This window comes from Rhineura floridana, chromosome 2 (genome assembly GCF_030035675.1).
Source record: "Rhineura floridana isolate rRhiFlo1 chromosome 2, rRhiFlo1.hap2, whole genome shotgun sequence".
Taxonomy (NCBI): Eukaryota; Metazoa; Chordata; class Lepidosauria; order Squamata; family Rhineuridae; genus Rhineura; species Rhineura floridana.
In genome coordinates, this window is record NC_084481.1 from 42,661,431 (window position 1) to 42,733,519 (window position 72,089).

The 72,089-nt window shown below is 41.3% G+C and overlaps 1 protein-coding gene and 1 long non-coding RNA gene across 2 annotated transcripts; one reads left to right on the forward strand and one right to left on the reverse strand.

Annotated features, from left to right (window-relative positions):
• Positions 1-1,346: 1,346 nt before the first annotated feature.
• On the reverse strand, positions 1,347-11,504 carry LOC133376398 (uncharacterized). The gene is made up of 2 exons (XR_009760470.1): positions 11,304-11,504; positions 1,347-4,609 (listed from the first exon to the last, which is right to left on the reverse strand). It is a non-coding gene; the product is annotated as an uncharacterized LOC133376398 (long non-coding RNA).
• SP3 (Sp3 transcription factor) lies at positions 10,040-44,634 on the forward strand. Its single transcript, XM_061608461.1, has 7 exons — positions 10,040-10,429; positions 10,857-11,005; positions 11,266-11,367; positions 22,930-24,277; positions 41,916-42,108; positions 42,438-42,634; positions 42,929-44,634. Exons 1-7 carry the CDS (start codon positions 10,423-10,425, stop codon positions 43,243-43,245), a joined length of 2,313 nt encoding a protein of 770 aa, XP_061464445.1. The 5' UTR covers positions 10,040-10,422; the 3' UTR covers positions 43,246-44,634.
• Positions 44,635-72,089: the final 27,455 nt, after the last annotated feature.

The window sequence follows — 72,089 nt, forward strand, 5'->3', positions numbered from 1 at the left end:
CACTCCTTGCTCCAGCAAACCAACACCTGGGAGCCCACTTTAAGCTCTCAATTATTCCTTTGAAGTCCTGGCTCACAGATGGGGTAGATGAGGCTTCCCCAAAATGGCCTGGCAGGCCAAATCTGGCCCACAGTCGAGGTTCCCCACCTGTACTGTAAACCTATACAACTCTCAAATCCCAGATGCATTTCTGCAACCTAGAAGATGCTGCTATTTTTGTGGGAGACTCATACAGGGCCTTCCTTACTTATGAATTTCTACTTGCCTTCATCTAGAGCCCTGTGATCTAATTTGGAAATACTGGAAGCAGGTATTCTGCATCTGCTGTCCTTTTGCTCAGGTCTACCTTTTCACTTCTCAAACCTCTATTACAAAAACACAATGCTAGAAATATAAGTGCAATCTTAACCATGTCTATTCAGGAGCCCTAATGAATGCAGCAGGGCTTACTCCCACATAAAGGGGGTTAGGAATGTGCTGTAAGGCATGTATACTTTTCAGGCTGCAAACCTAAGTGCGATTACCTGGAAGTCAACTCCACTCAACAGTGGTCAGTGATCTTACACAGGATTTCTCTATAAATTGTATAAATATGCCAAATGCTACAATAAATGATGCATTTTATTCTGTGGAAATAAGTTTAAATTTGATAATAAAGTTCAGTAAGAAACTTCTTGAGGTATAGGAAAAACCTTTCTAGAGATGTATTCAGCATACTGTACTTTTTTTCTTACTAAACATGTCAAATAAATAAGCAACTCTGATTTCAATATTCTCCAACGTTGGTTTTTTCTATACCTTCAAAATTTCTGTAAAGTTTAAATCTCTACCAGTTTTATGTATTCCACTTATTTCCCCCCAAATTATGTTCTATGAATTTAACATTGTCAAGTACCTCATTGCCCGTCCATTTTACTTTATCATTTTTATAGGACTCTTTTCAGATTTAAAGTTTAAAAAGACACCTGAAACATTTAAAATACTCAAGATCCTCAAGTCTATTTTTACAAGGTTTTTCAAGGTGTTTAAACTTTTTTAAACACCTCTGTCATTTGATGTACTATGCTAGCAAAACACATTCCAAGCTGTTCAGGGGATTGGTAAAGAAGCACACAGAATTTGTTGTAACTTGATTGTCAGGAAAATACTCTAATTAGAACTGTTCTCATGCCAATTTTTGTCAGCCTGCCTATGCAGTCCCCAAATCAGTTATCACTTAACATGGCTAATGCGTCTCCCCTGAAATGGGAAGAGTAGTTTTGTTCAGAATTGTGGATTAAAAATCTAGGTTTTTAAAAACAATTTTTTCTATACTCCTTTTCCAAGGTAGAGTTTAACAACAGAACCAAACCTGAAATTGGTTTATTGTATTCAATGGGAATTATACATCCTTGTCATATCACCCTGAATTCTAAATAAGTCAGCCCAGGGGAAATGGCAAAATTCCCTTTCACCTATGAAGCTCAAAGGGGATTTTTTTTCTTAAAGTGGAAGCTGGTGACAAGTTTTTGAAACTAAGAAATGAGGTTTAAACAATTCTCTCCTTACCCTTCCCAGCCACCCACCAGTCATAGCCTCTTAGATGATGTTGGTGCCTATTTCAACTCTAGCCTTTTCAGTCCCTTTCATCTTCCATAGTATATCTTCACCTCCCTGCTGAAAAACCTGAATTTAAATAACAGACTGGCAACTAGTAGCCCATAGATTAGTTCCAGCCTTCAAACCAGTGTTGTCTGGTCTCTAGCTGCCAACCTTTTCTCCTTATATGAGCTCTGAAAGAACTCAAGAGACAGATCTGTGCATGTGCGCAAGAGGAGGACTTCTCATCTAACTGGTCTACTCCAATTATTCTTCCTGTCATCTTCTTTCAGGGAAGTTACACCAGAAGAAATAAGTAGACTGGGCTGCAACACTCGCATCTGTCCTTAATTGCTGTACCCCACCTTCCCATTTCAGATGAGGGAGAGTGGCAGCTTGGTCTGCCGGAAGGCTATTTCAAGTGGCCATTCAAGAAATACTTGGATGTTAGAAATAAAGTTTACTGTTTGGAATTCAACGTTGTCTCTGAAGAAATTAATGAAGATTTTGGTGGTAAAGTTATCAATGTCTTGGATAATTTTCTGGACTGGAATGATGTGATGGAGCTTGACATTGAAAAAATCTATGGAGTTGGCTACAGATATGTGACAGTGGAGAAACTCTTAAGAGATGAGCCAGTGCATTTTGTAAAAAAGAAGAACAGAGATATGACTTTGCAGCAATATTTCAGCAACATATTCAGAATTCTTAACTGGAATGATGTGATGGGGCTTGTCATAGAAAAAATTTATGAAATTAACTACAAATATGTGACAGAGCACAGATAGCAACATATTCAGAATTGATGGCAAGGATATATTTGTGATGGGGGAAATTCCCATCAGACTCTTGTTATATGACTATGGCTATGACAGCAAGATCATCATAGGATACTGATAATGGATGAATGGATACTGAAACCACTGGATTTAACACAATGGATGAATGGACACTGAAACTACTGGATTTAACAGGACTATGGAAGATGGAATATTGATAATGGAAGAATGGTTATGGAAATTAATGGACTTAACAGATTTGACGAGATGGATTAATCAATATGTTTATTTGGACTATGGCTATGACAACAAGATTATTATGGGATACTGATAATGGAAGAATGGCTACTGAAATTACTGGACTTAACAGGATTATTGAAGATGGAAGATGGAATTAATATAGATAATGGAAGAATGGCTATTGAAATTATTGGGACTAACAGATTTGAATCAGATGAATTAAGCGACATGTTTATTTGGAGAAAAATCGAAAGATATATCTCTCAAGGAATTGAAACCTCTCTTTGACTTTTTGTAGAAAGAATAAAATAATGTTTATGAGATTTGATGATTAATTAAGATAACTACTGGAGGAAAGTGATTCTATAATATAATTTTAGAGATAGGATTGTTATATATTGTAGACCTATAACTGATCTGCGACAAATCGGAAGTCAACATTTTATTTTGTTGTTTGTTTTTGTTTTGTTTTTTGTCTTTGAAAATTTGAATAAAAATTAATGAAAAAAAAAAGAAATGGTGACAAGAGATCTAGAGCATGAACTACTTAAAGTACAATGGACTGGCTAGAAAGAATTAGTATAAGTTAAGCAGATGGGATAAAAAGTAACACATATTGCAGAAAATGTGTAAATATAAACATAGAAATTTACTGAGTAGAACAAAACTATATGGACATTTTTCATAGTACAAAATAGCAGGATTAAAATGTGCAATGAAACAACTTCCAGTTTGCACTTGGATGATAACAGGGGCAAAATAGTAGGATTCTGATGGCTGTTTTAATACCTTATATGGGTGAAGAATATATTGGGCTAAGAAGACTCTCCCCCAAATTTAAGAAAAAATAGGTGAATTTTGTTTTTCAGAACTTCTAGGCAACATTTTTTTTGTCTCCAAATAAGGGTATTTGAGAGTCAGTTTCTGACAACATAAAATATGTATTTTCTAAACCTCCAAATTAGTTTATTTTGAACTTCAGCCTGAAATGCTATTTGCTTCCCAGTATAGTAGAGTTGGAAGGGGCCTAGAAGGCCAATCAGTAATGCCCATGTTAGAATCTGCTTCAATAATCACAGTAATATCTAATGCCCCTTAATAGCAGTTTTTCTGAGCCATGTTATACATTTACATGGGTCTTTAGGTTCTTTTGAATTCTCTTGTTCTTCCTTACGTATTGGTCACATCAACCTTGCTTCACTAAACAGAATCGTAGGCAAACACATGGCAACCCTGTGGAATAACAGTTTATCACTGATGCTGTCTCAATGTAGCTTCCACCTGTTGTTTGTTGAACACTAGAGCACTCTTGTTCACATGCAGACAGTCATAAAACCCAAATGTTGGAAAACTCCTTCTGAAGTATCTCCCTTATTGTGGCTAGGTTTGTCCCATGACTACTTACAAATCTGTATAAAGATTGAAAGTCTTTTAGAAGACTCTAATATTCTTGGTTCTTTCATTCAAATCTAACATAATGCATGCGCTTGAATAACATTTGTTGAGCCTCTGGAATTTCTGTCGTCTAGAACCGATCACTTGGTGATGTTTTCTTGTGTCTTAATATTTATTGTAAAGGCCATCACATCTGATTCCTGGTAGCAGTCAGTGGTGATGAACTATGATAATTTGCTCAGTGTTGCAATGCTCAGCACTAGGTACTAGCATTTCATCTTTGTTTTTATGTACATCTTGCTGCAGCTTCCTTTTAGATATGAAGACAGCCTTGCAAATTTTGTGAAAATATACACCTTTTGGACCACAATCCCAGTCCACATTCTTATTCAGTGCTCTGTATTTATACAGTCCACTCCAATTCTTGACTCTTCATTTTATTCCATAAGTCTATGGAACAGGCACTTCTGTCATCTTTATACTGCTTTCCACCTAATACAGGCCATACATCAAGTCTTCACTTTTCTTCTTTCTGGCTGACCTCCCTAGAACTGCTTTCAGCACAAGGGTGGGCAATAGCACCGTTTGATTGCTGGGAGATTTGCATATATTATACACTGAAAAAAAGTAAAAAATACAAAATTACAAATTTTACAAATAAAAGGTATGTACAATAACCCACAAAAGTTTTTTAAAAATATTAGGGGTCTAGCAGTACCAACTGATGTTTAATGTCAGCAAATATGGGCTCCTTTATCATAAATATCTCAAGATATCAAAAATACCTTACTGGGACTTCCATAAAATGTGGTAAAAATACTATTTGATATCAGCTTATCTTACATTTTTCTCCTAGCCAATTTTGCTTAAACTTTGGGGAGGGTGGACCTGGCTGATGTATTCTCCACTCTAAGGAATCAAACTTCCAGACCTTTTTCCCCAGTGAATTGGTCACAAGGTCTTACTATTCTGCTTCTGCTATTGCCTAATATGCTACCAATCATTCCTATGCTACATCCAGTCACAAGAAATATGTTGCCCAATTCTTTGGTCAGGAAATTATTTTGTTATTCTATCCAATTAAAATAAAAGTACAATCTTTACATAGATACTACCAAAACAACTGTCTACATATAACTACTTTTCAAAAATAATGAGGTTTAGGAAGTAAGAGCTGACAGTAGTATGGAACAGAGAATTCTACTGGACAAATGAGGATTTTTTGTAGAAGGCCTGAGCTTCTCAGCCAACTTTCTGCCAATTCCATCTGCAAGTGTGGTGGCTGAATGACTGCCTCTTGACATCCCTACCTCAGTAACAGGGCTGTGGAGTTGGAGTCGGAAGCAATTTTGGGTGGAGTCAGAGTCGGTAGAAATGTACCGACTCTGACTTCCAAATAAATTTTGATTGACAAGAAGCAATTTTGGGTGGAGTTGGAGTCGGACAGTAGAAAAATAGAGGAGTCAGAGTCAGACAGTGGAAAAATAGAGGAGTCGGAGTCGAAGGTTTAGCGTACCGACTCCACAGCCCTGCTCAGTAAGCATGCAAGCCCAACATCCTTCCTCACAGAATTTCCCAATTGTGGCAAGCCTGTTCTAAAGTAATGTTAACCACACTGAATCTTTGATATAGGTATGGCTGTAATATATATGAAACAGATGCCATGCAGTGATAGTGTAACATGTTACAAACGCTCCCCTTAAGTCTAAGAGTTTTGATGACTCCATTATATTGAATAAAACAGCACAGGCTAAGACTACTATACACCTAAGTAAAGAAAAACTGAGCTGAGCTGCCATCGCTGGGCCTTTTTTCTGATATGGAGTTTTATTTGTTTATTGATACCTGTAAATGATTGTGGTTCTCAATATATATATTGTTAAGTGAGTATGGGACTATGAACATACTTTGAAAAATGTTGCTCCTGTGTTATTAAACGCATAACTAGTATGCATGCATCAAACATGCAGTCTCCATCCAACTTTGAAAAGCCCTTTTTAGCATGTCCTGAAAATGTCTTTAAACCACATGTTCGACAGCTTCATCTACGTGATGTGTAACACAATAGCTGCACAGTAGCATAGGCAGACTTGCAATCAAGCTGGTGCTATGCTGCCCCTAAAATGTCTAACAGGATAGATCAAAAGCAATTAAAAAATTAAAACCCTTTTTATTTGAACAAATATTAACTATCCCCTAAAAACATAATACAAAGAGACACATTCAAAGTCTACACTCAAATAAACTGAATCCATAACCCTCTAACAAATTTGTTAAATAAAAGTCTTGTTTTCTGTCTAAAGGAACAAACCAGTCTGTTATTTAAACATTCAAATGACACTTTTTAGAAACTGTGAAAGTTGTAAAAATACCAAATAGCAATTAACCCTTACTGTTCGGGAGCAAGCTATCTGAAGGTCCACCTTCTCCCATACGTTTTCCCACATATTAAGAACTTCCAAGTGAGACTCTCCTAAGTGTGTGAAAAGACTCCTGAAAATACATCTGGTTGCAAACAGAGAAAGGGCCTTTTCCCTAGCTGCGTCCTTAACTGCTTTCACACTCCCTCCTAAAGGCCTGCCTTGCTACGTCTCAATGGCCTTTCACCATACTATAAAGACCTTCCTTTTTAGGAAGGATGTTGGTTGCTTTAAATTGTTGCAAGCTGTTTTTATTGTTTTACTGAATGTGTTTTGATTTCTGGTTTATCTCTGCTTCTTTCAAGATTTTATCGTACTTTGTTTCAGTTTATTCTTCTTAGCCACCTTAAAGTCTTTTTGAGGAAAGGCTGGATAATGATGTTTTAAATAAATATATAATCACTATATAATTGTCTGTTCTTGCTCCTACTCATTTGTTCTTAAGACCATTAGACAGACTTTTGAAGTGAAGCATTCCACTTGGATCCAAACGTAGCATTCCACTAATAGAAGGACTCCTTCCATCTACAGAAGGCTTTATTCAGCAGAGGATCCTGCTGGTGGGAGGGGGGTAGTAAGGGAGGCAACTTTGTCTGATTTTCCTTTTCCCCTATAATCCGCCACACTGGACAGCTCCACAGTCCTCTGGAGCAGATTTCTTTCGAAGGGAATGTAGGGCGAAGTTGGAATTGGCAAATGTAGCCTCCCTTTCTCCCTGATAGCAGGAGCATCCCGAATGGAGTTCCATTCAGGTGATGCTGCTGCCAGTGGTAACAAAGTCATGATCCCTGCTTACAAATGTGACACATGTACTGTACTTATTATTATTGTTTAGATTATTTAGATTCTGCCAAGCAAACAGCAAAGGTATTTATTTTTAATGGCACGAAAAAACACTTTTCTATCAAGTACAACTACAAGCTACAATAAAGCTTACTCCCAGAGGTGTACAGGATTGTAGCCTTAAATCCTAGCCTATGCTTCTGATTCTCTCAATTCTAAATTTTCCTGGCTATCATAACCTAGACCATTTTCTCAAACCACAATCTTTTCCTGCATAGATCTGATATTACAACCAATGAAAGGATTGTAGCATACACATTTGGAAACTGTCACATAAATGGGGGGGGGTTAGACATGAATCATGAAAACAAAAAGGGTCCTGATCCTGCAAATATCTTCCATACATAGAAATATGCAGAGATCTTTTTCTGGATGAGCTATAAGTGCAAAATGGTGCTGTGTGAGTAGTTACCACATCCAGGCCCTGAAGCTGTGAATTGTTCCCTTCCACTGGTGAACTGGGGTTGTGCAAACAATGCCAAATAAGTAACTTCACATTAGTTGTCCCAAATGTATGGTGAACAAAGGATAAATTTTCCTACTGGCATATTATTAACCCACAATCATGTGTTAATATAATAATGTGTGTTGAGGAGTACAAGAAACGTCTAATTAATCATTTATTATTACATGGTTTCCTAATGGCTTGAGACAGAAAGAGAACCCAGACCACAGAGCATCACAGTGAATTAGGTAATAGGAGCACCATGGGGAGGTGGGAATTCTGGGCCGACAGGCAAGGTGGCAGTATTTGGGGTGTTGTCAGCCAGCCCCCCTCTCCAGCTTTCTTGCACCCTCCATCAAAATGGGGGATGGGATTCTGAGTGTTTAAAAATGAAAATGTATCTAATTAGTGAATTCATTAACTATTTTGCCTCTTTCCTTCCCTGCCTTAGCCTTAGTCACTGAATATTAGCCAAAATAAAAACAGAAAAATTATTTGGCTTTCATTAGTTTTACAGTTGCATGTTGTTTGATAGTATGAATTGATGGATAAATAATATTACTGAGATGACATTTGACCAATCATGAATGAACACAAAAAGATGAAAGGCTCTTATGTATATTGCTCTATTACAACTGCATTTAACACCTGAAAATAATGATCCAATCCTGGAAATAATATTCTCTCTCTATTCCCAATGAGCAGGATATATTTTCATGACAACATAAAACATCCAACTTATTCCTGCCATGTGTAGTGTCATTTTCTCCACTAAACTCATGGTTTTCAAAGGTCAAAAAGTCCTAAAGTAACTGTAGATTATGTGGTGAATTCCCTCCAAAGTTTCAATCCTATGCACATTTGAGTACTTACTAGAAAGGAAGAACCACTTAACTGTAAGTTAATTATGAGTAAATATGCATACTATCAGAATGTATGTAGAACAACATTCCCTCCAAACCAACCGCTCATGCTCAGCAAGGTCCATTTAGTTGGGAACTACACAATGCTATAAAACAATGGCTATGTTATTTACAGTTTGTGTGCGTTTTGGGGTGACACAAATAAAAATCCAATATACATTAAAAAAATCCCTTCAAGTTTCTTACTAATGTAATCTTGGCAAAGGAATTATAATAGTGATCTAATTACCGAAATGCTTGAGAATTAGTGCTTGGTCCATTAGTACCAATGGATATTTCTCCATTGATCTCAGTGGGAGATGGGACTGCTTTCTTAGAAAACAATTCCAAACCATTACAATTAATGGCAGTTTTGCCACTGAGAAATGTGGACTATGGCTGTTGTCCTTAAGTGATTTTTCACACACACAGAGTTGCTATATGAACTCAAAGTAAACAATATAAAAGTGATTTTTTTGGGGGGGGAAAAGCAGCATCCAGAAAGAAACTATTAAGTCATTTAAAAATACAAAGCATTTTCCTATGCTTATTTTTAAATCAACCACCAGAATCGAGCATTCTGCATCAATATTCAAGTTCGTAAACTCTCTAACCAGAGACTAGTTCTGGATATCAGTGTCCTTAAAAGGTGGAGAACTAAGGCTTGCCCTACTTTAAAAATATACACTCAAACTTATAGATGGCTTAAAAGTTGAATGCGATCAACGTAACGAAGAACATGCAAGTAGAGGGCAGGGCCTGGCCCCTCAGGAGCCTCGAAACTCTCCTAAGTGAGGCCTGATCGGTTCAAGAGCGTGCCGACATTTTAACTATGGACCTTTGGGTTTGTTTATTTTTTTCCTGGGGAACAAGCGCGGCCTCTAACGTCTCCTCCCCCTCAAGAGAGCCGCTGTCACAAATGCTGAGTGACAGCCGGAACGAGGGAGATTTCAAACCCCGCCGGTAACTCTTGGTCACCCACGGAAATCGAGCGCTCACAGGGCTCGTCTCCGCCGGAGAGAAAGGGGCGCACCGAGCCAACGGGAAAAGAAATGTTCTCCTGGTGGTGGACAGACACGAGCGCCGGCCCTCAATGTTAACAGAGAATGCAGCCTCCACCCGTAACGTTCATGTGGGGCTGACACAGGCGTTAGCTGGGCCTCCTTCCCTCTCTCTGCCCCAGCCAGCGATACCGTCCCCGTAGGCGGCCGCGGCGGCCTCCTTTTCCCCGCCGCCCGAGCCCACCGAAGCAGGCCTCGCTCATTGTCTCTCACACAAACCCTGGCAAACAGGAAGCCACCTCGGCAAGAGAGGGGGAGGGGGCACCCGCAGCGGGTGAGCGACAATCCAGGCGGACCAGTGAGAGCCCGGGCGACGGAGCGCCGTAGCCAATGAGCTGGCAGGAGCGCCAAGGGGAGGCGGGAGTTCCGGGCTAGCTCGCTAGCGGGTGGGCAAGGCGGCGGTAGTAGTGGTGCTGGTGGTGTCGGCCGGGCCCCCTCTTCCCTGCTCCAAGCCCCACCTTTCGGCTTCCTCGCACCGTCAATCAAAATAGGGGAAAACCCCGGAGTGGGCTCCAGGCCGCCGCCGCCGCCGCCTGCACCACCATCAACACCTCCACCACCGCTTCAGCCCGCGCGCACAATAAGCATGTCCCCAGCGGCGGCGGCGGCAGTAGAGGCAGCCGCCTAGCCCTAGTGGCAGCGGCAGCACGAGCGGGGCCTGCGCGCAACAGAGACAGCGAGCGAGCGAGCGCTCTCCTTCCTGCCTCCCTGCCTGCCAAGTAGGCAGAGGTGCCTCCCGCGGCCGCTCGCTCTCCCACCATGACCGGTACGTACGGGCCGCTGGAAAAGCTGCTCCTCTGCGTGTGTCTGCCTGCGAGGGTGGCTGGAGCGGCACTGGCTGAGCAGCAGCAGCAGGAGGAGCAGAGCCAGGGGGAGGAGGGAGAAAGAGGGGCAGGGGCAGCAAAGGCGGCGGCGGCGGCAACAGCGCGGAGGGAGGAGGAAAAAAGGAGGGAGGGGAGGAGGGCTCCTCTGCGCGGGCGGGTGGGAGGGAGGAAAGGGAAGCAGGGCGGGCTCCTCTGCGCGGGAGGGGAGCGCTGGGGTTATGGGGAAGGGAGGGGGCGAGCGCTCCCGTCAGTGACTCTCCTCCCCCTCCCCCCCACCAACCGATTCGTCCCCCCACTACCCCCAACTCTCCCCCCCATTTCTATCCTATCTTTCTCCCCCCCCCAATATTTCCCCCGTTGTGCCCGCAGCTCCCGAGAAGCCCGTGAAACAAGAGGAAATGGCTGCCTTGGACGTGGACAGCAGCGGCGGCGGCACCCACGGCGAGTATCTGCAGCACGGAAACGGCGGCTTTGCAGCCACTTCGGCCGACGCCTCCGACGAGGCCGGCACCCCACAGGTAAGGGCAGGCTGGCCCCGCGGAGGGATGGGTCGGCAGAGTGTCTGCCAGGCAGGGCCCCCTTTCGCTTTTTCTCACCCCCCCCCGGCCCGCAATGACACGTCGGGAACGCGGGACTCGGTGGCGCCGCTGCCACTTTCCTGAGCTCTACAGAGGGAAGGAGGCAGGCGGTGTCGGGGTGGGGAACCGAAATGTTGCCGAGGGCCCCGCACTAACCGCCCCCTCCCTTCTCCTCCTCTCCCGGCCCGCCCGCCGAGTAGGATACCCAGCCATCGCCGCTGGCGTTGTTGGCGGCTACCTGCAGCAAGATCGGGCCGCCGTCACCGGAGGAGGACGACGAAGCTTCTCCATCTGTCGGAGCGGTAAGTGCCCGCCCCGCCGCGCTCGCACGGCCTGCCGGGGGGAGAGAGACAGCGCAGATCGCCCGCCCGCCCGGGGGGAGGGACGGGGACACACCGCATAGCACTGCCCGCCCGCCCGGGGGAGGGACGATTGTAAGGCCGACCTGCCAAAGAGAGGGGTCCCTGGGCTCCCCCTGCCTCTCCAGGAGGAGCCGGGCTCCCAGGGGAGGGGGAGGAGGCGGTGGCGGCGGCTCTGAGACTTCCCCTTGAGCCTCTTGTCGCGGCGCCTTTCCTTGCTTTTCAAACGGGGCTGGCGGTGGCGGGAGGGGGTAGGAAGAGAGGCGGGAAGCTTTCACTCTCCGGCTCACCCCTCCTCCAACAACAGGGAGGTATCTGGGTTTTAAACCCCCCTTTTTCCTAAAATGTGAACAACCACCTTTCCCCTCCTCCTGAATGTCAGCTGTCACCCTGGAACCCTACAATAACACAAAATGAAGGCTGGGCTGGGAGAGAGAGAGGATGCACTTTTAGAGTAAAATGGCTGTTTGAAGAAACAGTCGATACTGCCTAGCGGAAGCGAGCTATTTTGAACTGCTGTTTCTGGGCGCAGTTAACTGTGCATTGCGAATCAGTTTTTTTTAAAAAAAAGTTCGGGTTTTTTCTTGTCTTGTGTGGCATCTGCTCTATAAATATCCCTGAGATTCCTCCTGACTAATTTTGAGAGGGTTCTGGTAGGGATATACTGAAAAACAACACTGTGCAAACGTTTTGTTGTTTAACCAATTAAATGAGCAAGTTTTAAGGGGAGCATTGAATTAAAGTTTTAAGTGATGTTTCTTATGGTTTCTTGATGGAATGATGTAACAGTTTAGATTGCTTTTAATGTGTTTGGTCATGCAACAAAAGAAAGATAGATATTAATTTTTATTTTTCACTCTCTTTATAATGGGGGATATAGTGCATTTGATGTTAAATTAAAGTTTTAGGCTGTAATCCAATATGTGTCTACTCAGAAGTAAGCTGCATTGGGTTCAGTGGGACTTACTCCCAGGTACATGTGCATTGGATTGCATCCTTAGCCTTTTCTATGGCTTTCTGATTGTTCTCTGAATGTTGTTAGGTTTTTATGGCATAAATGTAAGATGAATATTGTGGTGAAGAACGTAGGGAGTAGCTAGCTGTATGTGTATAGGATGTGAGATACCACATTAGCTTCAGTGACAATTTGGCTCCAGTCCTATGCACACCTATGCGTAACCCCATTGAAGTCAGTGAGACTTCTGAGTAAGCGTGCATAGGGTCACACTGTTCCAGTGCCAGCATAGATAACTTACTAACATTTGAATTGTTATTTGGTATTTGATATTTGTTTCTTAATTTTCATGTACACTTCTGTACCTATTTGACTGCTCGTAAGCCCTTTTAACTTCAGTGCATTTTAAAAGCTATGCAAGCGGATTAAGAATTGTAGTCTCACATAGCAGAAAGGATTTATTATCTCCATTGCACACAAGGAAGCTAAGATGCATTTGAAGTTAATCACTTGTCCACAGCCTCAGTGAAGTAAGAGCCTGGAATAGAGCCAAATTTTAACTTGCTCATCTGTGTCCTTCCAGATGTGACGTATATGAAAAATAATGCAGCAGTGTAGTCTCAGATTCTCAGACAGCCTGAAGCAAGATCTTGACATTGGTGAAATTCTTTATCCTATGATAACCTTATTAAAATAAGAAGTAAAATGACACTCAGATAATATTAAATGCTTATTTTTATAGTGGTCTATGTTTATAAACTGGGTGAGACTGTAAAAGATAATCAGGAATTGGCTAAGGGAAATGTGGGTACACAAGAAGCAGATATGTGAGACAGATAGCAAAGAGGAGAGTGATGAAGAGAACACAAATGGAAAAGGTTTTTCCACAAAGAAGTTGTTGTTACGGGTCTCTGCAAGCATTGATATATTGTGGATGTTGGGATAGATGGTTTAAATCAAACAGGGGCACCTTTTATGTTGAAGACTGCATTCCCTTAATATTAATCTGTTGGCAGCTGCATATTGGCAGTGTGTAGTGGCCAAAACCAAAAGTAGCTGGGGACACCCCTTTTCTCCCTCTAGCTCCTTGCTGCATTACAATTAGACATAGAAAATGCTCTCATTGGTGCCAATGAAAGCTTTTTTTATGCGCAATTACCTATGGGGGTGCGCAGGGCCAAGGGAGGAGGCTGTGGGATGGCGGTTCCCATCCCAGGCTTAGCCATGTGACTCAATGCGCCATCCTCCAACTCGGTGTGTTTACACTTAATCTACGGTGTATTTGAAACACGCATGGTATTCTCTTGTGCTTTTTGTACTATTAGAAGTTCAGGACCTCTGTGGTTTTTTTCTATATACTGGTACCATCAGAGTTGTAAATAATGGCAACAGATGAAGAGAGCTGGACAAGAGCAGCATTCACATGAACCTACTTGGAGTCTTCTGTTTTCTAGGGTAGATAGTGAAATATTCCTTAAGGAAAGGAATTGTTGCACCTGAAAGCGCCAACCAATTAGGAACAAAACCGTGTCATCTATGTATCTCATCTCTGGTATCAGTGAATTTTCCTGTGAATAGGAAGGAAACTGCAAATGTGTGCTTAAATATAGAGATAATAAATAAACTGCCTTCACCAATTTCCTCATCCAGCACATTGAGATGTCACTAATGCTAACTGGAAAGAGCAACAGGATTTTTCCCCAAGTCCCTTAAAATTAAGACTTAAATTATATATGTCTAACTTTTTTCAGTATTTTTAATGCAGTAAGGATCAAGCTGCAACATTTTTATTCCTAAATTAATTTTACTATAATATTGTATATTCTTTCAAATTCAGACTTCACCCTGGTAATCGCAATGTTCATTTCTGGACTATACTTCAATTTTTAATAGGAAGTTGCCTAGAAATGAGAGAGTTCCCTTCCTACATTTGCCACAAAGATAAAGCTAATATTCTCTGACCTGACCCAATAGACTATCTCATTAGAGTGAGTATTTTAGAGTGTGGTTTACCCCAAGTTCTAGTTCAGATATCAGAGTTGTTTGCCCATTATGAACAGGCTTTTAATTAATGCTTCCTTCTTCGCTCACATAATGAGTTCTTGATCACTTCCTGATTCCTGGTTCACACATCACACTGGTTTAAAACAAACTGTGGTCTAATATGGATGAGGAGCATATTGGTGCATGCTGCTCAATGTTTCTATGGTGCTTCTCCCTGCTTGCTGCTTCACAACAGACAAAACAAGCCAAAGTTTGGTTTGTTGTGTCGTCTGAACCTGGACTCATAGTTTGTTTTCCCCAAACCAAGAACAAACATTGGTTACTGCTTGTGGTTTGGATGACATGACAAGCTGTACTCTGGCTTAGTTTACCTGTGGCATGGCAGCAATAGGAGCGAGGGAAGATTGATATTAACCATAGTTTGTTTTAAACTATGGTTTAATCTGACACAAGAACCAAGCTAGTTACTATAGTTTATTGTGATACCAGTCAAATGATGGTTACATTTGTATTCAAACCATATTTGGAATCCCACTTTAGGTTTCCAATTTTGGAGTGAGGCAAACTCTTTGCCTGGTTTAGATGTAATGGCACATGATAGTTTGCCAAAAACCAGAGTGTTTGAGGCAGAAGCCCAACAGTCAAATTATGGTTGGGCAATTTCATCTGAACTGGGCAAAAGGGAATTATATAATTTGCTACTGATTGAAAGTAAGGGTGATATTAGTGTACTTGTTTGGTCAAAGTAAATATCTGTGAGCAGTTTATGTGGGACTTAAAATCTAAATCCAGCACAAATTCTAATGCAGGGTCCTCAACATGTGAATTTTCATTCACCCTATATATTATAGCCCTTAGAAATTAATTCACATCATCCAGATTGTAGGGTGCTGAAAATAGCAAGCCCATGCTAGCAAGTTATCCCATTCCATACGTCATCTGCACATAGGTCTGCTTACCTAATTTACAAAGGGTAGATTTTTTTTGAATCTATAGGCTCTCTACTGATTTCCCCTGGGTATCACCATTATCATCCTCTCCATAGGCACAGGACTTAGTGGTCCTATATATTTGGTAGCTGTTCACAGACATGGTAGTGGTTTCTGCATGCTTAGGGAACTCTTTAGCAATTAAGAAAAATGCTAGGTTGTAAATAGAACACAAAAACATGCTCAGACATGTTGAGGGTGGTAGGTTTTCTTTGGGCAGAGGTGGGAGGCGGGGAACAAAAATTGGGAGAGAAGAAACTGTCTGTTCAAGCCCAAGACAACTTATAGTATCTTGCTAGTGGGGTGAGAGTTGGAAGGGGCATTTGCCCCATGATATAAACTCTATTTCCTGTGCTACATGAGGAAATTATAGGATCAAGGAAGGAAGGAAGGAAGGAAGGAACTTTTTTCAGTCCACCCCCAATATCCTTGTTTCTGAGCATCGCATAGCATGGTAGCGGGAGGTTTCAAAAGGCCTTCCCCTTTTCTCCCCTGGTGATGCACAAACAGCACTATTAGGTGTTCCACACTGGCATACTGCAACAATTTGAGGATATACTGCAACATACTCGTGGGATTTCACTTTTTTCTTCTAATAGTGAACTTAGTGGTCCCATGGCTATCGGTTTGGTGGTGGAATTGGGGACACACAAATAAGGTAGCGGTTTGTGCATTCTTGCGATATTCCCCAGATATGCAAAAATGCATTCTTTTGTTAAATTAAAAGAGGAAAAAACAAAACAACCAGGTGAAGACTATACTCAGTGACCAGAACTAGATAAAATTGAGCACATCAGCTGAAGTGTTAGTGGGGAACAAAAATAAGAATGTGGGGATCAGAATTTGCCTGTTCTGCCCCTACCCTAAAATATTACAGTGTACTAGAGGAGGGAATCGGATACAGGAAACATGTCCCTCATGGCACGTATTCACCATGCAGCATAACTTCCTAGTCACCTGAGCTTCAGCAGTCAGCACTGTAGCAAAATTGCACTATAGTGGAAAACTGCTGAGGTTTAGGCAAGGTGTACAAGACACTTTAAATCTGTCTTGCATTTGCCCCAGCTAATTCCTTCTAGTGAACTGGGTGGTCCTAGGCTACCAAGTAGGAAACAGAAGAAGAGTCCATGAAAAGACAAGGTATAGTTTCTACACAGTTGGGGCGGAGGGACTTCCCAAACGGAAAAAAGCAGCCTGTAGTATTGTGGGGGGAAGAGATTAGGGTCAGGTAACTTACAAAATTAAACCTTATGTAGCTGGGGTCCTAGAAGGAATTGTGAGGATAAATTATCCCCCAGTAATTGGACAATAGTACAAGACTGCTGAGCTCCAGGGCAACATGAATACATGCTAAATTCTACAGCTTGTATACCTGTATTTGTCTCACAACTAAACTGATCCCAATATATACCATATACTATGTACCAATAGTAACATCTTGAACTTGGCCTGGTAACAAATTGGCAGCCAGTGCAGATTGCTGAGCAAGTTGTTATATGCTGGCAGTGGCTCACTCCTGTTAGTGCAAAATGCTGCAGCAAGGCTGCTAACTGCAGTTTCCGGGTCAAGTGCAAGGAAAGCATTGCAGTAATCCAGTCTTAAAGTTACTAATGCCTGAACTGCTGTGGTCAAGCTCTTCCGGTTCAGGAATAGTCACAGCTGTCATACAAGGCACAGTTGATAAAAGGTGCTTCTAGCCACTGAGGCTACCTGAACCTCCAGTGACAAAGATGGATCTAGAAGCACCTGCTACTTCAGAGGCAGTGCAATCCCACCCAGGGCAGACAGTTGACCAGTTTCCCAGACATGGGAACCACTCACCCACAGTGCCTCCGTGTTGCCAGGATTCACGCTCAGCATACTTTTTTATTATTTACATAAAACCAGTGGTTGAATGAAAACCTCTTGAAAAATCATAGGTTAAAAAAAGCGATGAGTGGTTTTTTTATGTGCTTAATACCGCTGAAATTCCTGGACTTGAACTGAAAATAGTTCATCATGTCCTGATAGTCAAATAGAAAAAGAAAAGTTGTCTGAGTTTTGTAAATTCTGAAAATACCTGGAATACATCTTCAGAATGAATTCTTAAACACAGAGAGTGGCTTTGCACATTCATTTGTAATTTGCTTTTACTTTTCCCCTCACCATCTAAGAAGAAGCATGAGCAAAGTGAAGTAGCACTTTTTAATCTCTCCAGATTAGCTGAGTTGAATCACTTAGCGTAAGCAAATGTCTTTCACTGGCCCAGTTCAGATGGTCATCTAACCAAGGGTTAGATGACTGAATGTGCTGTGGTGATTCCCAGGCTTGCACACTCCCTGCCTCTGTCCTCCTTTGCATGCGAAGAACTGCTAGTTTCACTTTTGACCAAACCATGTTATGAACTTTAGGAACTAGTTAGTTAAAATAAACCAGGATATCAAGCTGTTTACTGAAAAATGAAAGCAGTTCTCTTGTGTATAGGGGATGGGGGCAGTATTTGAGTTCAAGGCTTCCTGAAGCTTCTTTTAAATCTTCTAAACCAGGGCTCACCAGTTTGTAACCTGCAGGTGTCATGGCACCTGCAAAGGCCTTCAGTAGTACCCCCACAGAATCTGAGCTTTCATTAAAAATAGGCAAGTCTCTAGCCCTCCTAGATAAAAGATTATGGAGCAAAATGTGCAAGTACCCTTCTAAGCGACTTATGTGAAATGAGCCAGCCTGGCTGCTTCTGCTTGTCAGTGTTACTAGCCAATGAGTGAAGTCAGAGCTGTGATTGATAACTGAGTTATTTGTCACCAGGCAATAGGAATCCCTGGAGTCTAAAGAGCTGCTGTTTTCTCCTCCCTTTTAGTGCACTTTTTCTACTTCTGTTTCCCCCCTCCCCCCAGTCCTTGGAATCTCCATAGTTTGCTCTTCCTTTTCCTCTAGCAATCAGGATGCATCTTTTTCTGCTGGGCTTGCCTGAGAATAGGTAGTGCCTAGAAATTATTTTCTGCAAATACTACTATATAATAAATGTGGGTGAATGTTAAAGCATTCCCCTCTCCCCAAAAGACAAATGTGAAATCTTTGCAAAAAGGCTTAGGCGTGTCTCCTGCTTTGCAGGAGTTAAAGACCAGGGACTTGCTAAGAATTCACTGTATAGTTAACTTACAGTAAAATGATACATACATGCATGTCTACTCCAAAGTAAGTCTCTTTGTGTTTGTGTCTCTTTGTAATGAGGCTTACTTCCATGTAAGTGGGTAGAGGATGGTAGGCTTTGGTTTAAGGTTGGCCTTGGGAGAAACATAGGCTTCCTGTGCCTTTAACAGCTGTATGGCAGGCATAAATTCAACTGGTCAAGCCTTTTCTAGTATGAAAATATAATTATGGGGAAAGCTTCACTATGACTACTCTCTAATTTTGTGTTATACCATGCCCTCTTTGGCAGTCATTTTGTCACTGGTGTTCTCAGTACTCTCAAAATTTGAAATGTGCCTTCTGGTCCTATAAGGTTGGTAACCCCTGAACTGGACTACTGTGTTTAGGACAGGTAAGAGTCTTAATAAAATCAGTATGTTTGACAGGTTAAATTCAAGTGTACCCTATATATTATTGCTCACTTTTAATTAACACACAAAGAGTGCTAGCGGACCTTCAAGAACCCTTCCCTTATTTCTATCGCTTCCAGTTAACAGGCTTATGGCATTTTGAAAGAGGCTGGCAGAAACAAACATAATAAAAAGAGATATTCAAATCTCAAAAGTTCTGAGTTGTGGTGTGGCATTTTGTTATGGTCTTTAATACTCAAAAGCAGCGATACTACCTTAAGCAGTGCCTTAACTGAGAGTTTTTTAGTTGTGCATACTGGCTAATGTTAGCTGTCTTACATTCTGCCAATCTGCGAGAAAAGGAGAAAGGCTAGGTCATGGTGCTGTTTAAGGTCTACAGTTGTGATATAAATATTACATGGATCTTTCTTTATTGTTCTTGGATATTCTCATTTTTCATGAAATAAGGTAGATTATGGGATTGCCTCCTTTTGTAATGTCTAAATATATTGTCACTGGCATTTTTAATATGGGAAAACTAAATTGTCCTTATTTTCCCATTCTGTACTTACTTTGCTATGCGTTTCTAGGAAGAATTTGGCTAAGTTATTATTTCCCCTTTATATCTATTTACCTATGTAAATAAGTCTGAGAAGTCAAACTGCTTTTGCTGTAGACATCAGTCGATGATTGACTGACTTGTTCTTTTCCCTTATTCTATTCTCTCTCTTTTGGACAAGAATTCATTAGAACATGAGATTGGCAAAAAGCATGCAGCTAGATTCTTCATGGCAGTAGCTCCTTGGGATTTATAAGAGTGATGCATCTTACTTGTGTGAGAGTTGATTCCATTGTTCTTGTTTGTTCATCAGTTGCATGAATATATTGAGAATTTTAATACTTTTAAGATACAGTGGATTGGTAACCATTTCTGATGTTAGATTTTTCCTTTTCACATTTCGAAAAGATTAGAGAAGCAGCTAGTTAGGTAGCATTAAAAATACTTGAGAAGATACTAAGAGTCTTGAAAGATGTGTAGCTAACTGGAATCTGACTGTTCTGAAATCAGTGCTCTATAGCTTTGCTTTGTGCTGCTTATTCTAGTAAAAACTGTGTTATGACTCTTGCTCAGTGCAAGGAAGTGCCATTCTGATCCTTGGAGCAGAGGCTGTCACTGGGATGTTTGACATCAGACAGCGAGAGCGAGAGCAGCTTCACTGGTTCTTGTTGGCTTTTGTTGTCAGTGCATGAAAAAATGACAACCGAATAGTCTGCAAGAAGGGGCCCTTATAACGATGACTCTGCCTTCTGATAGGAAAGATAAGCATATTGAATTTAATAAAATTAAGTATGTAGGCAGATGACAAGGGCGGGAAACTGTTTGTTATAATTTCTAATCTTGTACAGTCTAGTTCTTTTCAGGAAATGATCTGTAAGAGATACTGGTTAGTAATGTGAACTTTAACCGTTCATTGTAAGGGAGACTTATTTCTCTGAGAATTTTACACCATCTCTGTTTTCTGTGATGTTCCTTGTTTTATTTATTTCATTTTTAAAATGTCTATCCCATCTATTTCCCTAAAGAGACTTAAGGTGGCTAACAAATAGTAATAAAACCAGAATAAAACACAATCCCTAGCACAGACCATATACAATCAAATTAATATTAACAATATGAAAATACATAGCATATACAATCAATTTAATAACAATATGCAAACTATTTCACAAATTCTAGCAGCACAAAAATAACTGAGCTACCAAAAAGTACACACTTAATCAGGAGTTTTTTTTAAAAAAGCCAGATCTTCATGAACCTCTGGAAGCAGAACAGTGATAGGTCCTAACAGACCTTGCTCAGCAAGACATTTCGTTAGGTAGGTGCCACAATCCTTCTAAATGCATCAGCAGTTCAATCTGCTGTTAGAGGAATTTGCATTTGCTGTTTATTTAGAAAGCTAAAGCAACATAGCTAAGCTTTAGAACTATTGTACTAAAGTTGTTCTTTTTCTTCATAATGATTTTTTTATTTTAAGCCTTTTTTGATTTTACAGTCAAACAATTTGGTTGTAATATTTCAAGCCTCCTTAACTTCTAAAGAAGGGTTTGGGAAGACGAGAAAAAGGCGAAGATGGTTAAGGCATCTGATCTTCTCAGGCCTAATTCAGGACAATATTCCACAGTGCTGTAGAAATAATTGGAAAGGCGTTATGTTTTGAGTAGAGAAGGTTAAGTATTTTCCCAGCTGAAATGTTAGCATGTAGTAAATAGTTTGACTGTCATGAGATCATAAAGTGTTATACTTTTTCATAATATCCGGAATGAATCATTACCTCCTTCTAGCGATGAACAATGCTTGTTCTTAATTCAGCTCGGGGCAGAGCAATTCCAGGGGGTGGGGAGTCTGCGGCAGAAGAACTGCCACTTCTTAAGCCTTCTGTGCTTGTGGCAGCCAGGATAGAAGGTGGGAGGCTTCCCCCTCCTTCTTGCTTTTTAAAAATATAACTATGCTTCCTCCGGGGCTGGTATAGTTTTCTCCCTTATCAGCATGCTGAGGAATGGAGCAGGGCTTTGGATCCTGTGTGATCCATAGTCACCCCTTGCATGCCCTTCTTTAGCCCATCCTGCTATCAGAGCACTGATGGTGGTCGAGCTTTCTGCCGCTGCAACATGGAGGCCTCTGGGAGCGAACCTCTTCTGCCCATGGAGAGGGAGGTACACAGGATGCAATTGCAACTCTTCCCAAGAGCATAGAATAGCTCCCTAAAGCAATTAGGGATTAAAATGCTTTAAAAACATGAAAACGAATTTAAATATCAAAATGTCAACATTTAGATCGCTGTTCCTTAATCAAATTTATTAAAACTAGCTTTTCCCTGTTTAGGTCAATTAACATGTATTAGTTCTTCTTTGTATACCTCTGGACGCAAAAGGGCTCTGTGGAGAGAGATCCAGCATAGTACAAGAAGGTGTAGCCAGAAGAGAAAAAAGGGAAATATTGTATCTGTGCAAAGATGTGCTTGACCATGCCAACGGAACACGTTGACTTATAGATTTAGGTAGACAAAAGATCTGTCCTGACTCTCAGTATATTTTTAATTGTAAATATACTTTACAACTTGTAAATTGTAAATATACTTTACAACTTTACTGTAAATATTTTTCTTGTAAATGCTAAAATGTCAGTGTTTCATAACAGTCAACCTAAAATTTATATATAACGCATTACCAGGCCAGATTCAAGGCTCTTGTGTTGATGTACAAAGCTATGAACAACTTGGGTCACTCTAGGATATCTTAGGGACCACCTAATCCCTCATATCTGTCTGATCACTGAGACATGTCTCCCATGTTACAGAAGCTGGTCTCAGCCAGAATTTGGCCCTTTAGTGTTGCTGATTCCATGCTGTGCAACACTTTTTCGTTAGAGATTCAGCAGGCATTCTCGCTTTTGACTTGTCTCTTGAAGACTTTTTTGTGCTGATAGGCCTATGCGTGTGTTTAAATTATTTTCAAGTAGCCAGTCATTTTAATGGTGGTTTTGTTTTGCTTTTAAGTGTTTTTATGTTGCTGTACTCTGCCCTGATGTTTTGCAAGAGGGCAGTATATAAATACTTTTATAAATAAACAAATGTTACTAGAGAAATGTGAGGAATTGTACTGTTTAAATTGATTTTAACAAAGCTCAGTGTACTGAATTAACAGTGGAGAGCAGGTGTGGAAAAAATACTTTGTATAAATTCCTTAATACTGGAGGTGTCTTAACAATTGACTATCCAACAACTAGCACACCAGACTAATATAGAAGTATATTCAACAGTTTTTAACGTAGGCCATAATCCAGCACAGAGCTAATTGTGTTTAAGGCTATTGAGGTGAATTCGTTTAAGTGTATTTAAGTCTAGGTTGCACTGAAATCATACTTTTTTGTATATTGCATGTATATTTGTAATGTATTGATTCACATTTCATTTGTAACCTAACCTTTAAAATATATATGTCATAATATTTTTTCTGGCTTTTTTTTAACTCTTCTATTCAGACAGGAGATTTGTCCTCTGTACAGTTAGCAGGAACTCCAAATAGATGGGAGGTGTTATCTGCTACGCCAACAACGATCAAAGATGAAGCTGGCAATATAGTACAGATCCCAGGAGCTGCCACAGTAACTTCAAGTGGGCAATATGTTCTTCCCCTACAGAGTTTGCAGAATCAACAGATATTTTCTGTTGCACCTGGATCAGATTCATCAAATGGTACCGTATCCAATGTCCAATATCAAGTAATACCCCAGATTCAGACAGCTGATGGTCAGCAAGTTCAGCTTGGTTTTGCAGCCTCTTCTGATAATGGTAGTGTAAATCAAGAAACTGGTCAAATTCAAATCATTCCTGGCTCCAATCAAACCATTATTGCCTCTGGAACATCTTCTAGTAATATTCAGAATATATTATCACAGACTGGCCAAGGGGTTACAATTGGTGGTTCTTCTTTTCCTGGGCAAGCACAGGTAGTTGCAAATGTTCCTCTTGGACTGCCAGGAAACATTGCATTTGTTCCCATCAATAGTGTTGATCTAGATTCATTGGGACTAAGTGGTTCTCAAACCATGACTGCAGGAATTAACACTGATGGACATTTGATAAGTACTTCACAGGCAATGGATAGTTCGGACACTTCTGATAGGACTGCTGAACAAGTTTCTCCTGAAATGACAGAAACCACCACTGATACAGACTTATTTGTGCCAACATCATCTTCATCACAACTGCCTGTTACTATAGACAGTACTAGTTTATTGGAACAAAATGCAAATAGCTTGCCTACTACTACTGGGCAAGTACACAGTTCTGATCTTCAGGGAAATTACATCCAAACATCAGTCTCGGATGAGACACAGGCTCAGAATATTCAGGTCTCTACAGCACAGCCTATTGTACAGCATATACAGCTTCAAGAGTCTCAACAAACAACCAGTCAAGCCCAAATTGTACAAGGTATTGCGCAGCAGACAATCCATGGTGTGCAAGCCAGCCAAGGTATATCACAGCAGGCTTTGCAGAATCTTCAGCTTCAGTTGAATCCTGGGACTTTTTTAATCCAGGCACAAACAGTGACACCATCTGGGCAGATAACTTGGCAGACATTTCAAGTACAAGGAGTCCAGAACTTGCAGAACTTACAGCTGCAGAACGCCCCTGGCCAACAAATAACTTTGACACCTGTGCAAACACTCACTCTTGGTCAAGTTGCAGCAGGTGGGGCCTTGACTTCAACTCCTGTTAGTCTAAGTTCTGCTCAGTTGCCAAATCTACAAACAGTTACAATAAATTCCATAGATTCTGGTGGCATTCAGCTGCACTCAGGAGAAAACGCTGACAGTCCTGCAGGTATTTATATTATTATAATGTGTCTCTGTAAAACTAACACCTTCGCTTTGAATATTGATAAACGTTCTTAATATTTTCTTGTTGTTGAAGCATACAAAATGTTGTGCAGCCATTTCTCCAGAAATCCTTTTGCAACAGCTGAAAATAGTTCACTTTCTAAAATTCTATTTCTTTTGTTCTGTTTAAATTGGTTTTCTGTATCCATGATGTCTGAAGTCCATATTTTCTGAATTATGTTTTAAAAGAGTCTAAATATCGGGTGAGATGAAACATCGTGAGAGTGGGCATCTGCTAATGCAGCAGGACTTCTCCTTCCTCTTAGCCCCCTGTCTGTCCCTCAGACCTGCTCCAGAGGATTGGGGGATCCCTCCAGAGTAGATTTTGGGGAAACATGGGCAAATGGATGGGGAAGAAGAGAAACTGGAAGTCCCATTGTGCCGTATCATCAGATGTCATCCATTGTTTAGAAACTCCTCTGTCATCACAGAGACATGTTAAAGAAGTAATTTCTAATATATCTATAACAAAAGTAAGACACCAGTAGTAGAGTTAGTTCTTCATTTGGCTAGCAGTACAAGGAACAGGCTCCAAAGAACCTGTAGGGATGAAGAGGGATTTTAGACTTATTTTTGTCAAACAGCATCCCCCCGTTATAGCATTGAAAATAAGGGCAGTTTCAAAAATTGTTTGTTTTATGACATACAAGGTAGCTCTTCAAAGAACAAGGATATTTATTCCACTGGGCTAAAGAATATGCTGCTATATATCCAGCTTAGGACCTTTGGTATAACTTAGCTACACTGATTTGTGAAGCTGCTTTCCTTTCACTTTTTAAAAGCAACCTGCCTACTGTAACCTGAAAATCCCAATGTCTACATCAGTTTTTAGAGATACAAGAGCAGCTATACCTGCAGAATTCATGAATTGACCACCTCAGTATACATTTAGCTAATAGTTCTCTGCCAAACACAGTCCCGGTTCTAGGACATATAAATAATATTCTGTTTATGCAGCAGTCAGATTTGAGTTTTATTCCAAAAGTACTCCTATAAGCCACAGTACTAAAGCACGTTCTTAAATTTGGGGCAATTCACAGATAACTGGCTTTTTAAATTCTCTATATTGGTGGTTCCTAACCTGGGGGACTCGGAGTAATCCAGAGGGGGCTGCGAACAGTAAAGAACTGAATTTATTATTATTATTTTTAAAAGTCTTCATTTCCTGGAAGTTGTCTCCTCCCCACTGCTGCTGCAGACAACCCTTCCCCTTTGCTCCAAATGAGAGGGTAGGACTTTTGCTGAAACTCTAGAGCATCTTTCAGGCATGCTGAGGGCAGGCATCTGTCTATAAAACATGGGGCAGACACCAACGGAGACTGATGATGGAGCTACCAGGAAGAAGAGGGGATTGCTATTGCTGACTCCCGTCTCCTTGTACTGTCGCTGCTGACAATGTCCTTACTCAGAATGAGAGGAGAGGGCTTTTTGTGAAGCAAGAAGAGGCAAGGCTGCTTTCCCCCTTCCTTCCTGGCAGCCAGACAGCCTGCCTTTCTTGGCTCCTGCTTCACTGCAGCCTCCTTTAAATATTCTTGTTTGCGAAGCTGCCCCCATCTCTGAGGCTAAGTGTATGTGCCAATTCCTCCCCCCTTCTTCCACCTACACTCCGCCCCCCCAATCTCTCTCTCCAAGATGCTGCGGCAGCTGAGGGCTTCCCCCCTCCCACGTGCCCAAATAACTGCATGCCTGCAGATGTTTGCAGGAGGGACGGGTGCATGTGTATGCTGATCTGTCTTCTGCTCCACTCTCATTCCCCAAGTACATGCTAACCAACGATCTTCCCAAGGCCTAAAAGCAATAACCCCTCTCCTCAATCTATCCACCCTTTTGTTTTCACAATCTAGCATCCCCACCACTACTAGATTGCTGCTTCTAATAATAATAATAATAATGTTGTTGTTGTTATAATAAAGCTGAGCAGGTTGGCTGAGGCTGGGGTCCACATACTGCAGCTGAAATTTATTTATTTATTATTGCATTTATATCCCACCTTTCCTTCAAGTTGCTCAAGGTGGTGCACATAGTTCCCTCCTCCCTTTTCCATTTTATCCTTACACTAACCATGTGAGGTAGGTCAGGCTGAGAGACCGTCTGGTCGAAGGTCATCCAGTGGGCTTCATGACTGAGTGGAGATTTGAACCTGGATCTTATTCCAGCACTGTAACCCACTGGTGTTGGGAGATAGGACTGTACATTTTCAGACTGTACGTGGGGGGAGGGGGATCCCAATTTGATTGGACCTTTGCATTAAGAAAAGAAAGCAACACCTTCCTCTCTGCACGGAGCTTTTTATGGAAAGGGATATTTGGAGATGTGATTTTGCCACGCACCATTTTTTCAATTATCACAGGCTAAAATTACAAGTACGTGTGTGTGTGTGTGCGTCAAGAATTTTTTTGAGCTTACATAGGGTGTTCTGTGCTCATAAAGATTGGGGACCACTGCTCTATATGACCCCTATTGCATGAAGAAACCTCAGTGTGAGTTTTCTCTGTAATAGTACTTCTTGCAAAGGTCAAAGCAGGGAAAGCTTTCTAACTAGCATGCTCGAAAAGGACCTTGATTTCTGATAAATGGGTGGAGAGAAGTTGCTGGAATACTTGCTTCAAGCTCTGGAATATTTTGTACTCTTCCTGAGTTTTATAGAATACTTGTGCTAAATCTTGTACCAGAGCCCGTCTATAAAATATGAAGCACAGGTTTGGACTGCAGTCTTTTAGTCAGTCAGATACAGTTATATAAACAAGTGCAATACAGGTGGTAGTATAAATTCTGACTCTCAAGAATGTAGAATATTGTCAAGGAAGAAGGGATTAAATCTAGAAAGAAGTATGATTAATGGGTTTCTTTACTAATCAAACTATATATGTATAAATATGGCTTACGTTGCTTGTATTCCTTACAACTCAAACATGGTTTGAGGTTTCCAACAGTAAAATCTAGTTTTCAGTACAGTTGCAAAAGAAGTTGGGTTAAGAGAGAGACTAAATTGATTATTATTGCCAGTGCCATTGGCATTCCAATTTGACAATCAACTTAGAGAGCCATTGTTCCTCTCTTTGAATGGAAGAGCTTTTGATCCACTTCCAACTAATGGAAGCAAAGAAGAAAATCTGCCCTGGAGTGTTGGAGGAAGGTAATGTGGGAGGCTTCAGGAGAAAGGGGGAATTGGTAAAATCGCCCCCCCTTTTGTTAGCAGAAGCCTCTTACTCAAGTGGAAGAACGTCTTCCATTCTCGCAATGACACAATTGGATACAACCCAAAGAAATTCATGCTGTAAGAATTCTCAGTAACCTTTTGAAAAAAGAGACCTGATTAGCTCACTTATATAACTATGTATCTTGGATTAAGGATTCAGTTAGAGGCAGAACCAAATTAAATATAAAGAGATGAACCCTGAATGATCCGTGGCTCTTGACTCTGTTTTATCTTGCATATGTAAATAGTGGCAAAGAGCAAGACTTTGGACTTCTGTTTCTACAATAATAGCCCTTCACCTAATGCCACATGGGAAACCAACTCTGGAAATTGAAGAGATTTCCGTTCGTGGTACAGCATGCTGGTCTATTTTTGTTCTTTAAAAAAAAAAAAAATTAAACCAATTTTATTTGGTTTAATTTGGTTGAATACTGGGTGTACTCAAGTAGTTGCGTGTGCACTTAAGTTAAACTTTTTTTTATCATCCCACCTAATAGCATAGTGACACATGCCTTATTTACATCCCGCTTAGATTACTGTAACGCGCTCTACGTGGGGCTGCCTCTGAAGACTGTTCGGAAACTTCAGCTGGTTCAACGTGCTGCAGCCAGGTTGTAAACTGGGGCTGGTTACAGGGACCATACAACTCCCCTGTTGAAAAAGCTCCACTGGTTGCCAGTCTGTTTCCGAACACAATTCAAAATGCTGGTGATGACCTATAAAGCCCTATACGGCTTAGGTCCAGGCTATTTATCAGACCGTACCTCTCTGTATGAACCTGCCCGGGCCCTGAGACCTTCAGGAGAGGCCCTTCTCTCCATACTCACTTCCTCTCACGTTCGACTGGTAGGGACGTGGGCCTTCTCGGTGGCGGCCCCTAGGCTGTGGAATTCTCTCCCTAGGGATATAAGAATGACCCTCTCCCTGCAGTCCTTCCAGCATCAAGCAAAGACTTTCCTATTTCAACAAGCTTTCGGTGCTGATGGATGCTAAAGTTAGGACTGCCGGGACCTGCACTGCTAATGCCAAATATCATTATTTTAAATTGGCTTTGATCCTCTTTTAGCTATCAGTTCGAATGGTTTTAATATTGGATATAGTTTAATTCTATTTTAATGTAGATTTTGTATGTTTTGATTATATGTGTTTTTATCTGGAAGCCGCCGCGAGTTCCAGTGTTGGAAGGACGGTGGGAAATAAATAAATAAATAAATAAATAAATAAAAATATTGGCTTGGATATGCACACATAGGTGGAATTTAGAATTCTCCACAGGTACATAGTGAACATATATGGATAAAACACCTATACATTTTTTCTGATGGAAGTTCAGTACTAATTTAACACTGGATATCCCTTTGTCAGATTCAGCTGTTTTTGGGTAATGAAAACATGCAGCCTGATTAAATGGTAGTTAGCAAATGTGGTTGTTCTTCCATTTATTGTTTTGCATTAACTGCTTTGAAAATCAGTTGCCAAATAAAGAATAAGGTCATTTGCCTGGTGCAGTACAGTAGGAAATCTCAGTCAAGGGTACTACACAGGCATGTATGCCCTACAATAGGCATGCACACTTACTCTGATCTCCCACCCCCACCATCAGTTAGACTTGAACAAAGTATTCTTGCTTCTTTCAAGGCTAATGGGGAGTGATCATTCTGCACCAGTGCAGCGGGGGGGGGGCTAACCCTCCATCCCCAGCTGTAGTCTCCAGGAAGATATCCCCTTGCAACAGTTAGGCTTGAAACAGCCTTCTATTGGCTCCAATAGAAGGCTTCTTTCAAGTCTAATTTTAGCATGTAGGGGCATTTTTGATAGAGGTATGTGTGTCAATGCTGGAGAGGGAAGGCTTTTTTCAAGTTTAGTTGTGGCATGAGTGGTGTTTACCGGGGTCGGGGGATCCCATCAGGGGAGAGAAAGGTCAACCTTTGGGTGCAATAGGATCCTTCTTTGATGTGGGGTGAGAAGGGGTGCTGAGGGCACAAGGGAAGGCCTTGGTGAGTGCATATGTGCCCACATCTGCCACATCTGTAAACTCCTGCTCTGGAGAAGAAGAAAAAGCAAACCTGAAATTATTAGTGTAAATAATTTTTCTACAAATTAAATGTTAATCTCTTTCCCACCCCTTTCCATATTGCTATTTGCTTGATCGTTGTCCTTTCTAAGTAGGCATCTTTGAGTTCACCTCACATGGAACAATAATAGGCAAGTATAGAATTGTTTCTGACAGCGGCAGGGAAGTAGAATGAGAACTGTAACCTGGTTTAAAGCAAGAGTATAGGAATTGTGAACTGTCTCACTCATTGATCTACCTAAGAGTGAAATGTTCACATTGGGTTGCATCCAGATATAACCTTCCACAAATGGATGGGATCCATTTGCAGAAGGAACTCCAATCCAGAACAGGTTCGCACTTGAGGAAGTTGGATGAAATCATTTTCACTGATATCTCCTGCAGCTCCAAGCACCACCTCCTGAGTTGTTCTGGAGGGTCCTCCAACTCCAGAGCAGCTTTTTAGATGACATTGGAGGAAGGAGGAGTAGGTAAAAATTGCCTCCAGCTGATTAAACCTATTAAAATTAATCTGATCAAGACTAAACTAATGGATTTACTCTCGTGCTGTGCAACTCCAATACAGTAGGGCCACACTTCTCGGAGCCCCACTTTTTGGCGTTCCGCTAATACGGCGCCAGCGGGGTGATCAGCTGGAGGGGGGGCTGGAACTCCCCGCGTTCCAGCTTATCTTGTCGGAGGAGGGGAAGATCAGCTGTAGCGTGCTACAGCTGATCTTCTTGGGGGCGATCAGACTTCCGCACTCCTGCTGATGGTGCCGGAGGAGGGGAAGATCAGCTGTAGTGCACTACAGCTGATCTTGGGGGTGGTCAGACTCCCACACTCCAGCTGATTGCGCAGGAGGAGGGGAAGATCAGCTGTAGCGTGCTACATCTGATATCTGGTGCGATCAGCAGGTTAGGTTCCAGACCCCCGCACTATAGCTGATCCACTTTTCGGCGGTTTTCGCTTTTCGGCGGGGGTCTGGAACCTAACCTGCTGTATGAGTAGGGCCCTACTGTACCAACATAGGTGGTGTCACCTTTCCCCTTGTGCTAGCTGCTTATCCAGTAACAACCGTAGATGCCTCTGTGCTAGCATTGGGTCAAATACTGCAAGATATTATGGTGAAGGCTCTGGCCATCAAAGGTGTGATGTTATGTGATGTCAGGAGATACTGAATAGTTAGCAGGAAAGGAGTTCTGGGCTAGGTGTGATTCGTTAAAGGATGTAGAACTAAGTTGGTAATGGTTTTGCGATGAACCTGGCCTAGATTGGCCATAATTATTGAGGCTTGGTCAGCTTGACATGACTTCCATTTTAAAAGGACGAATATCCATTTCTTTCTTGATATTTGTTATGTGCATGGCTTGTCTGTCACCAAACCTAGCTCTCTTGCTCCCCATACTGCCTAGTTAATGCCTTTTCAACTAAAATATCTAAAGGACTTGCTAAATTCCTGACCAGACTAATCCGGGAAAGGTGTAAATGAACAGTTCAGCACCTAGAATGTTTAATTCAACTCAGTCATCGTTAGTATGGACAATGGACAGCTTTCTGTTGCATAAGCTTCCCTGATTTGCCATCTGTCTCCTTAACTCATCGTTTGGTATTTGAAAGGAACTGTGATTTAGAACCCTGAAACAAAGGCAAGTATGGATCCTGCTCCCATGGAGTAGAGTGTGTTAAAGAACATACTGTACATGTTTGTTTTAATTTCAAATGACATTCATTTTCTAAGAATATATTTTTATCAGTTGCACTATAGATTTTCCTCTAGATCCGAACCTTCTGCACCTATCTATTGACGAAACTATTCAGTCTTACGTCTGTTTATTGGTAAACACATGTTTTGAATTTGTAAGTGAATACTAAATTTCATAGGAGAAACTGAGCTGCCTTCAAATGCCTAGAAGGAAGAAAGCAAAATGTGGAGTGTTCATTTGGCATGGTAGTGATTATTATTTTGGGGGTTGTTTGAATTTTAAAAAAGAATGTTAAAGGGTAAAATAAGAATTAGTAGAGACATGAGGTTGAAAAAAAAGATGGCCAAGGTCAAAATGGAACTTTTTGGAACTCTGTAGCTAGGAATGCCTTTTACCAGCTTTGGCTGGTAAGTCAGCTGCAGCCATTTCTGGACCGGCACATCCTGACCACTGTTGGGCATGTGCTGGTAAACTCCAGATTGGATTACTGCCATGTGCAATATGTGGGGCTGCCCTTGAGGTTGATCCAGAAGCTGCAGTTTGTGCAAAATGCAGTGGCTTGACTGCTCAGTGGGGCAGGGTATCGCCAACATGTTACCCTGCTGCTAAAAGAATTGCACTGGCTGCCAATTAGCTACTGGGCTAAGTTCATTGTGCTGGTTTTTGTGTATAAAGCTCTATATAGCTTGGGACCAGGATGCCTAAAAATCATCTCACCTCCTATTATACAGCTATTATAGCCAGTGAGGATTTTTCACATTCCGCAATGTTAAATTGAAAATACTCCCCATGCCATTCTGATGCTTCCCATGAGCTCATTTCAAAACAAAACCTTACAAAACTTAATAGTTCTGAACTCAGAAATGCTTGCTTAACAACCCTCTAAATTTTCATGGCGATACACAAAACAGAGAATGGAGAGTTCAAAGTATAAAAAGAGAGGAAAAAACCTCAGACGCCTGTTGGACTTTTTGCTGTCAGAGCTCTCATAAATTTTGAAATTAATTAAAAATCAGCCATATTCACTGAGTACTTGTAATCCTCTTACTGACCTTGCCCCATACTCTGACCTTCATCTTCTGCAGGTTAAAAGTTTAAAAAATACCTAGCTGATTTTTAATTAATTTACAAAATTTTACATTGAACTCAGTGATAGTGTCAGGCCTGCTCAGTAAGAACCAACTCTCAGTGTTCTAAAAGCCAGACTCACAGCGGCTGGGCTTGGCTAATTGGGGCCACACCCACGGCAGACCTTTATTTGACTTGAGACAGTCATGGCTTCTCCCAAAGAATCCTGGGAAGTGTAGTTTGTGAAAGGTGCCAAGAGGAGAGTCCTATTCCCCTGACAGAGCTCCAGTGGCCAGAGTGGTTGAACATTCAGCCGTTCTGATTGAAGCTCTGTGAAGGGGACAGGGCATCTCCTAGCAACTCTCAGCACCCTTCACTAACTACACTTTCCAGGATTCTTTGGGAGAAGCCATGACTTTTTAAAGTGAAATAAAGGTCTGGTGTGGATGTGGCCAGGGGCAGCTTTGGTTTAAATTTGAGTGGGAGGGTATGTGTGCCTGCTGTGTAGAATAAAAAGATGGGGGGGGGAACAAAAGCAATGATACTGTTCACCATGTTTTCCTTTTGGAAAGGAAAGGGGCTTCCCCTCTGCCCAGTGCCCATCCACCCAATCTCCTCCCCTCCCCCAGGTCAGTTTCACCTATCCTAAACATGATTGCACAGAAATTAATCCCATTGAACTCAAAAAGAATGCAAACAATCAAACCCACCCTCCCTTCTCCTCCCTTCACTCCCCTCCCTCTTGCCCCTTCACTCCCCATCCCCTTCCAATCCCTTCCTTCCCCCCTGTACTAAGCAGGATTGCACAGGAATAAATCCCATTGAACTCAGTAAGCATGCAAATGATCAAACCTCCCCTCTGCTCCTCCTTCCTCCCATCACCTCCCTTTTGCTCCTTCCCCCCTCTTCCTTTGCCCCTCGTCCCCTCACCCTTCTCCTCCCCCATGGTCAGTTTTACCTACCCTAACCATGACTGCATGGGAATAAAAACCATTGAACTCAATAAGCATGCAAATGGTCAGACCTGCCTTTCCCCTTGTCCTCTTCCTTCTTCCTCCTCCTCTTCCCACTCCTGCCCTCGCTCCCCCCCCGGTCAGTTTTACCTATCCTAACCATGATTGCATGGGAGTAAATCCCACTGAATTCAATAAACATGCAAATGATCAAACCTGCCCTTATCCTGCTCCTGCTTGCTCCCCTCCCCCTCCTCCCCTGTGCCCTTCCTCCTATCCCTCCTCCTCCCTTCCTCCTATCCCTCCTCCTCCTCCCTTCCTCCTATCCCTCCTCCTCCTCCCTTCCTCCTATCCCTCCTCCTCCTCCCTTCCCCATCCCCCCAGGTCAGTTCCACCTGTGCTAAGCATGATTACACAGGAGTAAATCCCACAGAACTCAATAACCATGCAAATGATCAATTCATTCCCAGCAAACTTGCACAGGATCCCATTTCTTACCTCTCAGATTAAAAAGCAGAGAAATTCACTAATAGGAAAAAAAACTTGCCGTTTAAGAACGTAGCTATAGCCCACAGATACTTCTATCAAGTTTAAAAAGCAGGGAAATTGGGCAGCTATAGTGAATGCACCAGGGAAGTAGGAGACCTGACCTCTTCTCTGAGATATTGTATTGCCCAGAAAATTTGTAAAAGTGCAAACACTATTTGGGTTCATCTTTAACAGTCCATTCCACTTCCTGTGTATAGCTTGGATGAATTTGGTCACATGTGCCTCTGAGCATATGGTGAGTGGTGACAACACCTGCAATCAGCCCAAATAACAGAAACAAGACATGTGCTGTGCTGATCTTGTTTTAGCAGGGAGGAGGCAACAATATTAAGACAGTTGATATACTTCAGATAGTCACTTTATATATGTTTGGTTTACTTTGCAATTGTAGTGAAGTTTCCTATAGTAAATCATTTTCTTTTGCTTCTGTTTCTGTGAATATGTGAAGTACAGCAACATTATGCAACACTAAAAAAAACTTCCCCAAACAATTGTGGAATAATGGCACTGACTATTCTACAGAATAGTTTCCAATGGACATGAGGAGTGTTTCAGTTTGTACAAGATAAAACACTGAGAGGTGAAATATATTGTAGCAAATTTCTAGGTGTGCTCTATGTTTTTAATTGACCATGTCCACCTTTCCTTAAATGAAGTGGTTTAAGCATAGCAGGGTGAAAGCATGCATCTTGGATGATAAGGGAGTCAAAGGTGTACTAAAGAACGATAAGGAGATTGCAGAGAAGCTAAATGAATTCTTTGCATCTGTCTTCACAGTGGAAGATATAGGGCAGATCCCTGAACCTGAACTAACATTTGCAGGAAGGGATTCTGAGGAACTGAGACAAATAGTGGTAACGAGAGAGGAAGTTCTAAGCTTAATGGACAATATAAAAACTGACAAATCACCAGGCCCGGATGGCATCCACCCGAGAGTTCTCAAAGAACTCAAATGTGAAATTGCTGATCTGCTAACTAAAATATGTAACTTGTCCCTTGGGTCCTCCTCCATGCCTGAGGACTGGAAAGTGGCAAATGTAACGCCAATCTTCAAAAAGGGATCCAGAGGGGATCCCGGAAATTACAGGCCAGTTAGCTTAACTTCTGTCCCTGGAAAACTGGTAGAAAGTATTATTAAAGCTAGATTAACTAAGCACATAGAAGAACAAGCCTTGCTGAAGCAGAGCCACCATGGCTTCTGCAAGGGAAAGTCCTGTCTCAGTAACCTATTAGAATTCTTTGAGAGTGTCAACAAGCATATAGATAGAGGTGATCCAGTGGACATAGTGTACTTAGACTTTCAAAAAGCGTTTGACAAGGTACCTCACCAAAGGCTTCTGAGGAAGCTTAGCAGTCATGGAATAAGAGGAGAGGTCCTCTTGTGGATAAGGAATTGGTTAAGAAGCAGAAAGCAGAGAGTAGGAATAAACGGACAGTTCTCCCAATGGAGGGCTGTAGAAAGTGGAGTCCCTCAAGGATCGGTATTGGGACCTGTACTTTTCAACTTGTTCATTAATGACCTAGAATTAGGAGTGAGCAGTGAAGTGGCCAAGTTTGCTGACGACACTAAATTGTTCAGGGTTGTTAAAACAAAAAGGGATTGCGAAGAGCTCCAAAAAGATCTCTCCAAACTGAGTGAATGGGCGGAAAAATGGCAAATGCAATTCAATATAAACAAGTGTAAAATTATGCATATTGGAGCAAAAAATCTGAATTTCACATATACGCTCATGGGGTCTGAACTGGCGGTGACCGACCAGGAGAGAGACCTCGGGGTTGTAGTGGACAGCACGATGAAAATGTCGACCCAGTGTGTGGCAGCTGTGAAAAAGGCAAATTCCATGCTAGGGATAATTAGGAAAGGTATTGAAAATAAAACAGCCGATATCATAATGTCGTTGTATAATTCTATGGTGCGGCCGCATTTGGAATACTGTGTACAGTTCTGGTCGCCTCATCTCAAAAAGGATATTATAGAGTTGGAAAAGGTTCAGAAGAGGGCAACCAGAATGATCAAGGGGATGGAGTGACTCCCTTACGAGGAAAGGTTGCAGCATTTGGGGCTTTTTAGTTTAGAGAAAAGGCGGGTCAGAGGAGACATGATAGAAGTGTATAAAATTATGCATGGCATTGAGAAAGTGGATAGAGAAGAGTTCTTCTCCCTCTCTCATAATACTAGAACTCGTGGACATTCAAAGAAGCTGAATGTTGGAAGATTCAGGACAGACAAAAGGAAGTACTTCTTTACTCAGCGCATAGTTAAACTATGGAATTTGCTCCCACAAGATGCAGTAATGGCCACCAGCTTGGACGGCTTTAAAAGAAGATTAGAGAAATTCATGGAGGACAGGGCTATCAATGGCTACTAGCCGTGATGGCTGTGCTGTGCCACCCTAGTCAGAGGCAGCATGCTTCTGAAAATCAGTTGCCGGAAGCCTCAGGAGGGGAGAGTGTTCTTGCACTCGGATCCTGCTTGCGGGCTTCCCCCAGGCACCTGGTTGGCCACTGTGAGAACAGGATGCTGGACTAGATGGGCCACTGGCCTGATCCAGCAGGCTCTTCTTATGTTCTTATGTTCTTATCTTGGGCAGGCCAAGTTTGTTTTTTCCCAACAGCTAGAGTCATTGCTTAAGTAGCAACATATTGTAGTCAGTCTGATTTTACATCAAACTGCAGTTTCAGATTCAGTTGTTAATGCACCCAAAATAGAAATAGAACAGAACCTCCAATTTGAAACACAAAAGGCTGTCTTCACCATCCTATGTTGACCAATAAAAAGGCTTTGAAATTAATAAAAATAAATTTGACACAGGTTTCTAGGATGAATAATGAGGGAAATAAAATTTTCTAGATTAGATTGTCTGTAGAAACAATAGTGACACAGGGAAGGAGGAAAGTAAAAAGAACACCAACATACAAAAATGTCATTCTCCATCTTTGGAGATGGCAGGTATTGCCACCACTCACCATATGCTCAGAGGCACATGTTACCAAATTCTTCCAAGCTACACAGGAAGTGGATTGGACAGTGAAAGACCAACCCAAATTGTGTTTGCATTTTGACAAATTTGTAGGGCAATACAATATCTCAGAGAGGAGGTCAGGTCTGCTCTCCCCTGGTGCGTTCACTATAGCTGCCCAATTTCCCTGCTTTTTAAAGTTTGATAGAAATATCTGTGGGCTATAGGTATGTTCTTAAACCGCAAGGTTTTTTGCCTATTAGTGAATATGTATACTTTTAGTGAATCTACCCAGTCAATCACTCTGTTCTGCAGGTGAGGGTCTCTGCTACAGATACTATCTCATCAGGTGTCAGTTCCACACAGAATAGGAACCAAGCTTTTAGTGTTGTGGCAGCTAGCCTTTGGAATTCCCTCCCCTTAAATATCAGACAGGCACCTGCTCTGTTGTCTTCTTGATGACCTACTGAAAACAAGACTCTTTTAACAAGACTTTTAAGTAGGTATCTAAGGGGCTGGCTTGTGCTTCTGTGGCAAGCTGAGCAGGCCCTAGCCAGCTGGGGAGGACTAGCCTCAGAGGGAGGCAATGGTAAACCCCCTCTGAATACCCCTTACCATGAGCACCCTATTCATAGGGTCGCCATAAGTCGGGATCGACTTGAAGGCAGTCCATTTCCATTTCTCCCAGTCTGTCCCTGTATTGGCATTTTTAAAACATTTTTTATTGTTTTATAACTTGTTGTTTGCCACCCTGGACTCCTTTTGGGAGGAAGGGCAAGATAGAAATGTAATTATTAAATAATAATAATAATGGGTGCTTAAAGCAGGTTTGATAATAATAATGGGTACTCAAACAGCTTTGTCTAGTGTTGCCAGGTCCAAATCCAAGAGAGTATCAGTACTTTTAAGAAAATCTTTTGACAGGATTGACTTCTGTTGCTGCAGCACTATGAAAAAATGAACATCTAGTAAAATTCTCCTTGCAGTGTAATCTTTAAAAAATCTGAACCTGTAAATCTTAAAACCATGCACCTGATAACAGTGAGCCAAATTTTACCAGAAAAATCACCTATAAAGTGAAGGGGTGAATCAGAGTCTGTGCAGGCTGTCATGGTAAGGTGCAAGAGACCAGCTTGATAGGCATGAGCAGGTGCACTAGGCTTCACTTTGCCTGTCCGTCTGCATCAATGGCAAGTCTTCCTCATGAAAGGCACAGCTTTTACCAGTCATTGAAGGGTTTTTTTTTAATTGACATCTTAGAAGGTAAAATTAATGACAAACAGATTATGTCCAGAATATTTGCTGATTTTCCCTTCCAGCTTCAGCCCCTCACAATTCATTGCTTTCTGCTCTGGTCCCATGAAAAACTTCAATGCATATATAGCTTGCAGTCCTGGCCAAATAAAGGAAGAAAGTTTCAAAGAATGGCTCCTCTATCTCCTGGATCTGCCTCAACCCAAGGTACACACTGCAAAATGAACAAGCGCACCATAGTGCATCACAAGTAACATGTACAAATGGTAAGCTTGTAGCTTGAGTTAGAGCCACACGGGAAGCACCTCCCTTTATACCCTCATGGCATCTGAAAAAACACTCCCTGCAGTTTAAGTCCTTCTGCTTGCTATTGGGAATCAGCACAAACAGCTGCAGTCAGAAGATAAGTTATACAAGCCTGGCGTGTGCATAGAATTGCTTTTTTGTGTCCCAGCTGTTCGCACACAAAATTCTACATCTCCAGAATTTTGTGAATAATATTTGAAAACACAAAATGAATTTTTTCATCTTAAATGTTTTTTCTGTGCTTGCTTGCACAGCAGCAAATTCAGTTTTACCTAATTGTGATAGTTTGGTACTTGGTTTGGCTTTTATACTGATGAAGAACACTTTTAATGAGTTAAAGGCTTATTGATAAAAGATCCAAGAAGGGACCGGTTTTTTTTGTAGGCCTTGATTTCACCAAATTTTTGCTGCTTGGAATTTTCACACGCTTTGGAGGAGTATTTGAAAATAGATGTAAACTAAACTAAAGGTACTAATCTAAGGCTGCAATCCAATACATATCTGCTCAGAAGTAAGCTCCACTGAGTTCAATGGGACTTACTCCTAGGTAATTGTATATTGGATTGCAGCCTTAATCACTTTTATATTTTAAACGATTAATGGAATGAGACATTAGACTTTCCAAAATCAGTCCATTTGTGGGGTGGGTGGGATAATCTTATATCAGTAGTTTGTCCTTGGGGTAAGGCAAAAGCTGGAGGTAAAGCAACCATTCCTTAAACCTTGCTTTCTTTGGCAAGGATCCAGTGGTTAGCATGTATTGGGGCTTTTCATGGAACCACAGCAGCGCGCAATGCATTGTGAGGAGCTGTGTCTCAAAGAGAAAATCGGCAACCATTCAGGTTGCATGTGGAAAGCATGCCTGAGGTGCATGTGTAGACCTTTTCTTAAAATCCTTGATAGCCTTCTCTGGCTTTGTACAAATTGCATTTTCTGTTTGGAACACATAGGGAGTTGGAGCAGAGGAGGCCTCTGCTACAATGTCTAAAGTTGCAATTTGGTGCACACTTAATTTAGGAATAAGTTCTATTGAATACAGTGGAACTTGCGTCTCGGTTGGAACTCGTAGAGTTGTGTTGTAAAAGAACAGATTGATTATCTGATTATGGAACCATTTCTAATGGACAGTAAGCACACCCAGAGTAGGTATTTTATCATGGTAATGATAAAGTAAAATGACTGACATTCTAGTACTAAACAAATTGTGTGAGTCTATTACTGAAATCAGTGAGTCTTAATGGCACACAGTAGTTGCAATCCAACAAGGTGGCAGGTGTCTACACTTTTTTTACTTAATAGTTCAGGAGCCCTCTTATACCCATCCATGATGTTTAAAGTGTGAATTGGGAAGGCAGAGCGAAAGGACACTGCTAAAACATGCTCCTGGTGCTATTTCTACAGTATAGTGGTACTTGTGAACAGTGAACAATCTCTGGGGGGAGGGGGTTGTTTGCAAATAAACCCACAGACAAGACTAGCTTTAGTTCCATCTCCAAATAAGTCTCGTCCAAATTTTGAGGTGAACTTCAGTTTGTCATGTGCTAATCAAACAAATGTACATGGCAATATTATCTTTTTCCTCCTCTTACTAATTATTACTGCTGTGTTTCTTGGATCTGCTTTCTAATCAATTTGTAGTTTTTTCTTCTTGAAGTTCCTTTGACTGGCCATTTGCTAGTTATAGCAGGTACCTTAAATTAGCTGTCAGAATTTTAGAAACACTGTGTTCTATGATGCTTTTCATTTCTAGGTACATTTTTGAATTCCAGCAACTTCAAATTGCAGAAAGTAACTTGTTAAGCAAACAACATTTAATGTCAGATTGTGTATTATCAAGAAAGCTGTGTCTGAGGCTAGTGGTAAATGTGGCAATCAGTAGTAGGAAAAAAAGGCTCATGACTATCTAAAATGCTAACAGTGCTGTAAATGCAAGTAAGAGGAACAGCTCCTCAATGAGATTTTAAAAGCCTTTTCTTGCTCATTAGGAGGAAATCCAGGCATTGTAGCAACTAAAAACTTACTACTGGCATCTATATATTTGTTCTTCTGTAGGAGAAACAGCAACTTATATTTCTAGATCTGGCTTTGCTATGTATAGGGTGTGTGTGGCCTCCATATTCACCTTCTCCCTCCTGCTCCACAGTCCAGAGTCATAAAAGAAGTAGAGCTCAACCCCACAATCAGCACTGACAAATTGTTAGGCTGGGTTTTAATGTGGTTCTGAATCTGCTGCATCAGGGAAGAATTGGTCAGGTGCTGAACAGAAAAGGCAGGCTTAAGAAGTAAGCAATGGCCCTCTGAGTAAACTTGACTGTGTGCATGAGAAATGCCACCTCTTCTGTCAGTGCAACTGCTACAGCCATAGAGGCAACTTTGCTTTGGCAGGATCTGCAGAAGTGGTGATGATTTCGTATGCATCAAACCTGGCTCCTGCCATTTCCCTGCTCTCCCCGGAACCCTAGGGCAGTATTCAGCTAAACTCTTGCACTAGCAGAATGACTTCAACAAACACAAGGTGATTCCGCATGCCCTGTGCCATGCCCAAATCTGCTCTGGAGACTTGGGGAAAACCCCTGGACAGATATAGGAGGAAGAGGGGATGATGACATTCCACTGCGCAAGGAATGTTCAACTTAGCGCTATGTTGAATACAACTGTAAGAATTCTTGCTGCCTCAAGTACCAGTTCACAACCGTCTTCTTGTTCTTTGACCTAATTTCAGAGGAAGGTATCCAATTAACTCATTCTGTCAAAGGATTTCTGCTTGCACAATGGAAATTCCCACCTTCTCTTTCTGCACCCTCCCCAAATCTGCTCCAGAGGGTTGGGGGAAAACCCAAAACAGATTTAGGGGGCGTGCAAGGGGAATTCTTTTGCACAATCAGAAATCCTTGAGCTGATGGAAAGAGTTAGTTGGATATCCCCCAGAATAACTGCAGTTTGTGATTTTGCTTGCATATGTCAGTCAACTTAAAAGCACACCCTTTTGAAACATTGAATTGTACCAAGCAGCTGTTTAGACAGAGACAGTTCCACTTCAGTTGTGTTAACAACCCATAGCTGTTACAAAGAGCAATTTACAGGGATTTTAATAAGCATTCTTGAAACTTTCTTTCAACCTTTTTGAGTTTCCATTCTAGTTTCAATACAAAATATTTGCATATATATAATTAAGAGTTTTTCTGATGCTTTCATATTGTTTAAAAACCTTTGTGCTAAATCAAATACAGTGTATTTATGCAACATCAATTTTTCCCTTCCTGCCAAGAAAAAAAATCATTTTTAAACTTGTAAAATTTTTAATAGGTGTTCTAAACTCCTATACATTGGTGATTTAAGAGCTGGGGCTAGTCATGACTTTTAAAAATACAGAATAGGCACCAAAGGTATAGCTATAACACTGGTAGGCAATAAAAGCATCTGATTTTCAGCTGGAAAAAACACAGTGCCATGTATGTCAAAGCAGTAAAATCATTATGGTTTGCCTCCTTCAGTTTACTAGGCTAGATGCTGATCTCTGTTTCTTGTCCTTAGATATTAGGATTAAAGAAGAAGAGCCCGATCCAGAAGAATGGCAGCTTGGTGGTGATTCTACACTGAATACCAATGATCTGACACATTTGAGAGTGCAGGTAGTAGATGAGGAAGGGGACCAGCCACATCAAGAAGGGAAAAGATTGCGAAGAGTCGCTTGTACCTGTCCTAATTGTAAAGAAGGGGGTGGAAGGTATGCACTTCTTGACTTCCTGTGTAGTAAACATCCTTAAGATAAATGAGGCAAAAGTGAGAGAGCTCATTAATTTCCACACCTGTAGTTATGGGAAATGCATGCTTCTGGTACTTTTCAGTGCAAACGGGCAGATGACTGACTGAGGGATGTGGCCTATATTATGATTCCTAGAGTCAGTGGTGACAGCTCCTGAGCCAGTTAGTGGCATTGATCCCTGTCATTGTGTCTACTGAGATATGACGGTGTTAAAGTTTAGCAAAATGTACTCTGTACTTAGATGGTACAAATTTGTTGAGTAACTTTTGTGTTAATTCATGTTTTAACAGGGGTACCAATTTGGGGAAAAAGAAACAGCACATCTGTCATATACCAGGTTGTGGGAAAGTATACGGAAAGACATCACATCTGAGAGCTCATCTCCGCTGGCATTCTGGAGAGCGTCCATTTGTTTGTACTTGGATGTTCTGTGGCAAAAGATTTACCCGCAGTGATGAACTACAACGGCACAGGAGAACACATACAGGTTGCCAACAGTTGGCTTTTTTGTTTGTTTTCAAATTCCTTCTTAAGGTGGGGATGGGAAGGAGAGTAAAGGACCAATCAGGATTAAAATATGGCTGGTAGCTACTGCTGCTAATACCTGAATGCTTGGCAAATTTAGCTTATAGTTGCTTCCTTTTGTAGCAATGCATTTAAATTGGTATGTGATTTTCAACCCCCAAAATAGTTTGCCCTGTGATAAGTTTGATTGGTTACAGTGTGTTTGACAGCGTGTTGTGTGTTTGTGTGAGAACTTTTTACTTTATATCTTCAACAGGTGAAAAGAAGTTTGTCTGTCCAGAATGTTCAAAGCGCTTCATGAGAAGTGACCATCTTGCCAAACATATTAAAACGCATCAAAATAAAAAGGCTATTCATGCTAGCAGTACAGTGCTGGCATCGGTAGAAGCAGCACCAGAGGATACTTTGATTACTGCGGGTGGAACAACACTTATCCTTGCTAATATTCAACAAGGTTCTGTTTCAGGGATAGGAACTGTTAACACATCTGGCACCAGCAGTCAAGATATTCTTACCAATGCTGAAATACCTTTACAGCTTGTTACTGTTTCTGGAAATGAGACAATGGAATAAATATTACACAAGATACCTATTAATTGTGGTTATTTTTATACAGTAGTGAGAAGAATATTGTTCCTAAGTTCTTAGATATCTTTTTATTGATGTGCAAAAATTTTTGGATTGACAGTAACTTGGTTATACATGACACTGAAATGCCTTACTTTGTATGATATTCCATAGTATATTAAAATGGTAAAATTGCATGGGTTTTGTAGGTACTTTTGGAATCTAGAAGAGATTAAATTTTACCAACTTGTATAAAAAAAAATTTAACGATGGAAATGGTAGTCTAATCAAATGCATCAATCCTTTGTGGTTTAGTGTAAAAACGAGAACATGTTGGTATTTATCTATTGTAAGATAAAAGTTGATTGGTGAAAAGAAATCATGTTATGATAAAAGAAATTTTGTAATTTTCTTGATGACTGGAATTTTTATTATGCATAACTGACAAATCAAGTTTCCAAGCAAATGTTTCATTGTATAGGCTTTACTTAGCTCATCAAGTTGTCATTTTGAAGCTAATTATTTTAATTAGGTTAACTATGTACAATATTTTAAGCATTACTCTCGTAAGATTTTGAAAACTACATTTTAACATGGAACTCTAGGGATAGTCACCTTTTAAATCCTGTTGAAAAGCCATGTTTAAGGTTTAATTTTGCCAAAATAATGTCTTGTTAATATTCTTTCAATAACTAATTTGGACAATATAACCAATATTTAAAATTACTCAAAAGCTTAAAAAATAGGTTGCAGCATTTTGGGTGGTGAAACAAATAAAAGATACCCTTTTCTTGAATATCGGAGGACCAAAAACTAAGGGGTGTCCATTTCAACAGTGGTTTTTATCTAATCTTGTCTCCAAAACATCTGTCTGCCAGGGCCTTGAAAGCCATCATGTAAATTTCCAGTTAAAAAACAAACATATGCAAATAATAGAAAATCAGTTCCACAGGGACAGTATTCCAATCTATATTAATACTAGTCATAGTGAAATAAGGGTTTTTACAACGCTTTCTTCTGCCAAGCTTTTGGTTAGTTCTGCATTTAAATGTCCACATCTTTCCTTTATGCTTCTTCCTTAAAATGTATGTATCCAGTACATTTAAGTGATAAACATATATGTTTTTTATTAATCTGAATTCTTTTTTATTTTTAATTACTGTTTATATTTTCAGTTATAGAAAAATGTACACACTTAATTTGCATAGCCAGTCTGTAAGTGCTCCACCCATTTTACAAAAAAAGAACAATAATTACACCAGTTCACTATTTACAAACATTTGGAAATCTGTTCATTTGTTCAAACCACCTCAAATTTAAAGGCTACCTTATTGTACGTTTAAAATGTATTATAACAGTGTGGTAGTTAATAAAACACTATTTTTTTCCTTTTGACTTGGGATTTCTGGTTTTCCTTGGCCTTTTCTTTTGCCTTAAGAGTGACAAGTGACTTCCTGCAGCTTATGGCAGTAAGTCATATATGTGTTCGCCGTTGACATTACACTGCTGACAATAGACCTGCACAATTCTTCCCTCATACCTCATTCACTTGGAGAAATAAGCAAATGTTGCCAAACAAATATTAAATGTAGCTATTCAGATAGACTCTTGTTATAAATATTCTTTGGGTTGAATTCTTTACATACATTTTCAATGGTATAATGAGTTCCCCTTCCAAATATTGAACCCCCTTTCAGAAATTTGGTGGGCCCCAGATGGTCACCCACAGGAGCATCAGTGACCTGCTCGTACATTTGTGACCCAGGAGGGATAACTTTGGAGGCACCAGTACACACTTGGCACCTCCACGTAGTTCCTGACATGCATGATAAACTCATTCAGGGCAAGTGCCATTATACATCCATGAGAGTGGCTATATAATATAGCTGGCATGGATTTTTTGCATTCTGCAATGTTAAATTGAAAATGTCCCCATGCCATTCTGATGCTTCCCATGAGCTCATGTCAGAACAAAACCTTATAAATCTCATAGTCCTGAACTCAGAGACACTTGCTTAACAGCCCTCTAAATTTTCATGGCTATACACAAAGCAGTCACAGAGAATCAACAGTTCAAAGTGTAAAAAGGGGGGGGGGATCCAGACCCCTGTTGGACTTTTTTCTGAGTATTCTCATAATTTGTTGAAATCAATTAAAAGTCAGCCATGTTCACAGAGTACATGTAACCCTATTACTGAGCTTGCCCCATACTCTGACCTTCATCTTGTGCAGTTTAAAAGTTAAAAAAATGCCTGGCCAATTTTTAATTAATTTAAGATGTTTAGCATTGAAATCAATCATAAGCTGGGGCCTGCTCAGTAAGAACCAACTGTCAGTGTTCTAAAAACCGGACTCACAGCTGCTTGTCTTGTCCAACGGGCCACACCCACACCAGACTTTTATTTCACTTGAAACAGTCATGGCTTCCCCCAAAGAATCCTGGGAAGTATAGTTTGTGAAGGGTGCTTGCAAGAGACTCCTGTTTCCTGACAGAGCTCCAGTGGCCAGAGTGATTGAACAGCCACTCTGATTGAAGCTCTGTGAGGGGAATAGGGCATCTAGCAACTCTCGGCATCCTTCACAAACTACACTTCCAGGATTCTTTGGAAGAAGCCATGACTGTCTAAAGCAGCCTTTCCCAACCAGTGTGCCTCCAGATGTTGTTGGACCACAACTCCCATGAGTCCCGGCCAGCATTGCCGGTCAGAAAAGATGGGAGTTGTGGTCCAACAACATCTGGAGGCACACCAGTTGGGAAAGGCTGGTCTAAAGTGAAATAAAGGCCTGGTGTGGATGTGGCCCAGGACAGCTTTGGTTTAAATTTGGATGGGAGACTACATGTGCCTGTGGTAGAATAAAAAGGTGGGGGAAACACTGTAAAACATACTGTTCACCATGTTTTCCTTTTGGAAAGGAAAGGGGCTTCCCCTCTGCCCAGTGCCCGCCCACCCACCCAATCTTCTTCCCTCCCTGCCCCTCCCCCAGGACGGTTTCACCAATCCTAAACACGATTGCACAGAAATAAATCACATTGAACTCAAAAAGTATGCAAATGATCAAACCCACCCTCCCTTTCCTATCCCCTCCCTTTGCCCCTCCCCTCCCAATCCCCTCCTTCCCCTCCCAATCCCCTCCTTCCCCTCCCAATCCCCTCCTTCCCCTCCCTGTCCTCCTCATGGTCAGTTTTACCTATCTTAAGCAGGATTGCATGGGAGTAAATCCAGTTGAATTCAATAAGCATGCAAATTATCAAACCTGCCCTCTCCTCCTTCCATCACCTCCCTTTTGCCCCTTCATTCTTCCTTCCTTTGCTCCTCTCCCTTTCTAGTTCGCTCCTTTCTAGGATAAATAATGTGAGGAATATAATTTTCTAGGTTAGAGGCTTTGTAGAAACAGTAGTAACACAGGAAAGAAGCGAAGTAAGAACACCTACGATCATGCAAAAATGTACAGTGCCTTGCAAAAGTAATCAGACCTCTGATCAATACTGCTTCAGTCCACTAAAAAACTGAAGCTTGGGAGGAATTTCACTTTTCAGCAGGACAATGATCCCAAGTAACAAGGCCAAATCAACACTCGAGTGGCTCAAGAACAAAAGGTGAATGTCTTATAGTGGGCCAATCAAAGTCCTGATCTCAATCCCATTGAGAATCTGTGGCACTCTTTGAAGATTGAGGTCCACAAGTGATGTCCAACCAACCTGAATGACCTAGAGAAAATCTGCCAAGAAGAATGGGCCAAAGTCCCTCCAACACTGTGTGCAAAGCTGGTGCATACTTACTCCAAAAGACTTAAAGCTGCTATTACATCAAAAGGTGATTCTACCAAATATTAATGTGTGGAGGTTGAATACTTATGCAAGCAACATATTTCAGTGTTTTGTGTTTCTTACAAACATTTCCCAACATAAAAACATTGTCACCTTACAATAATTGATTTTGAGTTTCAGTGTTTCAAAATAAAAAATCATACAGAACAAAATTACAATGTACCATTTGTAATTCAGTAATATGAGAGCATTGGTCAGACGTCTGATTACTTTTGGAAGGCACTGTAATTCTCCATCTTTGGAGATGGCAAGTGTTGCTACTACTTACCACATGCTCAGAGGCACATGTTACCAAATTCTTCCAAGCTACACAGAAAGTGGATTGGACTGTGAAAGTCCAAATTGTGCTTGTATTTTTACAAATTTGTAGAGCAGTACAATATCTCAGAGAGGAGGTCAGGTCTCCTGTTCCTCTGGTGCATTCACTGTAGCTGCCCAATTTCCCTGCTTTTTAAAGTTTGAGAGAAACATCTGTGGGCTATAGGTACGTTCTTAAATCAACAAGGGGTTTTTGCCTATTAGTGTATAGTTCATTAAGCCAGTAAGGGTGTTCATCAGAGCACCTCTAAAGGGAGTTTTTCCCCTTGTGAAACGGCAGGTCTGGCTCCAACTCATGGAGATTATATATTGGACTAATTTCATGACAGTTCCGTTAACCTTTAGGTTAGAAATATTATTTTATTCTACTTTTCTCACACTGAACCAAATACAAGAACAAAAGTATAAAAATATGCTTTGGACTGCAATTCTGTATAGAAGAAAAATGGATCACAATGTGATTAACAGTTTTGGAACTACTTTTGTTCAATCTCTTGTTTCTATTCTTATGATCTCACTAGTTTTGTTTTTATTATACTTGCTTGCTTGTTGTCCTCTCTGCTTCATCTGAACTATGCTCAGCAGTCTTTTGTGCCATGTGATTTAGCAGGTCATTTGAACTGTTAGTCCTTAGCTTCTGAACTGAATTTCCTGCTTCTGTCAAATAATAGGCTTGTGTCTCCCATCTCTGACTTTATAGAAGATAGGGGTTGACTCTGGTTTAAACAAACAACTGTACTGCTGTTAGGTTTCATTTAGTTCTTATTTTTCTGACATGTTTTTAAGTTACACTTAATCCATTTCTTGTTCCCATTTCATGATTACAACCATTTACATTTCATAAGTGCTCCAGAACACAGAATCTAGGGCACGTGGCTTTTCCCCCCATAGTTGTGGTGAAGGATTTGAGAAAAAGTATGGACAGCATGTTTTGAAGCTTTGGGAAAGGCTTTCAGTAAGGGTTCCAATAGTGGGAATTGTGCTGTCTTGAATTGCATCCTATCTCTAACTGCTGCATGGCCTCTGGGAGCTTAATATGGTCATGAGTCCTTCTGGATCAGACCACAGGCCCATCTAATCCACCATCCTAGTGAACCAGGTTTATATGGGAAGCACACAAGCAAGACATGAACACCACAGCACTCTTGTCCATTCATGTTCCCCAGTGACTGGTATTTAGAAGCATACTTCCTCTGATACTGAAGGTAATAGATGGGAATGGATAGCCACCTTGACTAGTAGCCATTGATACCGTTACATCTAATCTTCAAAATTTAAAGCCTTCCAAGCTGGTGCCCATCACTACATACATCTTGTAGTGAATTCCGTAGTTTAGGTGCTGTGTGAAATCCTGGAAGCTACTATATATCACTATAATATAACAATAGTTGCCTATTCTCTCACATCCTTACTGTACCTATTGTATCAATACTTCCTCTGATGTACTTTGCCTGTTTGGCCAGCTGCAAAGATTGTCCATCTGATTTAGGTTCTTGTGTCTAATATCCTGTAGTTTGATCTTGTAATTCTCTTCTTAGATTATCAAGGTAAATATCCTATTCTAAGTGATACATTGTAATTTCTTTTAAGTATTGTGCATTACTAAGAATTCTACCTTCTTCCTCAAACTGTCAACATACTAATGGAAATATGACAATGAAAAACAATCTGCTAAAGGGTGATTTGTCCGTTGGCTGCTTTCCCTAGGGCAGTGTGTATAATCCTTAATTCATCCTCTAGCTTTTTCTAAAAAATGTGAAATTGGTGAGTGTGCTTTTGTCTACATTCTGATCTAGGGCCTTTGCTTTCCCACTTAGATCTGTCCAGCCACAGGATGGCCCCAAACTTTCTGAAGACAAGTTTGTTATTCAGCAATAAATCTCTAGGAAGTTAATAGTTCCAGTTCTTTTTTATTAATATCATACACTTACATCCCACTGTTCATAGGTGGTATACAAGCACTGGCCAGATCAAAACCTGCTTAGTTTCAACAAGGTGTCTGCATCATTTGCCTAGGTCCTAGGACTATGCCTCATTAAGAGCTGAAATTGCTAGGAAGGTGTTATTTATAAGCAAAAGTCACTACCCTTCCTAAGGTGCTTACAGTCATAATATAGGCTTTGTGTAGGAGCATGAGCTAGTACCACTGCTAGAATGCTCATAGGGATAGCACCCCCCCATAACTATGGATAGTGTAGGGTCAACCACAGGCATCCCAGTAGGATTATTTATTTTATTTTCTTTATTATTTGATTTATATCCCGCCCTTCCTCCCAGCAGGAGCCCAGGATGGAATTGTATGAACGTGAGTAGAAAGGTATTTTCCCTATTTCCATGCACCTGACCCAACCATCTGCCATAGTCAGATTTGCTCCTGAGCTCCATGTTTGTCACATTCTTGCATCATATTCCAGTGTTACAGAAACCAAAGCCAACTGTGTAGTTAGGAGCAGATACAGTTGTTAACATTGTCTACCATGTTTTCTGAGATAAAACAAAGGCTTGTGGTGTGGGGGTCAGCAAAATATTGTTAGCAGATGGACACATGCAGGGCGAGGGCGCAGTCTGTCCCTTCAATGTACAGTCCCTCTCAATTTGTCATGATGTGCATTAGGGTTCTGTAAAACCTAGACTCTGCTGAGCAACTGTGATCTCCGGGGAAAACTGGGGGGTTGTGTGAGCGGCAGGGGTGTAGAATTTGCTCTCCTGAATGGTGCTAACAGTTTTAAAATGTGTTAATGTGATCCTAGTTTCTACATAATGAAAAAAAATGGGGCTGGTGATTAGTCCATAATACTATTGTTATTTTTTCTTCAAAAAAATACAAGAGTGAAATAGTTGAGGCGCTGTGATTAATAATTAACTGCACTGTGGTAGATTGTCAAATTTTCCATATATTTTCATACCAATTTTTATGTAGGCAATATGGCCTAAATATATAATTATTAAACAGCTGGGAATGGCACCAAAGGAGCCCCTGTTGCACAAAATAAGCATTTGCAAAGAAAAGCTTTTTTCTTTCTGCATTTTTCTTTAATTAGTTGAATATTTACCTGGGGTACTATAATGGGCTATTTTTGAAAAAGGTTAATTAATTCTAATTTTTTAATTAGCTATGCTTTTATGTACTTCGACTGAGTACATGACATTATTATATAGGTTTATTTAAAATGTTAAAATCTCAAAGCTATTCAATCAGTAACTTGCACATAGGGGAGCTGGCTTTTCCTGTTTTCAATTTTGTACTACATTTTAAAATGGACACACCCCTAGAAACAGTTTGGAAAGAATTTTTAGCTCTACAAACCTGGGTACAAATCCACATCACTATGCAGCAGGAGAGAATCCATAGCTCTCCAGAATTCTCGTTATCCCTGATTATCGCCCACACTGCCTAAGGAGTCCAACAACATCTGGAGGGTTACAGTTCCTCACTCCAGCATTAGGACAAACGTTCTAATGGCAAGAGTGTTTGACAGTGGTAGATTTTCCTTTGCTGGAGGTATTTAAGCAGAAGCTGTATGTTAGGGATGCTGTAGTGGCAACCTACATTGCAGGCTAGCTAGATGACCTCCATGCTCTCTTCCAACTCTATAGTTCTGTGGTTTAAAAGTAAACACAGGATGTTGACGTTATGACCTCTGCTGAGCTGAAGGCTACTTCTCTGTGCAACTCTGAAAAATTAAGTACCAGTTTGGTTTATTTAGTTTAATTTTATTTAAAATGCAACACTGTAGTGATGCCTTTGCTGATGTTTTATAAAGAACTGCTGATAACTGCAATAAGCTTTGAGAGGAGAAGGGCTCCCATTTTGTAACATCACCTCTGCAAATTAAGATAACCTTTGAAATAAGTCAGTTCCAAGCCAAGATTAGAAGATGCTGAACCTGTGTAACCAAAACCTCACAGAGACAACTTGCATTACACATTTTGATATGGCAATGGGCTAATTCATATGTTTATAAATGAAGAAATCCTCTACAGAGGATAGAGTGCGGGTTTTGGTGTACATCTCTTCTTATGCACAGGAAGTAATGTATAAACATTGGCTATTCAAGGAGTCTACAATACCCAGCCAAATAACCGCTGTCCGAGCCTAAACTACTTAAAGCATGTAGTGAGTTTCCTCGGTGACAGAAAAGGTGATGCTTGCACTTGCAAGCATCAAGATGATGATTTAAGATGGACTTGCACATTGGAGCACTGCTTCTGTATTATGGTTGGAATGTGATGGTTGCCTCGTACATTTTTTTTTACTTTGTATGGCCATTTGCCATCTTCATAGAATGCTTTTGGGACACAGAACACGGAATGCAGAACAAAGGCCTAAACTTGTTTTTAAAAAGAATCAAATTACCTGTGCCTCTGGGGAATTCCCCACACATCTCGTGTCATCAGCAGGATGTGGTACATGAAGCAGCTGTGAAAGAGGGACTTGATCAACAAGCCTTTTCGTGCTGTTATGCAACACTAAGACAGAGAGCTGAACAGAGCTATGCAAAATGAATGCCCTGGTATGCTGCTAGGCCTATGAACAAGTGATCTCTAGAAAACATAGGTGTATAGTCACCATGTTGATCCATGTTCCCTTAAAATTGAGACATGTTTTGACTGAAAGCCACCACAATAAATAGAATCTCCTTGTTCCAAAGAAGGCTTCACATTGAAAAATGTTGGCCATTTTCAATCTTCTAAAGAAGATTTCCAGTTCTGAGTATCGTTTTGCAGCTTTCACTCTATTTTTTAAAAATAATTTCAAACAGGATATGCAAATTGACACAAGTGTACAAATGCAAAGCTCAACATGTTGAAAGAAAAAAGTTGCTGGAAAGTACTGCATTATCATATGGAAAACTTCTTAATTATCTTCATTTTTTCAGGAAGATAACATCAATAGGGACAACAAAACAATAAATACATACTGAAATTCAGCAGTTCAGCAATCAGGCTGCTACATTCAGTAGATATGATTCACAAAATATTCAGCACAATAAAGCTCACAGAAGGCAAAGATGTGACAAATTCAAAGAAAGCAAATGGCAAATATTACATGCTTTTTCAATCAAAGGATCTTAGAGAAACATTCCTAGTCATTAGTACAAGGATTCTAGGAAAGAGGAGTAGTTCCTCTCTGCATTTGAGCCTCATGAACCTGGCAAGTCACCTTGTGCACGATCAGAATAATCCACACTTTAGACATCCATTCTTTGTGACTTCAGAGCCTCCTGTTGCTTTCAGTTGCTTGCCCAAGCTGTCTTAGCTGCCTGAAATAAACAACACAACAGTTCTTTGGTAGGGGATTACCAGATTCCACCCCATACAACAAAACAAATTCTGGTTCCATTTCCATTAAACAGTATGCGGGCTGTTCCAGTTATCCTTTTCATTGTGCACTCATAATGATTTGTGCTCATGATAGCATTGGCTTAATCCCATTTTCAATACCATTTGTCCCTCCAAACATTTTAGGACAGACATACTGTGCATTTCCAACTGGTGCATATTCTGTAGCTTTCTGCTGAAATCCTGTAACTTGTTATACCACAAATGTTCTGGGTTGTTTGGTTTTTGCACTTTTTTTGCACTACAAGTGCAGAAGTGTCCCCCCAGAAGGCAATAACGCAATAACACTGAACAAGCTTTACAGGACAGCTAATAAGATCCTCCGTGGCGCAGAGTGGTAAGCGGCAGTAACGCAGCCGAAGCTCTGCTCACAGCCGGAGTTCGATTCCAACGGAAGGAGGAAGTCGAATCTCCGGTAAAAGGAGTCGAGGTCCACTCAGCCTTCCATCCATCCGTGGTCAGTAAAATGAGTACCCGGAATATGCTGGGGGGTAAAGAAAGGCCAGGGATGGAACTGGCAATCCCACCCCATATATATGGTCTGCCTAGTAAACATCGCAAGACGTCACCCTAAGAGTCGGAAACGACTCACACTACAAGTGCGGGGATACCTTTAATAGAGCTAATAATTGTGTGGATGGTCCAGCGTAAATCCACCACTAATGCACTATTATTAATAAGTGCTATGAAGGAAGCAGAGTTTTCAGTGCCAGGAACACCTGTACCTTACTGTATAACGCCTCTCCAGTGATTTGTATTTGTATGCTTGTAACGCTCAAGGCAAGACACTTGCTTTTGAAGCTGTAATTCTAAATGAGGCACCTAATTCTGTGTGGAATTTGGTTTGCGTTAACTTTCAAAAGAGAGAATGCTCAGGGTATGCACATGGGAAGAGCATTTGGGGTGGGGGGAGAGAAGATGGCAATGGTACAAATCCGTTCAAAAGTAAATCCCATTGAGTTCAATGGGATTTAACTCTCAGGCAAGTGGCATAAGATTGCAACCTAATTTTGTTCTGGAATTGTCACCCAACTATTGAATTGGGATAAATGTTTACTATTGGATATGTGTGAGCTTTTGCTGATGACTGGCAGATATCATTGGCATTTTTGCTAATTAAAACGCAATGACTGATATGCATGAGATAAATAATGGTTTTGAAATGGGTACTGAGATGTTTTCCCCTTTGCAGATATTCATGTCTGTGGTGGCTACCTGTAGTTATGCCTGATGGCTTAATAGCTAAGGTTAAGAGCTTACATTTTGACCTGAGGTACATACATTCCTCATTAGTGGAGTCCTGTTTGCCTCGAAACCTCCTCCCCCCACCTTTTAAACCTGCGTCTCTGATTTTTCCCTAATAGCAGGAACGTTTTACAAACTTCTCTTCAGTGCTCTGAGTGATGGGCTCAACTACAGACTCTCATCCCTATTGTCTTGCCTTTGTGCTTGCATTAGGGCCCTGCAATAATTATCAGCAGCATTCAGAAGGCTTCTCCATTGTTTTCATGAACAAATTATCCCATAATTACATAAGAGTCACTGCAATCCAAAGTGGCTGTTTTGCTCAGGTTGCAGTTACCAAAAGGCCTTTCGCTGTTCAGCTGTCACTCTCTCACTCGCAAGGAAGATCCATTTACTGCTGTGCCTTTCTTGGAGTAGGTATCATTAAATAGGTAGGCAAGGGAGGATTAGTCTCACTTTTCCAGGAGTTTTTAAGCTGTCACACCCACTAGCTTGCTTTTGCGATCTGACAGCCTCTGAGAACAGCATGGCAGTTATACCCCCTACCAGTAGACTCTGTCATGGGAGCTGCTAATGTGCCAGCTTCTTGAATTTGCTCTGCAAAGAGAGAACGAATCCTCACTGCACCATTCCATTGTACAATGCTTCCTTCTCCCCTTAGCCAGAGCTGTTGGCTAGAAAGGTCCAGAATGTTGCGATCAGCAGGACACAGCTGCTCTGATTCCTTCCCAGATGCTGTCCTAAATCCTCCCATCAATTTAGATTCCACTTTGGCCAAAGATTAGCGCATGGATCCCATCAAGGAGCAAGGCTTCAAGTCCTTTAAGCTGAAGGATGAAAAGTGGAATCACTTCATCTCAGCGGAGAAGAACCAAAAGCTTTTACTGGAGTTTTTGGATGAAGGCCAACATCAGAAGCTGGTCCTTTTTCTAGCCCTGGGGGGCAATCTGTATGGAGGTGATGGGCAGATAGGAGCAAAATACCCAAAGAGTTAGTGTGTTCAGAAATGGGAAGGCCTTCGATAAAATTTGGGTATGAGGAGCCTAAGGACTGGTCAGTAACTCCACATTTCAAGAGTCTTTGATTAAAGGAAGTGGTGGTGCAATTGTCTCCAGCTGTGCAAAGCTGAGGAGAGGAGAGGGGGAATAGTTCAATAAGTGAATCTCATGGTATGTGTAGGTTCTGATTAGGCGGCTTTCAAGGGGAAGGGGAACTTTTCCGCTGAAATGTTGGCAGGTATAATGAAGATTTGTTTCCAAAGTTGCTTGTGATTCTGATGCCCTGATTGTACTACAGAAAGATAAATGGCATAGTGCTAAATGCTGAAACATGGATTTGGCTTCCTAAATACCAGGGAGTAAGTCCCACTGAATTCAATAGGACTTACTTCTGTGTAGACATGTTTAGGATTGCGCTGTTATTTGTTAACATTTTTAAAATGCTAGTAAATAGTTTTCTTTACTCTTCAAAAGGGGTGTGTGTATATGTCCATGTGTCTGAGTGAGCAAACACGTACTTGTGCCATTGATTTTAAAGATTATAGTGGTCATATACATGGAATTGGTTGTAAAGAAAATATGCTGACAAGCATACAATAGAAAAGCAGATGAGGTTGATATGTAGGTTTTAAGAAGTATGTCTTTATCCACCATCTGAATACAGCAAAACTGAGAGGGGAAATGTCATTCTTACGTATTATTCTAATTTTCTTATACCAAATTGTTGTGTATAAGCAAAACACATATATTATTGCTGCTGTTTGATGGAGAGTTATTAAACAAGTTACTCGGTATATGTGTGTGTGTTACTCCTGCTATAACACTGGCTGACTTAAAGGTGTAAAATGCAGCTTCCTTAAATGTTTATAAATTGTTTTGACTAGCATTTAGGTCTGGTGATTCTCATTTTGTTTGTCATCCAGGCACCTATTTCTTGGAAAACAATGCTTTTGTATGCTTTGAGTAAAATGATGTTTGCAAAAGTATCTCAGTTTGGCTGTAAGCAGGATATAGAATTAGGAGAGGTCTCATCTCAACTTTTTGATCAAGTTCCCATTCTCATCAGCCAGTAATGTCAAATATATGGCTGCATGTCACTGAATGTATTTACATTTTTCTATATAATTTGTAGCTCCTCGTGTTTCCACCCTTTCCATATCTGCATTTAATTGAATAGTAGGCAAAGAAGGAGAGAGGAAACAACTGGGGCCACTGATTATATTATCTACCTGATGCTTCTTAAACTCTTTCGAGGTGTCTTTGGTGAAATAAGAGGAGCTCATTATAAATAGCGCTGAAAGGGCCATCTTATCTTTCCAACTACCTTGCCAAAATTAGCTATACGTGCAAATACATGTCATCAGCTAGCAAATATTTTGCTGAATAGAAAAAAATGAGATTTGTATGATTAAGTGGCTCAGCAAATTTAATGCTTATATGCAAAAAAAGGGGAAAAAGAAGCAAGCTAGATAAAGGAGGAAGTGTTTTGCCATTATCTTTTCTCATACGTCTGATGCAGCAACACTTTATTGGGTAGGACTTTGCACCCCTGGAAATGTTTCTCTTTTTTCGCTCAGATTATAGTTTCTGTACCACATCTCAAACGTATTTTCTTGTATACTTGCTGACAGGTTCTGTTGGTCATTCTTTCTAACCCAAACAATTACAGCGGCTGGTCCAGAGCAGGGCTGGAAGATGCAAGGAAGCATGTTGAGATGCGCAAAAATACAACGTATGTTCTACAAGGCCATGCAGCAAGAAGGACATACCTACCCCTCCCCACGTCGACAGAGCATTGTGATGAATTGGCAATGTATTTACACGGGGTTCACATATAGTCCCTCACACACTGAAAGCACACAGGAGGGGGTTGTGGGAGCTAGACACACACACCCTCATCAACCAAGCATATATTGGCCATGTCTTCCCAGCAGCTTGTCCTGCCCAAACCCACTGAAGTCAGACATGAATGCTGGGATGTGCTTTTCTTTAGTAGTTTTTATGGAAAGTTTTACTTCAAAGCGCTTCATGAACTAGATTACAGATTACACAGGATTCAGCATCATTACTAGGCATAACAAGGCATGACTGCACTGCATTAAGACTTTGTCGCAGCAACTAGACTCACCCCCTCACTGACGTTAAGTAAGGATGGGCGGGCACCCTGCTTGTGTGAACTGAGTGTCACTGTGGGAGCGCACATGCAGATGAGCACTCCTTCTCAGAGGGACAGTTAGAGCCCATTGAGATTGCCAGGGCCACAGCCTGTGAATCTGAGGTGAGGACAGTTGGATCCCCTCCTCAACATCCCCTCAGGAGGAGGCTTGCTTGTTGGTGGGGGCAGTGGCAGCGTGAGGAAGGAGGCGAAGGATAGGGGGAACAACTACGTCCTGATTGGACAGTACCTCTCTGGTAGTAACTGGAACTACAGGGGTGGAGCTGTCACTATCAGAAGCCAGATGCCTTCAAGCTCACCCACATCTGGAGGCACATCACTGGTGCTTCACATTGGTCCAAGTCTGTCTCCACCTCTTCCTCCTCATCACTACATTGCCATCCCATGGGACTCACGACATAGTTGGGCCTTTGGCAGCCATGCGAAGCAATCCTATGGCTGTACCAATGTAGGACTTCTCACAGTGAGGGAGAATCTTCACGTGGTTGCTTGGAGTTTTGCTGGCATCCATGTCATTGATGGAATGGAGCAAGCGGGTGGATCCCCTCAATCTCCTCACATATACTTTCAATGCATTGTTTTTTTCATGTGAACCTCCTACTGTTCTTGTATAAAGTTACCAAATTTCCCAGTTCTGCATCTGAGACCAAATCTTTAGAAATATAATGGTTGTTACAACTTTAGTGGTATTAAATTGTTTGCTTGCATTATTTCAAAATTGTTCAGGAGGAATGTCCTTCAGCAGTGGGTCAGTGTTGCAGAATAAAATACCAGAGCATTGATTTCAAGCAAATGCAATGCAAGTTTACCTGCTTTGTGTTTTATACTATCTTGTTCTTCCCTTTTTATTGTCCTCTTCTATTTCTATACAATAACTACTGTAATAGTTCTCTTTGTCCCTACGTACTAAAATAAGAACAACAACAATTTTGAAAACTCAGGCAATAAATCAGTCTAGTTAGCACACTTGCTCAAACAGTTACAGGAAACTCACAAACAGCATGATGAAGACGACCATCTTGCATACTGATCGGGTTGGATCCTGAGCTTCCATTTGTGGAAGGCATTGAGATCCAATGGAGGTCCTCCTTAGTGGAAGTGATTCAGCCTTTCCCCTGCAGCTCCCACTGCCACCTCCCAAACTGTTCCAGAGAGTCCTCAATCCTCTGGAGCAGCTTCTCGGTGAGCACAGGAGATTGCAAGGGGAAAGAGGAATCACTGAAAATTACCTCCACCCCCTCTAATGGAAGCATCTTGTGAGTGGAGTTCTCTGATGGTTCCCCAGCTGCACCCTGAGTCCTGTGCCATGTGGGGAAGGAAGATCTGGCCAAAACAGAGTACCCTCCTCTGTTTGCCCACCCTTCCCTTTGGTCCTTTCTGCTGCCACCAGTTGAAAGGGTTATTTTACCCCAGCTACCTTTAACCGAACAGTCTAAAACCTTCCACTGCGTCTCCCCAAGAACAATCCAAAGTAGTGGAGAACTTGGATACAGACATGAGTCGATGTATAAACAGAGACAATACAGTTTAATGAAATAAAGGTAAAAGTTTACTAATCAGATGAAAAAAGAGAGTTCTTAGGAAAAGTATTCTACATAAAAAAGTTACTGAAAAACAGTTTATGCCACCAGTGAAGCAAAAGAACAAATAAATGAAGGGATAAATGGAATCTGCTTTCCCCCTCTAGTTACAAACCCTACAGCTGAAGACTTGAATGTAAATTAGCTGTATCATATGCCCTTCAGGGTGTGTTTCCTTTGACCCCTGAGATCACGCCTTGATGTGAATGCCAAAACAAGTTACTGACCAGATGTAGCCTCTGGCTATGTGACTTGCAATCAAATTCAAGAAAATACAATGGCCTAAATTCCAACTGCAGATTTGCCTTCTCATCCTCTTTGAACTTCCCACCTTCCAATTTGAGCACGGACAGGTCAGGTTTAATAAGTTAACTCTATAACCCGAAACAAACTTACATGCAAGATACATAGGGTTGCAAGGTCAGAAGCATCCAAAACCCTGAGACTTCAGAGGCAGACCCTAGTGATGTCACAGGGGTGGGCCCAAGTGATGTCACAGGGGCGGGCCTTAGTGATGTCAAGGGGCAGGCCCTACTGATGTCATTAAGCATGATACATTAAGCATCAACTACAGTTGCTTGGAGCGTAGAATTCAAACAAAAATATTTCTCGGATTGGAAATTAAGATAGAAATCTTAGCTAAAAGATGGAGCCTGGGTAGGGAACATTTAATCTAGCCTACTTGCTTTTGGTAAGGAGAGTTTAAGTGCCTCAGGCCAGGCCAGTCACTAGGAGGCTATTGTAGGAAGAAAGGAGCCTAGTGGAGGTGTTAGATGGGAGCACTCAGGAGTAAAGATGGACGCCCCTGAAGGCTGCAATTCTAAACACATTTACTAAGGGGCTAAGTCCCATAGAACTCAATAGTACTTACTTCTTAAAAAAAACATTTTTATTAACTTTTTACTTTTACAGAAAAAGAAAGATCTACACTGACTCCAGAAGAATATACAGCAATCACAACAACAAAAGAGAAAATTTCATAGGATATACTGCTTTCAGGTAATGGAGTATACTAAATCCTTTTACAGTTATTGCTGTTGATAATAGGAGTCCCTCTCTATTCCTCCCATATATTAACTAGACATTAAACAACTAAACTAATTAACTGACTAACAACCCTGCAAAGGAAGCCATACAGGTAAATATTTAAAGAAGTATTAAAGCTGTCAAATGTTAGGACTCCAGTGATTGCTATATGCTGGGAACTAGACCATCATGTGGCTGGAACTGCTGAGTGGGATATAACATTATGAAATTCCATTCATTTCCTAATGCGTATCAGCACCATGCAAAGATTGATACCATAATACAGTAAATGTGATCAAGCATTCCATATCCATACATATTGTGCTGGAGGGATCATAGTATTAGCTTAATCACTGACAAAACAAAAATAGGGCTTACTTTTGAGTAGATATGCCACCCTGGGCTCCTACTGGGAGGAAGGGTGGGATATAAATCTAATAAACAAACAAATAAATAATAAATTATGGTTTGGATTGTGCTGTTGGTAAAGCTTAACTAGGGATTCTCTGCAAATATATCAATATCCAAGCAGAGCTGGCAACCCCCTGTCTGGAATGCCCTGCCCCAAACTTTTAACATGGCTGCTCCAAAGTTTTTTTACAGATTTGACCCTTCACTTCTTAAAGACGTTTGAGAAATGAGCAGACCTTGGAAAAGTTACTTTTTTGAACTACAACTCCCATCAGCCCAATCCAGTGGCCATGCTGGCTAGGGATGATGGGAGTTGTAGTTCAAAAAAGTAACTTTTCCAAGTTCTGGAAATGAGAAAGAGTTTCACTATTCTTTTCTGTCTACCATGTGGGCTGCTATAAACTCACTTTGATAGCCAACCCAATTCCAGTGAGTAATAATTGACAGAGAGAAAACGCATAAGGTTTGGTACCTTCACAAGCAGGCTTTTGGGGTGGGTTAGGTTTTATTATTATTGTTGAAATTTTTAATGTTTTAATGTATTTGTATGTTTTTATTTTGTACATCGTCCAGAGTGGCTGGACAGCCAGCCAGATGGGCAACAAACAAACAAACAAACAAACAAACAAACAAACAAACAAACAAACAAACAAACAAACAAACAAACAAACAAACAAACAAACAAACAAACAAACAAACAAACAGTAGCTTGGGAACAATAACAATTGCAGCCACACTTCCCAGTATGTGAATTCTCTTTTAACCCTACTGGGCAAGAAACAAACCGTTATGCAAACAGCAAGGTGCATCATCAGTGGGTTTAAGAGGGTTGAGCTGAGCATATGGAATCACTGTTGTTGCATCTATGGATGTAAAAGAGTGAGGTTAAAGGTAAATGAATGCAAATAGAAAAAGCAAAAGAAAAGACAGTGATGATTTCCTAAATGTAATACCATACCAACCACAACAATATTCCTATGAGTAAGGCAGAAAACTAAGCATCCCACAACCAGTCAGGATTCCTAACCAAAAACCAAAACTAAAAAATTCCTGGCAGCCAGTCAGCCAGTCAGCCAAGGTCACAGAAATCCCCATGCAGCACAAGCTGACCCAGGGGCTGCAATTGGTGCAGAATGCTGTGGCACGATTGCTGACATGAGTGAGACCCTATCAGCACCATAATACCTCTGCTCTGAAATCTGCACTGGTTGTCGATTTGCTACTAGGCCAAGTTCAAGATGTGTTTTCAATGTTACAGGTTCCACATAGTACTTGTTCTGCTCTTATAAGAAATCAGTTATTTAGTGTGGCAGCACCTATGCTTTGGAACTCCCTGACTATTGATATTAGGCAGATGCCTTCATTGTACTCTTTTCAGCACCTGCTAAAACCATTTTTGTTTAGGCAAGCCTACCCAGGCATGCAGAAGCTATTGTGTTTTTTATCTGTTTTTAACTCATTCTTGGTTTTATTATTTTGAATGTTTTAAATACCTGTCTTTAAATGTTTTGCCAATAATTTTATTGTTTTAATTCCTTCTATAAACCTCTTTGAGATGTTTTACAATAAAGAGATATATAAATGTTGTAAATAAAATACATAAATAAATTTTGGATTCTCTGTGTCCCTTGGGTCTCTTTCCACTTTTAGGAAAAAATTAATCTGCCTTATACTATTCAGGCTATCTAGCTCAGTACTGATGACATGGACTAGCATTGGCTGTCCAGGATTCCAGGCAATAGTCTTTTCCAGAAATTGAATTTTGGATGTTTGCATGCAAAGCATATACCCTACCACTAAGCTACAGGCCTTTCCCTGATTAAAAATTATCTTTTAAAATTGTTCTTTTCAATTCACTAATGAATGCACATCATACCTAGGGCAGATCCACACCATTCATTTGAAGCACATGAATCCCACCAAAGAATCATGGGAGCTGTAGTTTGTTAAGGGTGGTAGGAACTATAACTGTGAGGGGGAAATTACACTTCCCAGGATTCTTTAAGAGACGTCATGCACTTTATATGCGAGTTGGATGTGCTTTAGATGCATTGTGTGTATCTACTTAATAAACCTTGCCTGCATGTAAATCGTTTTAATTAATTTTTAAAAATGGAAATGAGCTATAAAGTTAATTGGGTGATCATGACTCACCATCTTTCAGCATAATCTGCCCCTCAGATGAAAACAACAGAGCAGAACCATGAGCACCCCAAGGAAGAAGATCACACTGAAAATGTAGTGGAAATAATAATGTACAACCATAATATGAAATCAGATACTTATCAGGACATAGTATGATAATATTATATTTATATAAGCATGACTGTGAAAGCCAAACAGCTACAGACACACTTGGAGGAAACAGATTACTTAGATCCATTCCAATCGGGCTTCAGGACTGGATATGGAACTGAAACAGCCTTGGTCGCTCTGGTGGATGATTTAAGGAGGGCGTTGGATAGGGGAGAACACTCCTTCCTCGTCCTCCTGGATCTCTCAGCGGCTTTTAATACCGTTGACCACGGTATCCTCCTGGATCGCCTGGAGGGAATGGGAATTGGGGGCACTGTTTTACGGTGGTTCCATTCCTATCTCTCTGACAGGCACCAGAGGGTGGCATTGGGAGAGGAGGTTTCAGACCCTTGGCCTCTCAGTTGTGGTGTGCCACAGGGTTCTATCCTCTCTCCCATGCTGTTTAACATCTATGTAAAGCCGCTGGGAGCTATCATCAGGAGATTTGGGTTGCAGTGTCACCAATATGCAGATGACACTCAGCTCTATCTCTCATTTAAGTTCTCACCGGAGTTGGCTGTGGAGACTATTTCCAAGTACCTGGAGTCTGTAAGTGAATGGATGGGAGGAAACAGGCTGAAACTGAACCCTGACAAGACCGAGGTACTGCTTGTGGGAGATAAGAGAAGGATAGGAGATATTGACCTGACACTGAATGGGGTTAGATTGCCCCTGAAGGACCAGGTTCGCAGCCTAGGGGTCATTCTTGACTCCCAGCTGTCCATGGAGGCTCAGGTGTCAGCGGTGAGCCAGGCAGCTTGGTATCAATTACATCTGATACAGAGGCTGCGACCCTACCTTCCGGTCCATCTGCTCCCATGGGTGGTGCATGCCCTGGTCTCCTCTCGCTTAGACTACTGTAATGCGCTCTACGTGGGGCTACCCTTGAAGACGGTCCGGAAATTACAACTGGTACAGAATGCGGCGGCACAGTTGATTAAAAACAGCCGCCGCCAGGATCATATCACACCAGTGCTGGAAGATCTGCACTGGCTACCAGTTGTGTACCGAGCCCAATTCAAGGTGTTGGTGTTAACCTTTAAAGCCCTATATGGTGTCGGTCCAGTTTATCTAAAGGAGCACCTCCAGCATCACCAAATATGCCGCCTGACGAGATCTGCCTCACAAGACCTTCTCTCGGTCCCACCAGTTAAGACAGCTAGGCTGGTGCGGACCAGAGAGAGGGCTTTCTCAGTTGTGGCCCCCACCCTCTGGAACTCTCTGCCATACGACCTTCGCCATGCCCCCTACCTGGTCGGTTTCCGCCAAGGATTGAAAACTTGGTTGTTTCAGCGGGCATACAAGTCTCCTAGATAATTTTAGTTTACAGTGTATAGATGTAGGTTGGTGGATTATAATTGTTTTATATGTTAAAACTGTATTATATGTTGTATTTTTAGTTATGTATGACGCCTAGAGTGGCCATTCATTCGGCCAGATATGCGGCCTAAAAATAAATTATTATTATTATTATTATTATTATTTACATAACCTGTAAGGATATTTGTAGTGCAATCCTATGTTTGTTTACTCAGAAGCAAGTCCCAATGTATTCAATGGGGCTTACTCAAACAGGGAAATGTGCACAGAACTGCAACCTCAAGTGATAAGGAACTTCACTTAATCAACCGCAAATGCAGAATCAGGACACTTTTAAGCTGTTTTGCAACTGTTTATACTTGTTTTTATGGTTATTGGATTTTAAAGGGATTTATTTCTTGTGAGCTGCCTTGGTTTCCAATCACCAACTCTACCTCTGGAGATATAAAAATACATACACTCCATATAATAGTTTATTGTCAAAACCAGTTGGTCATTGCAGAACATTTTTTAAAAATAAATAAAATCAGTATCAGTTTCCTACATGATAAGAGCAGTGATACCTAAATTAACCCTACCTAATAGCTTTAAAAAATAGGATTAGAGGGGAAGAGAGTTACAACACAAACACAATCCTTTGCTATGTTCACTCAAAAATCTCATTAATTTACAGCACAATCCTAACCATGTCTACTCAAAAGTAACTCCTATTGAATTCAATGGGGTTAACTCCAGGTATGTGGGATTAGCACTGCAACTTTACTGCCAGAAAAGAGAGTATTGGATTAAAGCTTCATATTGAGAAGGTTTTCAAAACACTGCCCTCTTCAACAGGCCAAGAAAATTTAAACTTTAAAGACTTTTGCTACTGCTGAAAATTATATACTTATTCAATTTATAAGATTTTCAGATAAGCAGGAAAAACAACAGTTTTCTGGCCTTGCAATGGGGTCTAGCTACTGCCTGAAGATCAACAAATCCCTTGTCAATCTCAACCCAGACTTCACTTATTGGCTACAAATGTGAAAGGGCAGGGTTAGAGCAGCTAGCTACAAGCTCATTTAACAGAAGCTGCACGGGGGGGGGCAGCTGACGTTCTGGTGTATATATTGTGAATCTGACCACCTAGAAACTTAATATTTTTTTAAATGAAAGCGGAGAGTCCAGAGATTAAGGTGACGCACCTGGAGAGGACCCCCAAAATCCAGAGTCTCTGGGCAAAAACTGGAGACCTGGCAACCCTAAATAACATAACAGAGTATAGCAGCATAATCCATATCCTTTCCATGTTCCAGTGTCTGGCAATCGGCCTGTGGAAACTCTGCTTTTGACTGTTAGCCACCAAAAGGCCTGTCCTCCATGAATGTGTTGTCTTTGCCTTATGATGATCCAAACCTTTGACCCATCTGGCTCTGCTTACCCTGAGTAGCAGGGCTGCAGCAGAGGTGTTTCCAATCCTTGTTGATACCTAATATCCTAGGTTCACACTTCGTACTCAATGGTAGCTGCAAATCCATTTTTTTCCATTCACACAAGTAAGCATTCCTCTGGGAAGGATTAGGATCGCTGTTTCCTTGTGGCCCTGCCCTCTAATTTTGCATTTTTACTTGCTCTGGTTGCTCAGTTACTGGGCATGTGCAAATATTTTTGACCTGTACAGCATTTCCACTCCCTTGATGCATGGAAAGTATGCCTGCCATTTGGCCCACTAAGATTTCTCCCTTGGTCATGTAGCAGAGCCATTATCCAGATAGGGTGTGTGAAAAATAGGGGCAGGCTTGGTGCAAGATTTTACATTGAACCAATGCAGGCTGTGGGTCATATTTTTGAAAAATTGTTAAGATACTGTTTATTGTATTGTTGTGAATTTGGGGGGTTGAGATGGATAATTCCTATGAGTCCCCTTCCAGCCTTTGATTTGGAGACTTGTGCCTGGGGGTGAGAAACGCCCTGCTGGTCAGATGAGTTTCTTTTGTTAATCTAATAGAGTGGCCAGGTGGGTTAATGGGTCTATCAGGTGCCCAGCAACTGGTGAATGGGCCAAGGAGATCCTTTTGTTATTGAAACCCTTCAGGAGAGCCTCCCCTCCTGGTGCCTAGGAGAGGTTTGTGTGTTGAGTTGTGTCTGAGAAAGGCTGGGAACTGGAGGCAGGCAGAGAGACTGGCTCTCTGCACCATGGCTTTGGGGTGCCTCCTGTAACCCTGATGGAAAAGGTGGATATTGGACTGCTGATGCCTTGAACCCCTCCATCCTAAGCTCAGGTTGGAATGTGTGTAAATAAACAAACCATATTTCATAAAGACACCACAGTCTCTGCTGATCTTCTTCCCAAGGAAACCAAACCCTGGGCGAGCGCTGGGACCCCTGGAAATCTCACCGCTCGGAGACTGGGGTGGCGCGCAACTGTATACTTATACACCTGGATTTTTTAAAATATAAACTGCTTTGAATCTATTGATGGTAAATGACTTAAAAATGATAATTGTTTTTTCAACTATTTTCAATGGTTTCTGAAGCTCAGGATATTTACTTGAATCTGGGCCCTTTAAAATGCTATGTTGCCTACTTGGAAGAATCCAAGTTCTCCAATACTAAACGTCTCATTGCACCCCTTTCCCATACCATCTGTCTGATCTGGACCCATTCCAAATGCTACTGCGTCCCCAACAGAATTGTTGTCCTGCTACAGGAGTTTTGCAATCTTCTAATTGACAGGGTAAGGAAAATGTACTTTACACGTTTCAGTTAGCAAGTTATATGTTTCTCCGATAAAGGATTTAAATACCGACATCTGCCATATTAAGTTGCAGTTTATGGATCCCAGTTAGCGTGCACAAACTATTTAATTATATCCTCTTTTGCTGGTCCAAGTTGTGCTTTGCCTTTGCTGAAAAGCCGACATTGGGTGTTTTTTTATAAAATAATATTTGTGTTGCCTGCCAATATGTTATCTATTACTTTTGTGTATTTAGCATTGGAATGCTGTCATTACAGTATCTGTTCATTCTTATAGCACAGATGGTTGGAAATCCAGCAATTTGATCTGATTTTTTTTAAAAAAAAAGAAGTCCCAGATCATAACAATAAATGCAGAGGGATAAATATGCTAACATGGCGATCAAGTTTTTTGAGTGCAGCTAATGAGTTTGGAAATCACTGTTTAATAAAAACAAATAGGGAGCTTCAAGCCACTAGTCCACTACCTGAAATGAGTCAAAGTCACTATATTTAGTGCCCCCCTCTATTTGGAAGACAAATTTTACATTATAAAATGGACTCTGAAAGTTTAACGATGTTTTCTCACTCTATGTTATAGGTAGCCTTACGATTGATGGGTTTCTAATGATGGTTCCCTTAGGGAGCAATCCATCTTGCATTTATGCTGGGCTGAGGGGAGTTGGATGCAGCAGATCTCCATCTGAGCTGGGTGGGTCCTAGCTCAGTTGGGCTATGCTGGCATAAGTCCCTCAGCCCAGCTGGCTGAGCCAAGATGGGGGTAAGTGGAGCCGGCAGAAACCAGTCGAAGACCTGAAAAGGGTGTGTGCCAGGGGAGGGGCTGAGGTAAGGGGACTTATGCCACCTCCAACTCATGTTTGGAGCACTCCTGCAGGTCTCAATCCAGGCAAAAGTTACTCTGAGAAAAAGGTCGGTCTAAAAAATGATTGCAATAGAAGTTTATGGAGAAGGCTTACTCCCCAGTAGGAGTATTTGGGAAAACAGGCTTTTACTTTCTGGTCCCTGTGTGCAGCTCTGCCAGCTGAGCCGGCGTTCAGCCAACCCAGAGGCTCCTGAATGGCAACTGGGCGCGGCAGAACTTTATGCCGGCTTCTCTTTCACCAGCACTACTTTTGCCACTTCCCCGAGTTGAATTGCTCTGTTAGTGTGTATGTGTGTGTTTAATGGGTTATATTCAATGTAGTGCTACGTAGATTGTTCTGTCAGTAGAAGGCTTTTTCCTTGTGCAACAGAATGATCTCCCCCTTTCCTCCCTGCATGCACCCCTGAAATCGGTTCTGGGGTTTTCCCCAACCCTTCCGAACAGATTGAGGGATGGCATGTGTGGTGCATGTGGGGGGAGGATGAGTGGAAAACCCACTGTGCTAGTGCTAACTCTAGCACTAGCACAAACAATTAGTTGAATACTGTTCAATATGTGTAAAGAAACAGGCTTCCACCCATGCATGTTTGTGATAGTCATTGAACTGGACAGTCAACCCACTTAACTGGATGCATGTGTCTCTTGATGTGAATAGAGGCGTACAACCATTTTCCTACTAATTCCTACACGTCTCTGGCTGTGTGTTACTAGAGGTGGACTGAGGCTATAGTATACAATGTGCACAACCTTTCTCAATATATACAACTATATATCAGAAATAAAGTTAAGCAGTGTACAAAACAGAGAATTAAAAATGAACAGCTGGAGTCCAGGGAAGCTTGGGTAAACATAAATTTAAGAGGCATTTGAAGGTCATTACTGTCTCTACTTCATGAGTTACCAAAGGAAGTACATTCCAGAAGGTGAGTGCTATCACCAAAAAGGCCTGCTCCTTATATCTTATATCTCCTTATAAGATCTTAAATTTTGGCTTGATATGTACTGGGAGAGGTGATCTGCTATGTATTGTGGCCCAAGTTGTTTAGGGCTTTAAATGTCAACAATAAAACCTTGAACTTGTCTTGGTAGCTAATAGGCAGCCTATGCAGATCTTTTAACAGTGGTGTAATATGGGTAAAGCTGGGTGTCCCATGAAGCCCCTAGCAGCTGCATTTTGTACCAGCTGCAGTTTCCAAACCAAGTTATCCAACCTTCCAGTTTCCAAGGGTAGCCCCACTTAGAGTGTATTACAGTAGTCTAGTCATGAGGTTACCAATGTATAGATCACCATGGCAAGGCCATCCCTGCCCAGGAGCAGTAGTAGTAGGTGCAGCAACTGACGTTGAAAATGGGAATGTACAGAGGTATACCAGGGATTGCCAAAATGGTGCCCTCCAGATGTTGTTGGACTACAGATCCCATAATCTTTCACAATTGGCCATGCTGGCTGGGGCTGATGGGAGTTGGAATCCAGCAACTTCTGGAGATATATATATATATATATATATATTCCTAGAAGTAGGCTGTAAACATTTCCATGAATTTCCAATGTATAAATACTTAGACAGTGGGGATAAAACAAAGCACAGCTCATGGGGGAGATGGGTGCTTTCCTACCTGAGCTGTGCTTCCCCCCTGGATTTTTTTTTGGGGGGGAATTGTCTTTTTAATTTGTGACATGGCAGATAATGACAGCCCCCATTTAAAAACTGGCAGCTCGTTTTAAGACAAGGAGCAATTTAAGACCCTCTGAAAAATTCAGTGAATTAACCAGGGGAGGGCACAACAAAAGCCTCATCTAGAAGAGTCTCCAAAGTTTGCTCACTCAAGGATTTTTCATGATCAGTCACCCTATAATTACTTAAATGATCCTGAAACCGCAGACTGTACAGTAACATGACCCTTGAACAGTTGCATATTAGAATTTTGTATTATGGGCTACAGCTAGACTCCTTTGCTCTGCTTTTCAGTTTCAGTTGCGTTTTCTACCCAGACAGCGATAAAAGAAGCATGTTTGTTTGCCTGAAGTAAGAGTTTGTTTATTCTGCAGTTATTATGATGAGTAGAGCAGGATTGGGAGCTTATTACCTAAGGGCAAAATAAGGAGATAAAGTGATAAGAAAAAAATGGCTACCCTAAGTTACCCTTTACTCTTTTAAAGTATTCACTAAGGTTTGTGGGTAGAAAAATCAACCAGTAAAAAAAAAATCTAATTGGCGCTGCTATTCACCTCCTCCCAATGCCCTGCCTATAAATGTGGCTGCCCTACCTTAACAAGGAAGGCTGGTTACAGAGCTGCAAAGACATCCTGCCATGCGCCTGGCGGTATCAAACTCTTGTAAGGACTGAGCAGATAAAAATACATGAAACCAAACTGACCAGACATGGTTATCCAGTATATTGATTTGTGCCTAGTGCCTTAATTGTATTGACATTATTTACTGCAGGTGATAGAATGAATTCAATCAACATAGCACTTGGGGGAGGGGGGACATCATTATAAGATCCATGAATACAGCAGCAATAAACTGTATTTAATTTGGATGGCCATTTGTAAATTCATTACATTTTATGTAGAGTCCAATACTAATCTTTTTTTAAATGGAGATGTTTAAATTTATGTCTCCATGTGTGCATCCAGTGTGCTCTCGCTCTTGCATGCACAATACAAATGTGTATGCATGCGCACGTGCGCGCACACACACACACACACTGTTGTTTTCAGGGTGTTCTGAACCATATCTTTTCATGAGCTCTCTTCTTTATCACTGCAAAAATGCACAAACCTGAGCTAGGTTGTCTTCTTCAAACACATGATGACATATCTGGCTTAGAATTTCATACAGTTAAAATTCTTATATTACTAGGGGGGCTGTGCCCCCTGCTCGCTCAGCTCACCACCCCCACCCCAAACACACACCCCAGGCACCTCCAAACACACACACAAGAGAGAGAGAGAGAGAGAGAGAGAGACTCCAAAACCACACACACTCGCAAATGCCCCCCAGATGCTCCCCAGGCACCCCAGTCCCCTCACCACCACTCCTTGCAATTCCCCCAGTGCCTTATGGCATTGGCATGCGCTGGTCACCATGGCCTGCCAACGTTCCTGCACTGCGGTGCTGCCCCCACTGCTGCTCCAATCTGCTGCTTCTCCCTTGACAATGGCACCACTAAGCAGTTCCATGCAGTGCACCTAGGCTGCATCCTCATGCAAGGCATTTGTCTTCTGCCCAGGCTGTCACTGCCGCTATTCCCCCCCGCCCAGCTGCTTGCCTTCTGCCTAGTGGCTTGAACTCTTGCACTACCTAGCCATCCTGCTCACTCGGTCGCCTGCCCCCCTGCCAGCCATTCTTGCTTCCCTCACACCCTCACCTCACTTGCCGGCCTGCCACCACACTGCACCCTGCCACCAGAGGACGCTGCATGATGGCATGACAGCTTAGGAAAATATTATATAGTTAGATAGATATCAGAGGCGTGCAAGATCCACAAGTGAGGTGAACTGGTGAAAGAGGATTATTATTATTATTATTACTATTATTATTGTTCTTGTTGATTACATTTCTATCCCCCCCTTCCTCCCACAAGAGCCCAGAGTAGCATATAATAACAATAACTCATTTTCTCATCAACCTGATATATGATAATTTATATACCATTTTTAGGTGTAGGCAACCATTCAAAACAGTTTACAGTGATATTCAACAAACAAAAGACATGCAATAAAAATGAGCAACCGAGCCTATAAAAGCCAGATAAAACTTTCAAAGCTCACTAAAAGCCTGAGTGAATACAAAATACATTAACTGGACACCAAAAAGACAACAGAGATCACCAAGGGAAATGGGAGTTGCTTATGTCCTGCATCACATTAGAGTTCCAGTCTTAGACCTGGCTCACGGTTATGGTACAGTTGCCACAAAAGTCATAATGCCATTCTGTCAGAAATTACAGTGCTATCCTAACTATGGCTACTCAGAAGTTATTGAATACAGTGGCATTTACTCCCAGATAAATGAGGTTAGGATTGAAGCCTTAGTCATGCATGGAGGTCTTAATTGCACCAAATAATAAGCATTTTGGCCATGTATATATTTATTAGATTTCTTATCTGCCCTTCACTGCAAAGCCTTGACCCTCAAAGTACTTATTGCAGCTTTACAAGTGCCAAAAGAGCTCTAATTGGAATCAGTAGAAGAGCTTAGTAATGTTAGGTTTGAATCAGTAGACCACAGTTGCATAGTGCTTAACTTTTCCGCGCATGGATATTTAAATTCAGACAGATGCTTAGGCTGTTTGCGGGACATGTTTTTTTTTTTTTTTACAAAATGTGTATCTATACTCCCCTCTCTTAAATGACATTTTCAAATGCTGACAAATCTGCAGACAGACTTATCAAAGCAACATCTGAACAGCAAAGACCACAGAATAAAAAACTTAAAACACTGCTTTGCTACTCAGCACTTTCTGGAGTGTGTAGGTGTGTATGCATGCATCAGGTTTATGTTGTACACATGTGTGGTGTGTGTATGTGTGGTAGCCACACCCATTTTTGTCTTGGCCACAGCCCTCACTGACATGTCGCGACTGGAGGGTTTAACCCTTGGGTCGAAGAATGTCCCCAACCCCATACCTGTCCTAGTACTTAGACTCAGAGCAGCTTTGTGTATATACTCAGAGCTCATTTTCTCACAATGTGTTGCTCCTA

What these genes read in the sequence shown, in the direction of transcription:
- SP3 (XM_061608461.1), top strand. An exon ending in ACGAGGCCGGCACCCCACAG is followed by an intron (nt 11,006 to 11,265) that starts GTAAGGGCAGGC and finishes CCCGCCGAGTAG; the next exon opens with GATACCCAGCCATCGCCGCT. An exon ending in TGTAAAGAAGGGGGTGGAAG is followed by an intron (nt 42,109 to 42,437) that starts GTATGCACTTCT and finishes ATGTTTTAACAG; the next exon opens with GGGTACCAATTTGGGGAAAA.